This window comes from Agelaius phoeniceus, chromosome W (genome assembly GCF_051311805.1).
Source record: "Agelaius phoeniceus isolate bAgePho1 chromosome W, bAgePho1.hap1, whole genome shotgun sequence".
Classification (NCBI taxonomy): Eukaryota; Metazoa; Chordata; class Aves; order Passeriformes; family Icteridae; genus Agelaius; species Agelaius phoeniceus.
Window position 1 is genome coordinate 16,690,226 of NC_135301.1, and position 72,089 is coordinate 16,762,314.

The 72,089-nt window shown below is 40.8% G+C and overlaps 1 protein-coding gene across 1 annotated transcript; it reads left to right on the top strand.

The window, feature by feature from the left end:
* Positions 1–5,014: 5,014 nt before the first annotated feature.
* LOC129132391 (neuromedin-K receptor-like) lies at positions 5,015–47,533 on the top strand. The gene is given in 9 exon segments (XM_077193197.1): positions 5,015–5,224; positions 5,337–5,467; positions 18,061–18,249; positions 19,986–20,136; positions 39,164–39,194; positions 39,197–39,353; positions 47,218–47,296; positions 47,299–47,453; positions 47,455–47,533. Coding segments are annotated over 9 exon segments (1,182 nt in total).
* The last annotated feature ends 24,556 nt before the right edge of the window (positions 47,534–72,089 follow it).

The window sequence follows — 72,089 nt, forward strand, 5'->3', positions numbered from 1 at the left end:
GCACGAAAAAAGCTGTTTTAAATCATGTGGTATAATAAAGCCTCTATTCTGGCCTTATTATCGAGCAGTGCAAGATGGCCCAGGAGCCCAGTCCTCAGGGAGAAAGGGTGCCCGAAAGCTCAGCTAGCTCATGGCCCTCGCTGCAGGTTACCCCCTTAGCAAGCTTGGTGATTGCCAGCTCTATAGTGGTATCAGCTCTCTTAGGTTATCAGCTCTTAGCTTGCTAGGTAGATAGCCCTTGCCTTGAGGCTGCAGCAGATGGTGAGAGAGGAGGAGTGCCTTGGTGTTCCACAGCGAAGGTTTATTGCGGGAGAGGCCGTGAAGGTTCCAACGACAGCTCTTCTTCTGTCGAATGGGCTAAAATAGTCCCCTTCTATAGGGTTAAGGGGGATCCAAACTTGACCAATAGTAATGTTTAGGTAAAATGGCCTATAGGGTTACAGAGATAAGCTTTGGGGCGGGGGGTCAGAGAGACAGGAACTTATGATGACTCAGCAGTTCCTACTGTTCAATTCTCCATGGAGCTTTAACAAGCTCCATGGCGTTTGCTACAACTCCACTTTCTGTTTTTACAAAAAAAGGCGTTCACTATAGTTCTTTTGAAACAGTGAACAAGGCACGAGAACATAGCTAACACAAAAACAACTACAAGGAGAATCAACAACATTCCCTTAACCAAAGATGCAACCCATCCTGTTAATCCCCATTGCCCAAAAAGTTCATTGACCCAGTCTGGGATTCTCTCTAATTTCAAGTCCTTCATGAGATCTTTCAGTTTCTGGATGTTCACATGGATGGATTCCGAACATGAAGAGAGGTTGAAGCAGCACATCCCTTCGAAGTCTTCACAGCCGTGTCCATGGGCAAGCAGCAGGAAGTCGATTGCTGCTCAATTTTGGAGCGAAGCCTGTCTTGTGGTTTCTTCTTCCTTTAAAAGATCGCTCAGGGCTGCAGATGTAGCGTTAGCTTGTTTACTGAGCCAGCACCCAAGGTGATTGATTTCACTGAGGGCTTTAGCTGCAACTACCCATGGTAAGAATAGGGAGACAGCAATCTTTTTTTGTTTGTTCCAATCGTATAATTTGGTATCACAATTTTCATCAAATTCAGTGTAGGACCTTTTTTGGCGTTTTGATTCGCTTTCTTTTTTCCAATTATGTAACAGGGTGATGTTTGGAGTGAGGGTAGAAAGTTTTCCAAGGGTACAGGGACCTCCCTGGAGTCAGGAGGGGATCCCCACCCATACTCTGGCACCACAGATGAGAAACATTCCCTTGGGTAATACTTTGGGGTGGAGAGAAGACACAGAAATCACACGAGCCATGTAATTGCACTAATCATGAGAGTTATAGGCTTTGTTAATTGGTGATATATCCTTTCGCTATGTGTTTTTGTTCTGGTTAATTTCTGGCCAATTGTTTTTTGGACGTCTAAAGTAAAATTTGACACAATATGTGGCCTTGGAGGACCCCAACAGATCTAATTCTTGGGGTTCCTCTTGAGCATCGGGCAGAATTTTTGTCCACTCGTCCCAAGTATCAGCCACATTGGGTCTCTTACCTGTGGTGCGGAGAAGCTCTGAGTTATAGACAGGCCAGTCATCTGCTACAAAGGGAATTCCTACCAGACATGTGGAAAGTGGGTTATCAATGCTTCCCATGGACAAGCACATGTTGTCCTGTTTTAATGTTTTTGCTAAGGTTACCCAAACATTATGGCTAGGCTGTGGGCTAATCCAGCCGAAGGCACACGGTACGGTGAAGAACATCCAGGCAGCAGTGAGGACAGCAGCAACGGAGATATTTTTCATCTTTGGGCAGGAATAGGGCTTCTGATAGGGAATATAAGCAGAATTTGTTATCTTTATGATGGGAGGGTTTTCTCCCTTGTTTCTTTCTCTGTTCCCCTCCTCCCCTCCTGTGATGGTGGTCACAGGGGTTTGCAGGTGAAGAGAGAGACGAGATTGTTGACTCCATGTTCAAAAGGCTTGATTTATTATTTTATGATATATATATATAACATTATAACTATACTAAAAAGAAAAAGAAAGGAAAAGGTTCCTCAGAAGCTTGCTAAGCTAAGAATAGAACAGAAAAGAATGATAACAAAGGCAGCTCTCTCGGACTCTCTCTGAGATAGCTCCGTCTTGATTGGCCATTAATTATAAACATCCAAGAGGAGCCAATCACAGATGGACCTGTTGCATTCCACAGCAGCAGATAATAATTGTTTACATTTGTTGCTGAAACTTCTCAGCTTCAGCAGGAAAATCCTAAAGAAAAGATTTTCACGAAAAGACGTCTGCGACATCCCCCTTTTTTCTTTTAATTTCTAAACTACACTAAGGGAGGAGTGGGTAGAAGGTTAAGGGGTTTTAAAAGGTTAGGAAGAGGGAATAATAGGGTTTTTTGGGATACAAAAAAAAAAAAAAGGGTAACAACACATAATTCAGAGAACACTTTTGTGTCAAGGCTATCTATGGCTTGATGCAGCAGAATGTATTTAGGTTTCAATTTTGTCTGCTGTCTTGTGATGGGGGCAGTCTGTTCTTGTGTTTGTGGGTATTCGGCGATGTCTTCATCTCCAGGCAGAGCTGGTTTGGTTTTGAGGTGGTCTTGTATTTGACTCAGGAGAGTTCTTGTCCTCCTTTGCAGGAGTAGTGTTTGCAGTGCCTAGGTATGGTTTTATGTTTTTTTCTGGGTACCACCTCAGACCGGATGGTAGTAGCACGCACGCATATCCTCTACCCCAGGTAATCAACTGGTGAGGCCCAGAAATTTGGTGTGTTTCAGGATCCTTCACGAGCACAGGTGGTTTCTCAGTGAGCTTTGCTTGGGTGGTATTTGCAAAGTGGCGAAATACTTGGGGGTCAGGCTCTGATGCTGTACAGTTCAGGAAGTTGATGACATAGAGAGCCTTGCAAAGTCTTTCCACTGGAGGTATGATTTTCATGTCTCTGTTCTGTAGATTGAGGACTCTTTTGAGGGTTTGATGTGTCCTTTCCACGATGGATTGTCCTGTGGGGTTTGCAGGTATGCCGGTCTTGTGTGCTATTCCCCATTCATTGAAGAATTCCTTTAACTTGCGGGAGGTATAGGCAGGTCCATTATCTGTTTTAATCTCCTTTGGTACTCCCAGGGCAGCAAAGGCAAGGAGAAAGTGTTTTATTGTGTGCATTGTATTTTCTCCTGCATGTGATGATGCAAATACTGCTCCCGAAAACGTGTCGACCAATACATGTACGTATTTTGACCTTCCAAAAGGTGGGAAGTGAGTCACATCTGTCTGCCACAGCTGGCAGCTATTCAGACCTCGGGGATTGACTCCCGTCCCCATAGATGGTATCTGATAGTTTTGACAGTTTGGACATGTAGCAACAATAGCCTTTGCCTGATCCTTTGAGAGCTTGAACATTCTGATAAGGGCAGGTATATTTTGATGAAAAAACGCGTGTGACAACTTTGCCTGGGCAAAGGTGTTAGGAACATTAGCAGTTTCTGCTGCCATTGCTAATGCATACACTTTCCTGTTACCTTCTGCAACAAAACCTGGGAGGTCCGTATGTGACCTCACATGCATTATATGGTAAGGTTGCTTTCTGTGGGAGATTAGGTGTATTAATTTAGAGAGCAGTTGGTACAACTTTGGATTAGAGACCTCTTTGAGAAGAGCATGTTCTGCTCTCATAGCTATCCCAGCAACATAAGCTGAATCTGTGACCAGAATGAAAGGTTCATTTTTAAATTTTTCAAGGGCATGGACAACAGCTGCTAATTCTGCAGTCTGTGGAGATCCCTCCACTATTTGTATTTCAGATTCCCAATTTTGTGTTTGGGGGTCTTTCCATGTAATCACTGACTTGTGGGAAGACCCTGAGCCATCTGTAAAGATGGCTAGAGCTTTGAGAGGTTTTCTACTTTGGATTAATTTTGGAATCAAATGGAAGGTTACATCAGGGTTAAAAAGTTTGTGTTTTGGGATCTTAACTGAAGTTTGGCCCATATAACTATCTAGGGCAAACTGGAGGCTTTCATTGTTCTGGAGCAAATCCTCAAAGTCTGTAAGGGTTATTGGCAAGTATATGCATGTGAACTCACACCCTGAAAGAGAGCGGAGGCAAGTCCTAGCCTTTTTTATTAAATGTGCTATGACCTCCTGGTAGGTGGTAAGTGTCTTTGTAGGCTGGCTATTTGTAAAAATCCATTCCAGTATCAACAAAGGGTCTCGAAGCTGGGAGTCCCATTGGAAAATCAGTCCATGGAATTGAGGTGCTTTTCCCAGGATGATGAACTGGAAAGGCAGGCTGGGCTCGAAGCGATGGGCTTTGCGTGAAGACAGGGCTTCCTGGACTTTAGTAATGGCACCTCTGGCTTCTGCTGTGAGAGTGCAGAGAGAGTCCAGGTCTTTAGGCCCACGAAGAAGATTGAACAGGGGAGCAAGGTCCTCTGTTGTGATTCCTAGCAGCGGATGTACCCAGTTGATGGATCCGCACAGGCTGTGTAAGTCCCTCAGGGTTTTTGGGTCATTGTTTATGGTTAGCTGCTGAGGTACAATGGTCCTTTCCCGGATCTGGACTCCAAGGTAAGTCCATGGCTTGGTGTACTGAATTTTATCCTCATGAATCTCCATTCCTGCCTTTTCTATGGTTTCAATAATCTTTTTAACTGTTTTGTCCAAGTAAGCTTTATCTGAAGCACACACCAGGATATCATCCACATAGTGGTGGATGATAGCATCTGAAAATGATTTCCGAATGGGAGACAGGAGGTGAGCCACGTACCACTGGCATATAGTCGGACTGTTTTTCAGGCCTCGAGGAAGATAACACCAATGATATCTTTTGAGCGGAGCCTCTTTGTTTAAGAGAGGGAACGGAGAAAGCAAACCGTGGAGCATCCTCAGGGTGCAGAGGAATGCTGAAGAAACAGTCCTTAATGTCTATGATAGCAAGTGTCCAGTCTCTAGGCAGCATTGATGTGAGGGCAGGCCAGGCTGGAGGGTGCCCATGTCCTCGATGACCTCGTTGATTCTGCGAAGGTTGTGGAGAAGCCTCCACCTGTTTGTCCCAGCCTTTGGTAGAACCAAGACTGGAGAGTTCCAAGGGCTGTTGGACTCCACTATGTGGCCTTTTGCGAGCTGTTCTTCCACGAGGGTGTTTAAGGTGCGCAGCTTGGCTTTAGAGAGGGGCCACTGTTTGATCCAGATCGGCTTGTGGCGTTTCCAGGTGAGACGAGGTGTATCTGGCAGTGCACGTGCTTCAGTGGCCCCAATTAGAAATCCTGAGTGGGAATACGTAGGGAAGCTCCCCACTGGGATAGAACGTCTCTGCCCCAAAGGGTGATGGGGGCCCTTACCACGAATGGACGAATGGTTGCCAGCTTGCCTTCAGGCCCTTCCACGAGGATGTTGTTCTTGCTTTGCATGGATACCGTAGCTCCACCAATCCCGGAAATCATGCCTGCAACAGGTTGTAGATCCCAGTGTGCTGGCCATTCTGAGCGGGCAATGATGGTCACGTCAGCACCGGTGTAGAGCATCCCTGGTAGGTGGGTCTTCTCCCCTTTGCAGGTAAGGCCGCACTCGATGGTAGGCTTGGTTGGTCCCACGACTTGTGCCCACATAGCTGTAGGGTTAAGAGGAATCTGTTCCCTGTGATTCTTTGGGAGTAAGAAGGCTTGTGCTATTGGAGTTCCCTTTGAAAGAAAAAATGGTAAGTCCATGCAGTATACCTGGACAAGGATCTCTTGTCCTGGATGCACTGTCAGCACTTCTGGAACAACGAAAATTTCCTTTGGGCTATTAAGAGAGTCACCTATAATTAAAATGTCCGAAGGACCACCTTTTGGCCCATATTTGCCTGTGGGAACACGGTGAACATTCTCATTATTAAAGTCAATGGACAAAGCAGTTCCCAATTGGCGGCGGGTTCCCATCTGTATCGCCCCGTGTGTTGGGTCCTCTTCTTGTGGTCCAGAACCTCCTGGGATGGTGCATGGTTGGGTCTGGGTGGCCTTTGATTTGTTGTCAGCGCCCGGGGCTCCACCGGGCTGCGCAAGGTGTTTCCCAGACGCTGCTGGTAATGCTGCTGATTCTGGGGTCTTTGATAATTGTTACAGTGGTATTGGGGAGGTGATCTCTCTGGGCAGTCCTTTATGTAATGTCCAAGATCCTCACAGTGATAGCATTTAGCTTGGTCTTTAGAAGCTATTACTGCATATGCACCAGAAACTCCTTCAGCAATACCTTTGGCAACTGCTTGGGCCACTGTATTTTCAGTGGACATGTGACGTGTACAGCATTCCAGCATTTGCTCTATGGTAGGGTCTGTATCCACGGGTAGAGACCTCAGAATGGCTTTGCATTTTTCATTTGAGTTACTCAAGGCAAGTTTACATAAGAGTTCCTTCCTTGCCTCTGTGCTCTCTGTTTCTCCAGAGCATCTCTAAGTCTGTCCACAAATTTGATAAAACTTTGATCTGTCCCTTGTTTAATAGTAGAAAAATGCATTGTTGGCATTGACTCATCATGCATGAGAAGTAAAGAGGTTTTTGCTGCAAGTGCCACATCTTGCAGTGCCTCTTTATTTAAAGTTTCCAATTGGTCCCCCGGTTTCTGTAAATCACCAAAAAAACCAAATCAGCTATGGATTTCCAAAAACCGCAGTTAACAAGTGAAAACACGCAGACCTTTAGCCCTTCACTACGCAGCTGCTTGTACTGCTTTTAAAAGTGCCGCCGGCAGCAGCACAGAATCAGAACTCGCCACGCCGTGCCGGGGGATAGACAGAGCCCCCCCGCCCGCGCGGCAAACCCGAAACCGGAGCTGCCTTGCGCCGCGCCGAAAAAGCCCCCTCCGCGCCTGGTGGGTTTTTTTCCCTGCTTTCTCCTTCTTTTCCAGCAGGCTGTTTGCAATCTACTGCAGAGATGGCACAGATAGTTCAAACCAAGTTGTTTCAGGCACCAAAAGCAGCTGGGATTTTATGCTGTGCTGCTTCATGGGCATTCATTCCTGCATTCTTCTGTAGCTCACACTGCACAGTTCCATTGCTTCCAGTGCAACAGTTCCTTTAGCTATGTTATGTGGACAAACTTATAAATAGTCCAAGATAAACTGAATAGGAGATAATTCTGGAGCCAATATGCCCTTGTCACTCACCAGTGCATGATCCTAAAGGGTCCATCCATGATTCTAAACTCCATCTGTGATCATGGCAATACAGTGTGTGACTGCAGTTCACTTCTTGGACATACTAATGACAGTAAATTATGCAGAATTGAGGCCACCTAATACTTAAGATCTGCTGTCCTTTCCTACAAGATCTTAGCATGCAAAGAAGGTTGTTCAGGTATGCCAGCAATTACTTTTGAGTCCTGAGATTGCTTCATTAGACAACCTGTTTTGTGTGTAGGCCTAAAAATTCTCTGCAGATGCTTGATGATTACAGTGGAAGTTTGGGGATGCAGCAATATAGCACAAAATAACATGCCTTCAGAAGAGCACTTAGTACTATGCATTTTCCCCTGGTTTTAGCACATTTACTGTATTACTTTCTCAGTTACTTTTCTCTCTGCAATTCCATAATGATTTTCACATGTCAATGAATTTAATTCTTCGTAAAAGCAACTCCTCTGGACTTAAAAGTATTCTAATAGCAATGGTGAGTAGTTGCTGATCCTATTCATATCTTACCATTTATTTTCTTTCTAGTATGTCTGGAAGTTTTTAGTCTTTGAAGGCAAAAAAGCATTTGATTCATTTTATGTGACTTTATATTTAATATTCAATTTTATTTCTCCTCTTGCACAGCCTTCTCTCTTTTTTATGAACCTTAGTGTTACCTAGTTTCTAGCATGCATATGTATGTCCTTATTCAATACCTGTCATTCTAGTTTCCCACCTTATTTTCTCACTTTTAATATATCTACAGAAGCACACATATCCTGTGTCAGTTTTCTCTTTTTCCTGTGACATTTTTCAGTTACTGATGGCTGTTAATAATCCTTCTATACACTCAGACTTCAGCAAAAGTAATGATACAAGCTTGTAACAGAAGACGGACATGAGACAAACACAGGATTCACCTCATAAAATAAAACCCAAACTCATCATATATACACACTCACATCCTCAAAATATCACTTAGGCTCTTCAATCTCTCCAGATGTATTCTGTAAGAGCAGTTATTATTGTCACAAAATAGTACCACATGCACTATAAATTAATGTTACTGAAATTCTGAAGTAGGCAGTTGGCACAAAAATGTCTTATCTTTCCAGTAGAATACATTTTGGTATCACACTCTGCCTGATTTCCCATTCCTGGGACAAATTGCTCAAGGCCTTCATGCACCATAAACATTTTAAACTGATATTCCTTCCAAACCATCTATTATCTGACTGTTATTAAGTATCTGTTACCTGCCTTGTGTGCTCAGAAATAATAAAGTACAGGGAAATAGGAGCACTCATCTTGGTGCAAATCCAAGTGAAAGTAATGGACCTCTCACTAGTCCTAAACACATTCATACTCTTAACCCTAGTAACCCTCTCCACCCCCATACTATTCCCCCTTCTATCCAGCAACCTCAAAAATACCCCCAGCACAATCATAAACACAGTCAAAACTTCCTTTCTAATCAGCCTAATCCAAATAACAATTTAGATCTACTCCGGAACAGAAAGCCTCACCTCCTTCTGGGAATGAAAGTTCATCATAACCTTCAAAATCCCCATCAGCCTAAAAATAGACTTCTACTCTCTTATCTTCTTCCCCATTGCACTGTTTGTATCATGATCCATCCTACAATTCGCAACATGATATATAGCCTCAGATCCTTACATTACAAAATTTTTCACTTACCTACTATTCTTCCTAATCGCTATGCTCATCCTAATCATCGCAAACAACCTATTTGTCCTATTCATTGGCTGAGAAGGAGTCGGAATCATATCCTTCCTACTAATCAGCTGATGACACGGTCGGGCAGAAGCCAACACTGCCGGCCTCCAAGCCATACTTTACAACTGAATTGGAGACGTCGGACTTATCCTCTGCATAGCATGACTGGCCTCCTCCACAAACACCTGAGAAATCCAACAACTTCCCACCCCCTCCCAAACCCCCACACTACCCCTACTAGGCCTCATCCTAGCCACAACCGGAAAATCCGCTCAATTCGGCCTCCACCCATGACTCCCAGCTGCAATAGAAGGGCCAACTCCCGTATGTGTAAAAATGATCTCAAACATTTCTGGCAGGTTAAGACATGGAGTGCACAGGGCATGACCCTGTGTTATGATTATATGGCAGCAGTGTCAGCAGGAGATGCACATCAAGAAGATCTGCTGGCATTTGCATCCTTGAACATGAGCTTGGCACCAAGTGTTTTGTGCTTGGCTCACTGGTGAATGGAGGAGGCTGAAGCAGTGACAGAAGGAAACCTGCACTGCCCAGCCAGCTGCCACACCTGGCACAGAGCTCAGCTCAAATAGATCTGCAGCCTTTGGCCTCTCTCTCATTCCCTATCCCTCAGATTTAGATCTCTCAAAATAAATGGTTTTCGTTTAAAAAGAAGTGAGAATTTGCACTGAAGACTTGTGAGAGATGAGCATCAGAACAAGAAAAACAAAAAAGGAGATGGAGTTTTTTTCAGGTTTCTTGTGCTTCACAGGCTAGAGACCTCCCACTCATACCTGAGAATATTTTCACCATAAGAAATTGACAGAGCTTCTGTCTTTTTCCATAAGATGCCACTTTACTGTAAGCTGGCTTTTCCTAAAGCCTCTGGTGCCACATAACTACAGAAAAAACTACCTGCCATACCCCTACTATCACACTAAAGTGCAACACGATGTTATTTCAAACTGATGGATGACTTCAAAATCACAACTTCAGGAATTAGCCTTGGTCACTGCACGTCACAAAGGGAAAAAAATGCAAGATATGCTTTAGAAATTATCACTATTATTTCTATTCTTACTTTTCCAGTCAAACCATAGAATTCAAAGAGGAAATCCCTTCCCCATTTCTCTGTCTTCCTCAAAGAGTATCTGAAGATGAAGCACATCTTATTTATGGGTTCCAGTATCTAGGCTGCCCTCTGAAAACTACAAATTCTCAGAACTGGAGAGAAAGTTCAATAGGAGGGCATTAAGGGTTCAAATAAAAAGAGCTGAAACACAAAGGACTCTCTATCACCTGGGGGTCTAAAAATATTTTTTTGGACTTGACAATTCTCTTTCTCTCTTAGTAAGGAGGTGAGATAGTTTCTGCAGAACACTTTGAAGCAATGGCAACAGGATTCAGCATGCAGAGGCCTAGGAAAAACAAACCTTTTCTTGCAATGGTACAATTTCATAGTGATTGGGCAAAAAGACAGGACTTTCTTGAAGTTTTGTTTAAAATTCATGTCAGAGTTACATTATTAAAAACATACTGGGGCAGTCTGGAAAAAAATACAGGCATAACAGTTATTTTTTGCTTTTTGTTTTGTACTGAGTTGTTGCAGACATCTTTTATGAAAATCCTTTTCTTAGGATTTTTTTCTGCTGAGAAGCTGAGAAGCTACAGCAACAAAATGTAAACAATGGTTATCTGCTGCTGTGGAATGCATCAGGTGTGTCTGTGATTGGCCCATCTTGAATGTTTACAATTAATGGCCAACCACAGACCAGATAGCTTGGACTCTCTGTCTGAGCAACAGACCTTTGTTATTCATTCCATTCTATTCTTAGCTAGCCTTCTGAGATGAACCTTTTCCTTCTATTTCTTTTTAGTATAGTTATAATGTAATATATATATATATATATATATCATAAAATAATAAATCAAGCCTTCTGAACATGGAGTCAACATTTTCGTCTCTTCCCTCATCCAAGAACCCCTGTGACCACTGTCACACTGAGTAAATATTCTATTTAATAAGCTGCTTTCAAAAGGTGCTGTAAAAAAAAGAGGTTGATACACCAATATCTTGAGAAATACAAGCAGCATTTACAACAGTAACAAGCCCCCAGAATTGTTGTTCCAGAGAGGAAATATCCAGTACGTTTTAACTTTATGTTCAAACAAGAAGTTCATTTTAGACAGTCTTAGCCTAAAAGGCATACTCTTATTTATAATTTAATGAAAACTATTAAAATATGTTCTGTGGTTTACTATGCAATGTAGCCTGTGGTACTTTTAAAAGTTAGTCAAGGGTTGGTGTGATAAGTTTTTTGGGGAGAGAGGTTTGTTTTGTTTATTTGTTTGTTTTCTTAAATATTATTGCCTAAATGCATGTTTTTCTGACTGATTTACCAACCAGGAGAGAAAGCTGTATCATTCACATATTTGTGTTTCACTAAAATAAAATTATTTCAAGATAACTGCAGAAACAAGAAGGAAGCCATCTAGATGACAGTGGCAGAAATGTAGACACTAACAGTGGTTATGCAGCTGGAGCTGTTTCTACAGATCTTGCACTGATACTGGTCCTCAATAGACTACATAGATGATATTAAAAGAAAAGGAGAAACAGAAACCTTTCTGTCAGAGGAAGTCAGTCTACCATTTTATGAGACAGACCTTTCCTATCAATATTCATAGGTATAGAATACATTGCATAAAATCAATTACATACTCATAAAAATCTAGCCCATTGTCAGTTACCAGATTCTCCTCAAGCAGAAAGCACTGTTTATGAGAGCTCAGCCATCCTGGAAACTTTCAGTATTACTGGTTTTAGGTTTTAGTTATGAGGTGCTTGTAAGCAAGGCATTAGAAGCTACTCCTGATTTCAGAAAAACTTCAGTGTTTCCCCCTGCTCAAAGCACAAATAGTCATTCACTCAGAGCAACACACATTCCTCTGGGTAAACCAAGGCCAAATTATACTCCTGGGATATTGCCCACTGATATCTCAAATGTACCATGTGTTTATCTGTCATGTTGTCACACACCTTCTTTATGGCATTAGCTTTAAGGTGAACACTGCACAACAGACCCTTCAGTGCACCAAAACCAGTCTTTCTCAACAGTCAGTTATAGTCCTACAGAAATGCCCACAGCCACTCTTCCTGCAGAGAAAGTCAGACTAAATAAATGAAGACAAACCAGTCCCACAAGAAAAGAAGGAGCCTTGCTCTAGTAAACAAAATCTTAAACTTTTGTATTCTTTAATCTCTATCTGCTAGAGATTAGGTAGCAGATGGAGATTAAAGAATACAAAAGTTAAAGATTTTGTTTTCATCATACAAAAAATGCCTTTAAAATCTCAGCTCATTCCATCACCTTTAGTCTACTCTATATAGCTGACATTTTGGAGGATTTTCCACAGCAATGTTCTAAACAAGGGCAGGGAATAACAGAAATTTCCTTCAGTTTTTTAAATACCAGTTGATTCTAAATAGAAAGTCTCAAGATCAGCTTCTGTCTTGAGGGAATAACAGCCTCTGTGTATTCATGAAAGAAGCATGCTCTGCTGTCTCCTGTTGACAAGTCACTTGCATGCAAGCATTATGATTTTTCTCTCAGTCTCTTCCTTTGTCAAGTTCCAATTTCCTGTTACAATCTGGAATGATTACATTTTGCCCCATGTGAGTTTATAAACACATTGTAAACAGGTGAAACAAATCAGTTAGGATGATTAAAGGCTTCCAGCTGGGTCTCCAAATGGGCATTTGTAGGATCCAATTTTGAACATCATTTTGTTTTAATAACACCTTGTGTATTTTTGCCACAATTTTCTAAATGATATGTTAAAGACTAAAGGTCTTCCTGGCTGTATTGGCCAGTCTATGCTATTTTACAAAAAGACAAATTAGGTTTATTTTTTATCTTTTCTATTGTTGGGACCATAATACACAAACTTCTCAAGCTTTTATAGTATTTAGCAGCTATTTGGCTCATGTTACTTGAAAACTGTAAAAGAGATACATGATTATGCTGCTATTAAAACTACTGGCTTAAAGAGTTTATCAACATTATTCAAAAGAAGACTGTCTATATTTTTGTTTCAGAGAAAACAGATTTTCTTGATTTGGTGAACCCAAGACACAAGAAAAGAAGAGTCTAAATTGTAGACTATAGACAAACAGAGCAGTTCAGAAGGGAACTGGATCTGTTCTGACCCCAGCAGCTACGAAGAGTGCAGCAGCAAGTACACCATGATGCACCAGCCATTGTATCATGAAGCCTGAGTGATTTCTCATTAAGCTCAGTGGAAAGACTCTTGCTGACTTCAGTAGTAATCAATTAGGGACAAAGATTAACACAAGATAAAGCTGTAAGAGGAGTGATGACAGTGGGATGTCATATGGCCAAAAAAAAAAAAAAAATCATGTGCTAATGATGTGCATATGAAACTGAAGTGCTACCTAAAATGCTTTGGAGTCATACATGGAAGAACATGGTGCAGTTGTTGAGCAATCCACATTCTTGGAAGTGCTGGCTTGAACTCTACCTGCACATATTTCCATCCCTGCATTTCTAAATATGCATATTCCATCTTATAATTATTTCCAAGTATAAATGTTTTGTTGGGTGGGGTAATAATAATTTTTGCTTGTTGTGATAAATGAGTATAATGAGTTCAGTCCTTTCAGTGATATAGATTTTACATCCCTGCTTTGTTGGGTAGAATAAGCTATCTGTGGCACTATCAGCAGCTCCCACTGGAGTGAGAAATCATTACAAGTCCCATCTTTAAATCAAACCACCTCAGTGGGAGTTCAGAGTCCTTTATTCAGCAGGGAATCACACTGTTCAAGCCTGGTGACAGACTGAACAGTAACTGTCCAAAGACCGCAAAGCAAATTGTCACAGCACCCCACTGAAAAAATGTCTGTGTGGCTCCAGAATGCTTTTCAGTGGTGTAACAAGGCTTCAGTTGCTTGTAGCATTAGAAATCCTTCTTCAGCTCAAATGCCTACCATCTTTTACAGTCCCTGGAGAGTAGGTGTGGAGAGGTACAAGGTCTGCGTATAAATATCACAGAACATGGTGAACCTATGAGGGCTTCTGCATTTGTCACTGGCTTCAGAACAAGTGCATAAATTTTGGGCACTATAACATAAAGGCATTAATATGTCTAGAGAGCATCTAGAGGAGGACCACAAGGCTGGTGAAGGGTCTGGAGGGGAAGCCTTATGAGGAGTGGCTGAGGTCACTTAGATTGCTCAGCCTAGAGAGGAGGAAACTGAGGGAAGACCTCACTGCAGACTTTAGCATCCTCACAAGGGAAAGCAGGACAGGCAGTGGTTTCTTCACCCTCCTGACCAGTGACAGGACCTGGAGGAACAGCATGAAGCTGAGTCAGGGGAGGTTTAGGTCAGGTATCAGGAAAAGGTTCTTCACTGCGAGGGTGGTTGGGCACTGGAACAGGCTCCCCAGGGAAGTGGGCACAGCACAGCCTGTCTCAGCTGGATAATGCTCTCAGGCACACAGTGGGATTCTTGGGGATGGTCTTGTGCAGGGTCAGGAGTTGGACTCAATGACTCTCATGAGTCACTTCCAACTCACTCTGTGATTCAATGATGAAGCTCAGACTACTTGAAAGAACTGTGGAGTAGCAGAACAGTCTGTAAGACAGATGACATTGGAGCACCCAAGAAGTCCTGCTGTTCCCCTCGCACAGTGTTTATGGTTGGCTGATTACAGAGAGAAAAACTCTCTGGGAGTTCTCTCCCATACACCTGCAGAGGCAAAAGGGCTTGCCACCAAGCCACACTGCCAAAATGTTCTGGTTTTATACCACATCTACTTACCTTGGAATCTCTCCTATGCTAGGGCTGATTTCTGTCATGTCTTTTGCTCTTATATGAACCCCAGTTTCCTTTCTTATTCTCTCCTCTCTCAACACAATTTCTATATGCTGTTATTCTACAATTCTCCTTTCTTTGCTTCTCCTTCTAGTTTCTCATTTTTCTCTTTTCACTTCTATTTTTTTCATTCAACAAACTGCTCCCTAGTCTCAGTTCTTTTGCTAGATCCTATATATCTCATCATTCTCTCTTTCACTCCTGGCCTATTCAAACATTTCTTATATTTCTACACCATGTTCAGCACCATTCACTGCACAATTCAGACAGCATACCTACTCTTCCCCCCCTTGTAGCTAGCATTTTCCCATCCTTAATATATGTAAGGATATCATACAGAGCAAAAAATTAGCCATAATGACAGAACTACACCATGAAATATGACAGTAGTCAGCCATGGGGAATTGTAATATACAGGGGAAATATGCTCATCATACATACCCATTATCTTATCCTTAACCTCCTTACCTCACTGATTTTCTGAGCAACACCTAAGCATGGAACTTCTAGCCTGTGCTAGCAGGAGCTTTCATTCCTGCTAGAAGCACCCTTGCTGAATGGAGAGAGATCAAAAGCGAGAGCAAACTGAAAATTTAGCTACCACTACTTCAGATTGAGCCTAAAGAGATAGACAAACTACCCTTAGATACCTGTAATGGCAAGATAACATTTACAGCGAACAAAATCATAAGCAGGAGCATGTGTGCCTCCTTTGCAAATGACAGCTAACAGTGCAGGAAGAACTCACTTCTTTTCAAGGCTTCTTTTGGCTACAGAGATAACATCCAGATTCTGTTCAAACATGGAGGTAGTTCTTGACCTTCAATGAAGGCTCATTCCACATTTTCTACTTTACTTGTGGCAATGATGGTTTCCCTAAGAAAATGCTACCAAACATGTATGACAAATCTGAGTGAATATAATAATTGCAGTTATAAAGCAATATCTCACTATGTTAATGAAGCAATTTTGTTTCTAAGAAAAGCCACTTAGAGAACTTACACTTACAGAATACACTGTAATTGTTAGCATACCGGCAAAGTAGAATAACTTAGATTTGTTATCAAAGGCTCTGTAACAGAGCTGTCAATACTCTCCACTAAATCTATCCAGCACAAAGCTATTATTGAGGGAATAGTCAAAGTTCCCCTACTTCCTTTCCATTTTGCTTGTTAGAATGACTGCCTGCTACATATTTGTAATCAATCTTGTGCAATAGCTAGGCTGCTGGCTTATCATTCAGATTTGAACTCTAAAGATAAATAGCATACTTTTCATCTGATCCTTGGCCTTTGACTTATTTTACTCAGACAGCCAGTTGTTAAAAGTTCCATCAGTAGAGCTGTATGAGTCACTTCACCCAAACAATCCATGTCTTTAAAGGGCAGACAGGGAGATAAAACAACCAAATTTTATCTTAGGCAACAAGACCTACTGTTGGTATCTACTGGGAGTAAGAGTAATATAACTGAGAATAAGAATCATGTGAATATAATAGAAATCTGACAATAGCACATAAAATAATAGCAATGTGCAATCTGAAGAAAAGTAGCAATTTGAAGGAATTATTCCAGGCTAGAAGGAGATGCCTTAAGAGTCTCACAAGCATGTGAAAATTATTATTTGCTTACAGCTTATCACTTACTACAAGTAAAGATCTTCAAATATTTGGACAGTGCTTGGCAGTCCACACAAAAGCCAGCTCAATTTGAAAGATGGGGCTCATGACTACAAACCTGACTTTACCAAGTGGTACCCACCACTCAAAACTATTTCATACTATGTAATACCAAATGCACCAGTTTAGCTGAAATAAAAAGCCAAAAGGCATGTGAAAGAGAGGGGAACTAACTGTTACCCTACAGAGAAAAAATATCAAAGTACAGTAAAAACAAAAAATTAACAAGCTTGAAATACCAGATATGGAAATTGATGTTTCAGAACTGAAGCTGTTTTAGATCACTCCCTGTTTCTGACAGCACTTAGATGTTTTAAGATATTAAGGTAGTTACGTCTACTAGAAAAGGCATAGCACTATTATGACCAATGTTGGATTTATCACATATTTTATCATTAACTATAAACAGAGTTAGCTTTGCTAAAACAAATATCTGTTCTGTAATTACTCATCTGTCAACGATAAAATTTCCAAAAAATAAGACTATCTTGAGTGAAATTTGTGTACCACAGCACGTAAATATGGATGCAAAAGATTCTTGCACAAATTTTTATCAGGAATATTATCTTATAAATATTATTTTTATTGTCTCATGGTTAATGTCTATACGTAAAAACCTTGGACAAGTCTGCCAAGAACCTAGATGTGTACCATAACAATTAAAATATATCACTCCTTCATTTATTTGAAATGAGTATGAGTCTTTCAATTGCAGCAAACACAAGATATTCATCAAAAAATGATGGATACAAATCCTGTGTCTCCCTTATTCCTTGCACCTGTAACAGAGATCAAAAAACAGAAAATAAGACTTGTTTTTCTATTATTGTCGGTCTAGATGCTTTTTCTCATTGCTTTTTTTCCTAAACTTTTACATTGTAATTACTTAAACATTTTGATTCTTTTTTGGCATGTTCTTCTAAGGTTACCAGCATACCTGAATTTCCTATGCAATTACAGGGCAGCACAAAGAATGCTATCCTTCCTGGGAGCATGGGAACTGAGAAGGCAAATGAGATGTTTTCTTGCTTTATGCGTCTATTTCCCTTGGTGCTTTTACCAGTTCCAAACTGGCTCTTCTCTCAGTCTCTGTATGAATCGGTTGCTCTGGTGTTCTTTGGCAGACAATCTGAAGTCAGTCTCTCTCTACTGAAATAAATGCATGTGGACTTATCAGGTTCCTGTAGCTTTGGGACAGATGACTAATAATCCTGACAGCTTGGCTGTAAAATTTTGTATAAGAAATAAATGTTGTATGACCTAGCAGAGTAACAGAGGATCCAGCTGCATTCTGCTTTTCCATCAGGCTGTACAGTAACAGAATGGTCTAACTTTTTGCAGAATAGTTTCTCTACTGATAATACATATGATTAAGTGGGTGTCCCATGGCTGCAAAATAATATCCAATGAACCTGCTTCTCCTTTCAGCACTGCCTTCATTGGAGCAGAACCACACAAAGAGCACAGCAATATTAGAACTGCAGGAAGACAAATATCTCCACTTTTATCCTAAGCTTTGGCTGATTCCAGATACATGTGAATCTCTGAAGAGTTCTTACACAGAGGTTTTTGCTTTCTTTTACAGATATATGGCCATTATTGATCCCTTGAAACCTAGGCTCTCTGCAACTGCTACCAAGGTGGTCATTTGGAGCATATGGATTTTTGCATTCCTGTTGGCCTTTCCTCAATGCCTATATTCCATAACCAAGGTGATGCCTGGGAGAACTCTTTGCTATGTAGCATGGCCAGGTGGTCCAAAACAGCATTTTAAGTAAGCTTTTGTTCTTTTAAACTTGTGCATGGTGGTGTTGAGACTTGCAATGGACTTGGCAAAATCTCTGGCATTGTGCAGATAGTCTACATGCAAAATAACTAACAGCTTTGATCACTGAGATATGCAGAGACAGATTTCTAAGTAAGGATGATAAAGCATTATGTGTGATAAACAGAACAAATTTATTCTCTTCCCCATCTGTGTGCTCCCTCCTGTGCTGCACTTTTACCATCATTGCTCCACATAAGATTGCTACTTCTATACAGACAGAGATGGTCAGAACTGGGAACATAACATGCAATTCAAAGCAAGTTTCCTCTTTATCCTAACCAGGAAAACAAAGCTTTCTAGTCTCTCCTTAGAATCATTTAAGTTGGAAAAGACTTCGAAGGTCATCAAGTCCAACCACTGACCCTACACTACCAAGTCTGCCACTAGACCATGTCCCTGAGTGCCACACCTACATGTTTTCAAAAAACCCAGGGATGGTGAATCAACTGATTCTCTGGGAAGCCTGTACCAATGCCTGACAAACTTTCTCATGAATAAAATTTTCCTGATATTCAGTCTAAACCTTCCCTGGTACAGCCTGAAGCTATTTCTTCTCTTGTAACTAGGGAGAAGAGACAAACATCCACCTCTCTGCAATCTCCTTTCAGGTAATTGTAGAGAATGAGAAGGACCTAACCAGTTTTTTTTTCTCTAGATTTCTTCATGGGAGGGCTGGATTTTGCCACTTCATTCTGTTACACTACCACAATTACTTATGTCAGATATTAGTCCAAAAGAGAAAACTGGATAACCTGTAACTGTTTCCACTTTCTGAAAATGAGAATATCAGTCAATTAAATTAAATATATCCTATTTGTCCCTCTGGTAGAATTAGGAATAAGTGGCTACTTAGGCATCTGTCCTTTCATGTCATCACTGACATTTAAGAAAAACATAGTTACACAGACTTTCAGCCTTGAACACAATCTGGAATCAAATTTGACCTTTTGCTCTTTATGAGGCAGGTGAAAGACGTCCTAGTCACATATAATTTTTATCACTTTAGAAGCCAGTCACAGACATATCTCTTTAGGGCAGGAAGGTCACTCTCAGTGACAGTTGGGGATCCTTCACTTATCATTCACTAGGATTTCATCTGAAGCTGACATTTAACCAGGAACTAGCAGGAGGCAAAAGAAATTATCTTTGTTTTCCCAGTGCTGACATCAGCAGTGGTGACTATATTGCACACAGGCTGCAGATCTGTGTTGTCTGTGTGCAATAGATCTGCCATATGAAAAATGGTGGGTGACAGGACTCTTATCAGGGTTTTTGCATCAATATATCACTAAAATACTTCTTTTTCTCTTTCATTTATGGTCCAGACTAGAGCTCCAAATGCCTAGCTTTCCCTCATGATACTTGGCTGTGCAATTAAATCAACTCAGCTAGTTATGAACAAACATACCTTACTCTGCAGTCACTAATCACAATAATAATAGTCACTCATAATATACTAGTGCAGGCTCAGCAGTAGATACCCCACAAAGCACATGCATTAAAATGTACATAAATTTGCAGTGCAATTCCAGACTTTCAAAAAGACAGTGAAAACACCAAGGACTAGTCAGTTAATATAAAACATGCTTTGTGCTAAAATAGAAGTCTTGACTTGCAGCAGCCCATTCCATTGGTATAGCTCCTCTGAAGGCACTTACCACCTTAATATCTTTTCATCGCAGGTATCATGTTATTGTGATTGTGCTGGTCTACTGCTTCCCACTGCTTGTCATGGGCATCACTTATTCCATGGTGGGAATTACCCTCTGGGGAGGAGAAATACCAAGCAACACATCCAACGAATATCATGAGCAGCTCAAAGCTAAGAGAAAGGTACTGTTCCAGTAAACCCCACTAAGTGAATACTTATAAAATCATCTGCAATTTTGTTGCAACATATCACAGTAAATTCTTTCAGAAACACCAAATCACTTGAAATAGCAGTAATGAGAGATCAACTTCAGTACAAAATTTGATTAAGTTTGACAAGTTGTCTTCTCTGTTCACTGGCTGTTCTTTTCATAACATTAATATTTGTCATTAAATAAAGGAAATATTTGGGTTTTAACTTCTTACTCCACATGCAGCAGCACACACTGTGTCTGCTACGTGGAAGCTAAGGCAAAAAGTTTAGCCTTCAGAGAGTTAAGATACTGACTTTTGAACACTGGGCTAGCAAACCATTAGCTCTTGTTAGGTAAGATTGTCATCCTACTGAAACAAAAGTGAATCTTGCTGTAGCTCTCAGGGGATTAAGGTCCATGCATATTTGAGATAAGCACTAATCAGACTGCTTGTAATAAATAAATTAGATTTTTAAACAATAATTTTTTTGTGAGAAATGCAAACAAGTTTTCCCAGATATTTTCTTTCAATCCCTTTCACTGTAGGTATTGCTTAAACTAACTAGACTTGGGATTGCTTATGAACTATTTTACTATCTCCAGTTTAGTTTTCCTAATGTTGCAGTGCAGTGAAAGTTTCTTTCCTACAACATTCTTTTTCTTAACCTAACTTTACTTATTTAGTAAGGCGGCCTTCTGCTTTTTTATTTCTGATACATTTTTTTTACTAAAATGTATTTAACCTTTCAGATTTGAAAAAATGGTACCTTAACACAAACATCTAATTCACAATGAGCCCATTTTCAGTTGCTCAGTTTGCTTCCTGATGCTGTATGTTTTAACAGTGGAATATGCTACTGGGCTGCAGCAACAGCAGAGTGGGGCATATTTTGTTCCTGAGAGAACACGAGATCTCCTGCAAATTCTGGAGAACACTAACATTTTCATTTCTTTCAGGACACTGCAGAAATCACTTTCTGTAACAGACACATCTTGCAAAAGCAAATGTGGAAGGGAAATTATTAAATTATTGCAGAACCAGGACATGCCAGAATTTCAGGACCTGTTATCATAATGACTAAGTAAAATAATCATCTTGTGACATAGAAACTAGAGGTCTCTGAAGACCAAATCTGGCTTTTACTATATGAAACAGAGAGCCCAATTAAATCCCTTGAATACTTTAAAAACAGCACCTGTTTAGAATTCTAAATATATACAAGAGACAAAGAAGAGCATCCCTAATTAGAGGATTTTAAATGTGAGAGTACAGAGATGCATACCTTCGAGACATGCAACAAGGGAATTAAATTATGTGCAGATATATTATAACTGCATCAGTGACTTTATGGGTAGAGCTCCATGACAACACTTTAGCTACACTGCTGTGCTCTCCAGCAGGATTCATGAAATAACTGTGTCATGGTTTGACACTGGCACAATGCCAGTGCCCCCATGAGGATACCCTCTCCCTGGTTTCTGCTGTGAGATGTGACCAGGAATAAGCAAAGCAGGCTCCCACTTAGAAATAAAGAAAACAAAACTTTATCAACTACACTACAACTATAAGTAAAAAGGAACACACACAGGAAAAATGAAAACCTTACAAATACATTTCCTCCTCCCCCCACCAAATTTCCAATACAATACATCTATTCCCCAAATCACCAACTCTTGGTCCAGAACCACCCTTCAGACAATCAATCCTCAGTTCATCAAGAGGAGAGGAGTCCTTCTTGTACCATGGGCTTCCCCTGGAAACACAGCTGAAGCCTCATGTGTTTCCGTGTCATTTGTGGCACCGCCCGGAGTACATCTGCTGTCGTGACCTCTTCCTTTCCTGTTCAGTGCTCTCACCACTGAACATGGACCAGAGCTGCTTCTAGGGTTGTCTTTTTAAGGATGCTCTGTCCCATTCCAAAAAGAGCACAGTCTCACCTTTGGGACACCTGTCCCCCCCATATTTTTTCAGCCCCTGGGGCCGAGGGGTACCAACACTGAACCCTCTTGGTTCTGAGGCATTGCCTCCCCCTAGATGCAGTCTCTGTATCACAAGGAACAGGGTTCTGTCCATGGCTGTACAAAAAGAGTCCAGCAAAAGGCACTCCATCATCTCTTCCCTCTAGGATTCTTCTCTATTCTTCCACTATTTCTCACTCGCCCAGACCTCTCTCACACTTGCCCATTTCCTTCCTCATCTTCCACTCTATCTCTCTTCTAGGAAAGGTCAATGTTCTCTAAAGTTTTCATTGTCCAAAAAGGGTTAAAAACTCGGACTCTGCCTTCTCAGGAACTCCCACAGTGGCTGGACACCTTCTCGCTGCATCCTCCCCCCGCCTCCACTTCTCCTTCTCAGCCGTGCTGCCGGCACATGTTATCAAGTTTCAAGGTAACACAGTCTCAAGCACAGGCTGTACTCTCTCTCTCTCGGGGGGGGGGGGCTGCCCGGTGCCTCCTGGTACTTCTCCCACCCTTCCATCCTCAGGGGCCTCTTCACCTCCCCTCTCAGTCCAAGCCTCGGCCTACCTCACCCGGCCGCATGGCTCCCCTCCCCCACCCAGCAGCAGCAGCTGGACAGGGGAGAGATCCGAACTCTTTCCTCACCGGAACCCAAGAGAGCCTCCCAGGGGAGAGCTCTGCTTTTAACCCCGTGTTCTCAGAGGCGGATCCATGTCCTAATGGCCATATTAGATGCCAATATTAAAATCTGAACATCCATTGGCCCAACCATAGCATCCCAAAAAACACATTTCCTGTCAAACCACCACAAACTGGTATTTGAAAAGATGAATCATAATTGGTTATTCATGGAGAGGAACTAACAGACTGGAATCCAAATAAAGCCATAACTCAGCCTGTCTCTCAGAGCTAGTGCTTTGCCCTTTTCAGACAAAGAAATAATCTGTTTCTCTTGCTATATAGTATATAGGTATCAAGACATATGTAAAATCTATGCACTTATAATGAAGGAGAAATATTAAATAGCTGACTATGTTTCATATCAGGCAATGTTACAGCACAAAGGTGTCTGATTAGGGTTGTTTGAAATGGAATTTAATATTAAGAAGGTAGTGAACAGTTCATGTAAGACCTTTAAAAGAAACAATGTTTGCCAGCAAAAGATTTGAAGCTTGACAAAGTTGTTAGTAGTTCAACATAGTCTCATCACTTCATATATATGATTGGGCAATACAGTCCTGAATCCTCCCGAAAGCATCATTAAGGGATGAAGGATTCAAAGAATTTCACACTGCACACTGTAGGCTGGACAACACAAAGTCATGCTTAGTATCTGTAAAGTCAAAGACCAAATATTTAAAAATTCAGGACTGGATGAAACTACAAACCCCTTTTTTTTTTTGGACACACAGCTCAAATATCTCAGGGACTGTCCCATTTAAATCTGCCTGGTATCAGTCTTTTGAACTTCTGAACATTTGCTACATGTGGGAACTTTGCAGCCATTATCCCTTCTTCTTAAAGCTCCTGGCATGAGACTGACTAATGTCCAGCTGAACATCATCTATTCTCCTGCAATTCCTATTTTCATAATGTGGAATTATAGTCTCAATGGTGTCACACATAACAAGTTTGTACAAGTGTCTCATAATATTACTATAAGATTTGCTAGGTCAAAATGTTCTTTATATCCACTGCAAATCCTTGCTCTCAGATGTTGTCTCCACACCCTGCTTTTGCTATCTAACAAGTTCCAATCATTCTTTCAGCTTTACTTAAACCATAAGAGGGAATAATCACGTACTGCAAGTAAAATCAATTAGTATTGTTTTTATCAAGAGGTACAGTTCTGATACAACAGTTTGCTGAAAAAAAGAACATTTATCTCATCAGAAGATGCTATTGCCTGGCCACAATGGGAAGAATACAGAGGAGCAGAAAATGTTCTCCTTTTCTATTTCCTTTACTGTTCCTTTTACTCATGGCTGTTACTTTGTGATAATATGCCACCAGGCATCTTTTTCAGTAATTTTCATTCCTCCACACTTATGCTTCTGCCTGTATTTTCTGCTTCTCCTAACACAGCCTGACGTGTCATCTCAATTTATTTTAGCAATGAAGATTGATTAAAAGCCACATTGTTTCAATGTGTTTCTTTTTCTCAAATTTGAGTATAAAATGAGAAAAAAAGCCCCATATGTTTTCTTCCCAGCCTCTGTGAGAACTCCTGTATGAATACTTCACACGTATTTCTCTGGTTTGTTCTCTTTTTCTTTCCCCTCCTTTTCATAGATTTAGAGAAAGTCCAAGGAAGGGCAGCTAAAAATGATCAAAGGACTTATGAAGTGATTAAAATGGCCTGCACTTTTTAGTCTGGAGACGAGGAGGCCAAGGGACAAGATGTCAGCGTTTAGAGAAACACAAAAGTAGTGGATAAAGTGACTGAAGAACTTCTGGTCACCAAATCCTGAAATGCAAGAACTAATAGGAGAGGAGCACAAGGTTGGTAGAAGAGAGAGCACTTTAAGAAAGGGTAATTTCAAAGTCAGTAAAGGGCATCTGAGAGGTTCTCCTGCCAGATGCTTATGATCTCACAGGATTCAGAAAGATTTTAGAAAAATTAGCAAACAATAAATTCATAAATCATAGAGTTGGAAAAGGTTTGAAAAGACCTCCAAGATCAACGAGTCCAACATCTGACCGGTCTCCACTGTCAACCAGACCACAACACTAAGTGCCATGTCCATTCATTTCTTGAACACTTTCAGATATAGTAACTCCACCACGTCCCTGGGCAGCCTTTTCCGATGGCTGACAACCCTTTTAATGAAGAAATGCTTCCTGATGTCCAAAAATTCTCCCTAATGTCCAAGCAGATACTGAAAGGATGGATCAGAGATGCACTCCTCTTTAATACAATCCTGGGTGCTGAGACAGTATTAGGAAAATAGAAGCTGGAAAATGGCCAGGTTCATAGGATAAATAGCACTTTCTACTGCCTCTGGACTGAACAGTAGGATAGATGGGCAGCTGTCTGATTCAGAAGGAACTGTCCTATGTCTTTATGCTCCAGTTTTTACATAGCAGTGCAGCTATAAAAATACTCCTGAATTCTCACTGGCTTTCAGTGCCACTAAAAATGCAGGTTTTCCTTTTTTATTTCTTTATCACATATGAATAAATTACATGAAAACACATCAATATGTATTTTATACCACAATTTACAAAGAGAAGCACTAGTTAGAAAAAATGATACTTTTGCTGGCATTAAAAGGTAGCCAATCAGGTCAGACCAAAAAATTAGAAGATTATTTGTTTCTCTATGGAGTAATTTATTGTGGAGAAGAGGCAGGAAAAAAGAGAAAAGGAAAAAAAAAAGCAAGAGAGTCAAAGTCTAAAACATTGCAGTATGGCATCAAAACTCTTGAAATACTGAATCAATTATGGGCTGACAGAGATTTGAAAAACAAGACTCTCCTCATAATATAAAGCTTATTAAAAATAAATAGTTGAAAATATTACACTATGAACTCACAGATCAGATGATAGCAAATAATTAACTCTGAAATCAGAGATCCTTCTAGTTAACAAGCAACCACTAAGCCTAGACAGACAGACTAGGGTTAGATATTGCTCCAGTCATAAAACCTTTTGTGAAAGTTTTCATCCAGCCATGTGAAACAAAATGTTTTGACACTCTGGGTCCAAGGGTTTGTCTTGCATGTGACTTTCGACACCATCTTGAAACTTCACTTTTATCCTACATATTTGCTCAGACTTCTTCAAGGTTGGAAAGTAATTGCTTCCTCATGGGACTGCATAAAGACATGGTAAGTTTAAAATCTTCAGTCAGTTATTTAAAACCAGTTATTTAAGCAACCCCTCTTCTGGCTTATCCCAGCATGGGACCAGCACTGCAATCTCAACTTATATTTATATGCCATTTTCAAAATGGCATAGGGAATAGAAGTTTAATACAGCAGAAAGTAAATATAACTTGATTATCCTAAATTCAATTAAATCCTCCCCTGCAGTCAACTACTCTACACAAATTTGTACTACAGATTTCAAGGGAAAGCCCAATCTTGACAGCTGATGCCCTTATATACACTGAATCATCACTTGTGACTAGTTTTAAAAAGTCAGACAGTAAGAAACACAATTTTATGGTCTTTTTTCAGGTAATGTTTTGCCAAGGCTGCCCATATGTCAAAATATTCACTAGACATGTTTAGGTGTGCAAAGAGAACTAAATCCTGGAACACCCTGTATGTACAGTGACGGCATCTTCACCCTACATACAGTGTAGGACTCCAGATCACCCAAACCTGCCATGCAACAGCAGTCTACTGAAGAGAACTTACATTGCCATTGTGCCTTCCTCATCGATTTATTTATTCATGGGACATGAGTGTTTCCACCTTGAAGATTCGTTTTGTGCTTGTGCACCCAGACAGAAACAACTGCCATGGTGGTGTCAGAGCACTTTGCTCACACACCTCTTCCCTTTAGCTGATCTTACACTTTCTGGGAGTGATATGTTAAACAACCTACTCATCCTGTTGTGGGGTAATGAGGTGCAGAAGCTCAGTTTACTAGGAATACTGTGTATCTCCTGCCAAAAATAGGGGCCTGTGTAATTTTTTGGTCCATCAATACACATCTTCTGTAAATGCGTCTTCTCTTTGACTTTGCAGAGAGTGGCAATGAAAACAAAGTACAAAACAGACTAAATAAATACCAGAAGAGAGCTAACATAGAAGATTAAGCTGGAGAAATAAACACTGTTTTAAGAAGAGGCGATCTCACTGATCTAACAGTCATAGCACTATGGCTTATATTGTAATGTGTGGGTGGCTGTATGGCTTGACTAGATGAAATTTCATACAGCTACAGTTAAATCATCATTTATCCAAAATGCTGATGCACTGTGAGCACCTTGCCGGCCAAAGCTCTATCATGATTGAAAGCCACAGGTGTACTTGAGTGCAGCCACATTCACAAATTTAGAAATCCTTGTTCAGCACATTCAAAAAGAAAAAAGGCTTAGTAATATGAGGTTGAAGAACAACTCGCCCCAGCTAGCACCACTTCTGGGCACTCCACTGCTCTGTTATCAGCCAACAATCAATAGAAACAGAGATGCTTTTTAAAGACTGCAGTCCTTACATAGAAATGTCCCTGATTAATTCCTCTGGCAACTGAAGGTGTAACAAAAATACCAAAGTGGCAGCTTATGCTCATACACTGTGTTTCCCCTAAGCAAAATACAAAGTGACCGAAAAGTTCCTGAAGTGATAAGTCTGACTTTATGATTTCATACTTTTAAGTCAGTCTCCTCTGAGGCTATAATCACGTAGTCATATATCTCAGATTTTGTGAAGCTACTCTCGAAATTAAATATTTTTGAAGATTTTCATATCAATGAGTCATGGAAAGTTTTGTGTTCCACAATGTCACATTTCTTACTTAACTTAAAGAGAAAGAAAACAGGAAGAAGGAATTCTCAGATGGTTTTAAAGGCTCTTCAGAAAACAAACTCATCCCTTGTTTGCCAGACATTGGAAGATGTCGAACTGTGCTGTCCAGTGCTTTCTCCACTTATTCACTGAGTGTCAGTTTGTGTCTTTCAATGGTAAAACATTAAATGAAAACAGAACAGGAACCAGCCCTCAGGCCTGTCACCACAAACAACTCTTAGAGAATTCCCTTGATATCCTCTTAAAACTCCATCTTCTAAAACACTCACCAATCCTAGAGTTCAGTTTCCCAGGCTAAATTTCTTTATAGACAGCTCTATGCCATTATTCTCAGTTAGTTTAATTAATTACTTAACATCCCTCACTGGTGTCATGTTTACAGATGGTTTTATGTCCATTTCTTCTCTCAGTCTTTGTTTACATTTGTTACATAAATGAAACTAGTGCTTCTGATCTTCTTTTATATAACATCTTTATGCAACAAGTGACCAAAACCAGACAAGGAATGCCATCAATGTAGTGTCACCATGGTCGTGCACAGGGGTAACTCCCTGTTCTCTACTGAGAATGCCTCATCTGGAACATCCTAATAATTCTTTTTTTTTTTGCTTTCATGAAATGGATGACCTGGTCTTGCTGTAATGAGTCAAAAACATCTGTCTCCTCCTTTTTTGTTCACAACAGGCAAACAAATTCACAGCATAAAATTTTATTGGTCCTTAATTGAGCAAATGCCAGAATTTTTCTGAGTAGGATCATACCTATGGAAGTACAGTGTAAAACAACCCATCAAAACTAGCATAGTACCAGTCCAGCAGTTCCCATCTGCTCTGTGATATCTGTCACTGCCACCACCCCACCTAGGGACACAATCACTACTGGTACCATACAAAGTATATGACCAGCACTGTGACTTCTGCTCCCACAGGTCTTCCACATCCCAGTTCCTTCTTACTTCTGCAGCAGCACAGTTGCTCAGAAGTGCTTGTCATCAAACTTATCTGGCATGCCTTTATTTTGCTGTACAAAACTCCTAATACATTAAATTAGGTACATCTCAAGACTGATACTTAGAGAATATACCCCAGATTGGAGAGAGATTAGTATTAAATAATTTCAGTAATTTTTTTTCTCTCAACCACCTTTCCAGTGGAAAGTGTTTCCCAAATCATGCTCAGTAGTGAAATATAACAGGTAAAATTACTTACAAACATTAATAACTAAAGAGGGGTTTCCTCTCATTCTGCTTCAGGGTACCTCTTACTATGATATCCTTAACTCTGACTATTCATGGGAAATATGAAATTGCTTTGTTAATATGGTAGATGCAAACCAATCCTAATGAAGCTAAGCCTGACTTCACAAAGTGCTACACATGCCTAAAATTGGGTTTGTAACCATGTAGATGGACTAAGTTACATGAGGAGATGTGACATGCTTCCTACAGAGCACAGATGCTTACCCTGCCTGTTGCTCTTCCCCATGGCTCTGCATGTGTGAGCCAGGACTGGCCATTAACAAGGTTATTGGACCCCACTGTAGATGTTAGTGTTCCACTAACATTTTGAGCAGTTGTTCCATAATCATAAAGATAAATACCCTGCCAGACTCACCAGATTGCTATTAACACTAAAGTCAAAGTCTCTACTTGCAAGTAATTGCTATTGCAGTCAAAAGTTTGCAGAATAGGACTTTTTTAAAGCTTATTTTCTCTAAGTTTTTCTTAAACTTGAAAAGGGTAATGAGGGTCAGAATATCACATGAGTATCCTTCTGGTGAAAATACTTGCAGAATAAGATAGCTGTTACTATTTTGATCAGTAATACATTCCCATAGCTACCAAAAGTCTCCACAAGAATACAGAATACTAACATGAAAGCCTGATTTGGGCTTTTCATTTACGATTAATTAAGTTCTTGCACAATCATCACATTAATTACAATGTATGACCCCCTCCCTAAACACATACATACAAAGAGGCACCTTTTATTCCATAAGGATGAGGCAGAATAACCAATAATCTTTGGTTTTAAGTTTTAAAAAATTCTGTAAACTCTTTCTATTACCAAGTATATGGACTGAAAACCCACTGAAAATGTAGGGAATGAGCAAGGTAATTATTAATGTTGTGAATCATGATTTCTATTTCACAGTCTCACTCTTCAAATTCTTAGAAATTGCCTAGGGAAAAATTGGGGCATGAGGTAGAGGGGAATTACTGTCATTGCATGTTAAACACAAAATATTTTTTACAGAGCTGTTTTATGGTCTTAGAAATCCAGAAAAGAAAGGATTCACCTGTTCTCCTTTTCAAGATTTTTTTTCCTAGCAATTTGTTCTCTTTTTAATGATCTGCCCATAACTTTGAACAAGATTTCCTATTGAGGTAGAAATAAAGTCAGATGTCCTCCTGATCATTCTCTGAACATGAATGTCACAGTGAAATACAACAAAATTATTGGAATTATTGCTCTTCTCTGCTCTCTATCTCCAAATAGCTACAGAACACTCAGCAGCAGTATCAGCTTCCATTCATTGCCTCAAGGTCCTAAAACTCAGCTATGACCTGTGAACCAACACATCTTTCCACACCCATCGTCCATGCTTCAAGCAGCAATCACAGAGAAGTAAAAGCAGAGTAAATACTAAAAAATGGCTTTATACTGTGCATAAGCCTTGCCAGTTTACATATTTACTGACAAAGTTTTCTGGTCAATACATTTTATAGAACAGCTGGCAACACCTCCAGGTCAGGGGCAGATTTAATAGACTGGTTCTGCATGGTCAATGATTAGGCTCAGAATTGTGCACTTACAGTTGCTGTGATGTTTCTCCTTATTATTTTAATATTTTCCATCACTATTGGCAGGAAATTTATGTGAACTATAAAGTCTAGGCACAGTCCCAGGGCAAAAATTTCTGCTTACTAGTGCCTCATATATTTAAGAATGGAAGTAACACTAGGTTAACAGACAAAAAAATTTCAACAATGCTTCACTCCAATGTCAATAAGCTCAGCATGTTTTCAAATGCATTGCTGAATTCAACTATACACGTTTGTTAATAATAAAACCAAGATACCTACGAAAAAGACAAATGAAAGCCAAGTGTCTCTTTTTCAACATTCAGATTTTCAACATGGAGATTAGGATCTTCATGTTTCAAACTATGGAGTTGGGTTTCTTAAAACAGACTTAACTTGCTCTGTGCAGTTCTCCCCAAGGTCAAGTTTGGGACCTGACCCTCCAGACCGATAACCTTAAAATCCCACATTCAGGACAAAGTGTGTTCTTTAAGTTGTATGTAAATTTTTTCACCAGCATATAAAGAAACCTTGGAAACTTCAAAAGGTCCTTTGTTGTCTCATCTAATCTGCAGTCAAAGTTATCCCATTACATATGCTAAATTATGATCACATGAATATTCCTGTTTGCACATGGGTGCATAAAAAGACATGTATATATACACACACACACATACAGATAGAGAGTGCATAAGAAGCCCCTTCCTCATCAAATCCCTGTAGGGAAGTCATGAACAAATTAATTTTAGCATGAGTTTTCAGTCTGCTGAGCTTTCCAGAATACTGCCAAGCATCTGTGTGGTGAAAAGTCCCGGAAATCTGATGCAGATCATTCATTTTGGAGGACTGCAGAGCCAAGACCCGTATATTCAGCAGAACAGAACTGCAGTTCCAGTATTACACCCACACACTTTGGCATTCATTACAGGATGCTCTTCATGTCAAAACAAAATGTAACTTCAGCACAGGTTTTTTCTGAGTTAAAGCAGAAATCTACACACCTCCACACAGAGGGGTGTCTATGTTATGTCTATTAATGCCTTCTCCTAACAAATCTAATCCTTTAACTCAAGAACTTAATTCTTTAGAAGCTTCTGTACTGCAACCTATTCAAAGCAGCTTTATTTCATTACTCATTTTCTGGGGTGGATAGAAGTAATTAATTTTACCCAGGTTTTAAAGCAGGTTTCCTAGGAAACAGTTTCAGCCACCCTGGCATGGGTCAGCTTATACTTTATTCCACAAATTGGGATACCACAGGAGTATCAAACCAGTGCAATAATTACCAATGTGTTGACCACTGATTAAAGTATCCAAGCCATGTGGATACTTTAATACTGGAAGGAATGCTTGACTGTACAAAAATAAATGCTTGTCAAGATAATGACACTCCTGATACTTTTCATCAATAATTGACCAGAGCATGTACCACTTTTTATTGACCAAGTATTTCCAAAATATTCTGTATGTGAGTTACAAGTCTACTTATCCTAATAAATTCACAACCTTGTACAGTCATTTGAAGAATGACAATAATAAACTAGGTGCATGAAATTCAAAATATAAACCTCAACATTACTGACATTAACAGTTTCATTTTAAGTCAATTTAACTGAAAATGGACTGGGGAACAATATTAAAATTTTTTGCCTTTTTTTTTTCTTAGGTGGTAATAAAAGATTTTTCTTCAGACTTCGAAAGAGAAGATGCTATTACCACTGCAAATGCATAATTAGGATGGCAACTAAAAAACACCTTTAACTGTGCTTTTCTCTAACAGAATTTTGCCATCCAATTTAAACAAGTACAGTCCAGGAATAATTCATAGTTTTTTTCTTATCAACAGAAAAGAAGTTTTTCAAACTATGTAGTAAACAATCTGCATTACTTCTCATTATTTTCTTGTGCCAAAATTCTATAGAAATATGGTAAACATTCAAATGGCTTCTAATTATATAAATCACTTATTTAATTCCCCTAGGTGAATAAGATGGAAATAAAACAATTCAAACAGTAGTCTTTCCATATGAAATAAGAGTCTGTGCTCCTATTCTGAAGATAACAAAAGGTACTCATTTCATTTTAGGTTCAGGAGGAAAGGTTTCATTATAAGGAGCCCACATAAAGTAAAACAGAAGTAGGATGGTATGCAACTTGTGCATAATTCATTGGCATAATTCATCATAGCATTAGTTGGTTATTGCAGCATCCAATACATAAGATTAATTTTCAAAAGAGAACATTCACTAGTGCCATTCCTTCAGAAGTCTTACACGGAAAATTAATTTAAACATTGAGCCTACAATAAGGATTAAAGGTTCCAGAACAATTTCAGAATTGAGAATTGTGTCAAAGTGGACTTCAGAATTAACTACCCCTATTAGCAAAAAAAAAAAAAAAAAAAAATTATGATTATTTTATTTCCCCCCACACCAAATCTCATATTTGGTTGAAGGCATGGAAATTAATTGGGCCCCATCATTCACTCCTAGCAAAGAAGGAAATTATTGTAAAATAAGTGGTGGTATGAATCTTAAGCACAGAAGCACTAGATCAGCTTCTCCACTTTTTCCCAGAACTTGATCTCAGGTGGAAAATCATGCCCAATAATGCCAATCCCACAACAACCACTCAGAGTCGTTTTCTAAAGAACATAAACTTGTTATGCCACTCAATGCTTAAGACCAAGACAAGGATACAAGGCCACTTACCTTTACTTGTTGTCTAGCTTACAGAAAAATCTCTTAGGTTGAGTAGCAGACATTAGCATATTGCCCAACATCCAACAATCTCTTGTGAGAAACTGAGTCATCTCTTCTTAGATAAAGTAACAAAACTTGTGGAAACTTTTCCTCCTTGCCCCAGATCAGATGTGATAGTGGAGCCCTGGAAAATATTAAAGATAGGCTTTGTGTTTTCTCAGATCACTGCACCTGCGTAAGCAGTATGATAAATGATATAATTGTTAGATGTGATGATTGTTTAGTAACTACATATAATTATTGTATAATCATAAGAAGAATCATGAGAAACTATGTTAGAAATTTAAGGGGGGAACCATGAGAAGCTATGTTTAGCTGAAATCTGTGTATACAATAGAACAATATAAGTTTAATAATTAACATGAAAGTTACATAACGATAGAGTATAAAACACGTTCGCCTCGAATGTATGGTTGGAATCAGATTTGGGTGGAAACTACCCCGATTCCCAGAGCTCTTAAATAAAAAGCACCGCATATAATCGCTTATGTGATTATGTGTTTTTGAACGCGAAGAGATGCTTGTGAAATCACACATTCTCAAGGAAAATAAAACTCTGAGCAAAATATTTACCCCTTCTTTGCAATGGAACAGATATTTCTTGACATTCTGAGAGAAACTCAAAATCACTGTCAAACCTGTGTTCTATGAAGCTTTGGGGGAAAATAATTTAAACCAGCAGTAGCTAAGACCATTCATAAAAAATGTCAGAATTGCTTTGGTTTGAGGGGAGTCCCACATTGGGGAATTTGGAAGAAAACAAACTAATTAAAAACTACTTCACTCTAGACAAGAATATAATTTTGAACTTTGGAGCTTAACTAAAAAGTAAATGATTATGAATTCTGTTTGCAACAAGGGATTATGGAAACTGAAATTAAAAACAGTTTCTTTATTTCAAGTAACTAAGAAAAACAGATGGAAAACATAAGTCAGAAGACTAAAAGTATTGGAGCACTGGAATTGGCAAATACCTTATCTGGCTGAAAGACTTCCAAGCGTTCTTATACTTTCTCCTCCTAAATGTGCATTTCCTTCAGCTATTGATAATCCATCCTTTCCTATGGGCTGAAAGAATACAGAAAATCCCTGAGTGAGTCAAAGCACTTGGTACCTCAGAAGTCAGCTCCATCTCTATACTACTGCCAGCAGAATTACCTTTGAATCCTAACTTTCCTGCAGAAGGAGAGATAGTTTACTCCAAATAAGCATCATGGAGAAGCAAAGGCATATTGGTGGTTTTTTCTCTCTGGTGTTTCATGCATACAAGTGCCATGTATGTCCCCAGGTCTGGGAAGTGGATTTACTGGCTGCATCCTAACATGCTGGGAGAAACACCGTGAAATGTTAGTGTGGCATTTTACTTCTCACACAAGAGCACGAGGCCAAAATTATGATTCCAGGGATTATCTGTGAACTGTGTTTAGGCTGTGTTCATGAATAAATAACATCCAGGAGAGGGTAAACAAAGACATTCTTACACTCCATGGGTTCTTAAATCATTTGCTTCTGGTTCATATCTGCATAACACCCAGGAGTAAAAGTTCTGAAAGTAATAAATTGTTCCCTGTGATATAAGTGCAAATGAAACCAAAAGCCAAATTCCTGTACTTGTAAAAGCAGCAGGATCAAAGATGACTTAGAAAGGCAATAAGGAGCTGCAGAGGATTGAAAAGGAAATGATTGCAGGGTCCAAGTATTTGCTGGCAATTCATGGCCTTGCAATGTGAACTGCTATATTCCTCCAGCAGCAACTGAGTCTCTCAGAACAGTATATGTTATTCCCAATCTTTCAAGAGCTGCTCTAAATGCTACATCTTAAACCGGACTACTCTTTTAGCTATTCTTCATGCAAAATAAAAAGAGTATGGAAAAATAAATGTACTTGCTGGTTTTTCTAAGTGCAGCAGAATCTATTAGTTCCTTTTCACTTTTACTGTTCCAAATGTTTCACAGCAAAGGTAAACTTGCAAATTCCAATTCCAATGAACTTACATTGCTTTTGCTCTTTTATATCCTTTTTTTTTCTCATTACATTCATTAATGAAAGAATGCTTCTTACTCAGAAAGGATTTAAGGAATGGATAAGATCAGAAAGCACATAAATTAACTTTTTCTAGACAGAGTTTTTCTTAGACATAGGCAGCAGTGCAGCAGAATCAGCAGAACTGGTTGATGAAAACCAATGTATAAAAATAAATACTTGGATTTTACATTTACAAATCAAGCCTCAAGACTTGCATGAAGGTTGCACAACTGGGAGACTCAGTACAACTCATTTAACAAAAGTATTGCCTAGAACAGAAAAAATCCTCTTTCCTCCAGTCATGCTGCCCACAATATACACAGAGGGAGACTGAACAGAACACCAGGAGAAAATGGTGCCACTGGGATAAAGGATTTTGACTGCAATTCACATTTTGGAAAGCTCCATGGTGAAATGGTGGCAAGAACAGAGCTAGATTTTAAGCTAACTGAATTCAGTCATTTTCTTGCTTTAGAAATGTTTCCTAATGCACAAGAGAAAACCTTTCTAATGAATTCTATGCAACTCAGAACAGAAGGAAAAGCAACTGAAAAAATAGTAATATCTCAAAAAGTGAAACAGAACAGACCTATTAAAAAGAGGGGTTTTTTTCAGTCACAGGTTTAAGTAGTCAAAAAACAACTGAAGCTCTTTTATATTCTGCAGTTGGACCTGTAAAGTGTCACTGGGGTTTCTTAATGAAACACCACAGAGTACTGGGAAAAGACCATCAGGTTTTTGTGGTAAATTCATAATGGGCCTGTTTAATTTACTTTCTCTGTTGGTTTTCAGGCACTTGTTCATCAGAATTTATTCCAAGTAAACTCAAGGTGCCCTGGGTTTAAAGACCTTGAAGTCACTTTCTGTTCATAGTTATTGATATAATCAAGAAATGAAACTTTATACTGCAAAGACCAACATTACAGACAAGAACCACAGCTATAGACTGCAAGGTATGGCCTCGCAGTGTGTGCCTCTCTCTGAAAGGGAAAAGGACATCAGGAATAATCTCCCTCCTTCTCCTGATTCTTTTTTCCCTCCACTTTGCCAACACATAGTCGTTCTTAGATGATGAAATGAAAACAGACTAGGTCTTTTTGACTCCTCTCACAATTTCTGCATTTGACTTCAAATTTAACCTTAATTGCCTTCTGTTTCCAACAATTTTGCACCATACTGACTTGCAACACCTCACGTATCTTCTCCTACGAAATATGTCAATAAGTGCACTGTACTATATAAATACTTAAAATGACATGCAAACCTGAATGATTAAGAATGTAATGTGCTTCACTGTCTGTCATTCAAGTGACTTGTTACTTCACAAATTAAATCAAACACTAATGTCCATCTAAAATCATCTGTAGCTTGTTATCTAGTTTGACTATTTGCTTCAGAAATTTCTGCTTTCAGGAGGATGATGACTTAATATTTAATCATGGATTTCCAGAGAGAAACAGCAACAAGAACGCCTTACATGAATCTCACTCTTTTAAACTATGAGTATTTTGTTTTAAATAAAAGAGTAACCTTGCAGGGAAAGATGCAATTCTCTGGGGGTGATTTGGCATTTTTCATTTTAAAACTTAAAGTTAAAACATTCAAAATTAGAACTGAATTGCCTGAAATTGTGACAAGAAAAATTTTGGATTTTCTTTGCAGGGTAAAAATTAGTTGGGGATTTCTGGTCCCTTGAAGAAAACCTGAAATGTTGTATTTAATAGTAATTTAAACTGAAACTTCATTCCTTCAAGGTTAATTGTGCAGCAGCTGAAATCTAAAAGCTCGTTTTCGTACAGCTTGTGGAGGTTTATTAGCTGTAGGAGACCTTTAAGTAGACTCTAGAAGCACTGCTTGCCTTGCCCGTCAATATATCACAGAAAATTAGACAATGAGCATTTGGATGTCAGAAAAAAGACAAACAACTTTCTTTTGGAAAAAAATTGACACAATTGAGTATGCCAAACAGGCAACATGGACTCTTTCTGTGATTTCTAGCATCTCTGGGGCATGAGTGACACAATGCTCAACCAGATTAAGCTACATTTGTTGCTGGGATGCTCTACTGTTTTGGTTCTCAAGCGCTGCACAGATGAACTGTAAACTGTAAATACAGATTTACCTGTTTACACTCTGAAAATTTGGACACAAAATCCTTTCATTCAGTACCTATGATATTCCAGTGATGACTAATTCTAGGAACAATTTCACATGCACAGCTGGAACTGCAAGGCTTGCTAATTAAATATCAAGGTAAATAATTAAGACTCTCAAGTGTTCTGAAATTACAGAAGTCCTAAAAGGTGCTGAGGTAACACTTATCATTCCTGACAGATCTATAAAAACACAACCACAAGCAAAGGGCACCTGTAAATCAATGACAGGGAGTTTAAGTACCATGGTAAAACTACAGAATTAAGACTTCTATCTATACAATGTGTGCAAGGCAGAGGTGTAAGTCCCCAGCAGAACAGTGGAAGTTATGTCAAAAGCAGTGAAATAGCGATGCCATTTAATGATAGACTGATTTGACAACATATTTTAATGCATCACTTCACATACATAGTTTAGTCTAGAAATTTCTGTCCACATAAAATCATAACCTTTTCCCCCCCACCCCAAAAATCACATATATAGCACCCTAAACTTCTATATATGCCTAGATGTAGATACACAGACGTACCTGTGAAAGGCAAAAGTGATACCATGTTTTGGTGTGTTGCCTTCCTTTATAAAACTGATCTTCCTGATCACAGGATGATTTATAGTTAACTGATGAGAGGTGCTTCAGAAGAACCAACTATTATAAATGTTTTATATTTGGCCAGATGCCTCTTTTTTGCCTTTAAATGATGATCAGTGCATATATATAACAATAAGCATTCTTATAAGCAAAATCTTGCACATTACAGTCCCATCCAGCAAGAAAGATTGTTAATTGGTGCCAGCTATTAAATGAAAAATTGCTTTATGCTTCCCATAGGAAGATGTAATGCGAGTTAAGGAGGATACTATAACATTTATATGTAAAATTATTTAATTATGTTAGTTGGAATTTTATAAAAACATTAACCAAAGACACGTAAGTATGGCAAGTTTCAGCTCTTTGGATTTTTTACCTTGGTAAAACTAGAAACAGTATGAAATGGCACTTTGTACAGAGAAAATACAGGAACTGTTTGTAGAGACCCCTGTTATTCCTCAGTATTCACAAGTACAAATGAACAAGAGACTTCCCAGCATGGTTCTATCATGTTCACTTCCATTTCAGCTACAAAAAGAAAACCTGTGGTGTAAACATGTGACATATTGTGCTGAAAATGGTAGCTGGACTAGTATTTGACATAGTTGAAAGGAGAAAGATGGGAGTGAAAATTTTACATAAGTTGCAAGCTTTCCTCACATGTTTGGAGCACAAAGCAGAGCTCCTCTTCATTTGTGTTACTGGAAACTATGGTAGCTAACAGATGTGATGCCTGCAGAAAACAACAAATAAGGATCACCAGCCAAGGGATCTGTTCGGCTCTGAAACTACACAGGATGCTGCAGTTGCTCATTTCCTACAACCTAGTGGTATTCAAATCACATCTAAAAATTTGGGACAAGAAATAGACTTGCAGACCACAATAAAAATAGACAGCAAGGTCAATAAAGGCCAAAATGAGGTGTCTGAATAAAACACTCTGTAAACTTATGCCATGGCTAGATGTACAGAAAAGAAGTAATATTTTAGATAGCCAAATACATTACTTGCAAAAATCAATACAAATAAAGTCAGGAAAGGTTTTCTTGCTATTTTTCTTAGGAAAAAGAGGATCTCCAGTCAAGAAAAAAATAATTGAGTCAGATTAAAAGGAAAAACTATATAAAAGCATATTCATCTTTCCTTTGACTAACTTTAAAAATTAATTACAAGAAAATTATTAATGGATATTGAAATGCTAGTCCAAACTAAAAAGGCTTAATACCATTATTACTTCTTTCAGGTGGTAAAAATGATGATTGTGGTTGTGCTGACATTTGCTGGCTGCCCTACCACATTTACTTCATAGTCACTGGGATCTATCAACAATTAAACCGGTGGAAATACATTCAGCAAACCTATTTAGCCAGCTTTTGGCTTACCATGAGCTCTACAATGTACAGTCCCATTATCTACTGCTGTCTTAATAAGAGGTAAGAGCTGGTTATGAAATGAGGTGCATAACTTCACCAAGAACATAAACTGCTTAAATGAAAAAAAAAAGAATTTTCACTGAAATAGCTTCCAGTTAATGGGGAAAAAACAAAATGGAAAAAAACCCAACCCTTTTCTTAAGGTTTGTACTTGAAAAGAAGCCCCAAAAACCCAGAGGCAGACTTCCAGTAAATATTCTGGTCTACTTAAAATTTGAGAGCAAAATGCAGTTTTCAGAAACCAGTCCTTTCCATGTGCACCTCCAAAATTTTTTTTAAAAAAAACGATAGCATTTTGTTTTGGTTTGCAAAATATAAAAATAAAGAAGATGGTAATTAGTGATATAGAGTGCAAGCTGTATGTTCACCAATTGTATACCAAATTTTGTTTTGCTGGAAGAATGCAATACAAAATGTGATTTACTGTGTTCTGTAGATCTCAGCATTAGATTTCTACTGCGCTCCAAGATCTGCAATAGGCTGATAAATATTATACAAATATTACGCATTACTTAATACTAAATTACAGTATTGTTTGATAGCAACGCATTATGCTCTGAATTTCAAAGGCACTGCACCTATTGAGTTTGGTGACATTTTACAGATACTTGCTAGCCTGAGACTACTGCATTCCAGAATGGACTCAAATCTTTCATTTCAATTTATAGGACCAGGATCTACACAAACATCATCCTGGCCATCTTATTCACCAGTATTTCTTCTAGCATTATTGGATAAAGAACACCAGGAACAATTAATTACTTCACAAACTCAGTCAGTATGAATCAGTATTGATTAAGTAATCTTAAATATTATTTTAAATCTCTTTTGACTTAGCAGCCAGTGCAAAGTTTAATTACTGTCAAACTTTATAGCAATATTGCAAGGTATTTCTAAACCCCAACTAAAGATCGTGTAGCACTTGTCAAAAGGAATCTAATCAAAAATGAAGTGAACAAATCCTAACAAGTTTTTATTGGTGCAAAAACACTGGTGTCATGTCGTGAACGGCGGGAGAAATGCGACACACCATATGCGATGAATAGCAAATCCCGAAGTTTATTGAAAGCTCACCCATATTTATATTGGTGTTAATGAAGCTTATACATATTGCAAAAGCTGAGCTCATTATTGGTTAAAGCACACTTAGATCAACCACACCTACTTCTATCTTCTAACAATTATTTTGCTTCTATGTTTGCATTCTTCTAACTTTTCTACCTAAGATAACTACATTTTCTGGCAAGCGATTTTCTCCCCCGTCTTCCCGTTTCAGGGAAGGTCACTGTGACCTTTGTCAGTAATTGGACACTGGTTGCTCAGTTCCCAGCTTGTTTCCCCTATCCTTATCCATTGGTATCACATCGAAATGTCCTTTCTCAGCTAACCAATTATCCAAAAAGCTCTCTACATCTCCCCTGTTTTTCTGTTGAACAAGCATGGTTTGATTAAATGCAGTAGTTATCATCTTTCGCACCATATTCTGTAAGCATATACAAAAACAAGGCAAAACTAATACTAACAGCAAAGCTACAATAGCTACTACAATGCTAATCTTAACAATAGAACGTAACCATGATCCTAAGCTTAAAGATTTGAGCCATCCATCAATACCAAGGCCTGATTCCACCTGTAAGTTCCCAGTTAACCTCCGTAACTCAGAGAGCTGTGAGTGTACAGATTGTGCATGATCAGAGAGATTCATGCAACACATGCCCTCAAATTCTTCACAACCATGGCCTTGTGCAAGTAAAAGAAAATCAACTGCAGCTCTATTTTGAAGCGTCGCATGGCGAATAGAATCTACATCAAGCAAAAGACTGGAAATTGCTAAAGAAGTTGCATTTGTTTGTTTAGCAAGCCAACACCCTAACTTATTTAAAATAGCATGAGCACCTGCTGCTGATACCCCTGGAACTACGAAAGATGCTGCAACTATGGCCGCTGGGGACCAAAACTTTACATCGTCTCGGCAGTCAGCTGCAAATGCATGAGCCATTCGTCTGCCTCTACGATGGCGACGGCTCATGTTCAGTATCATGGACATGTTAGGTGTAAGTAGAGACAGCCGTCCAAGTGTACATGGTCCCCCATGCAGCATTGATGGGATACCGGCCCAAGCACGGTCTCCACATATTAGGAAATATCCTGCTGGCAATTGAATAGGGTCATTGGATGAGACTGACACTCTCTTTGTTGTATAATTGCACCAGGCCGATGCATTTCGGTAGACAGCCATGCTGGAAGTTACAACATTAGAGTGGTTCTTGACCGACAGCAGGCTTCTATGGTTAAAATGAATGCATGCATCTGCCATCACTGACCCTAACAACTCTAACTCTTGGGGCTCCTGTGGAGCTAGAGGAAAGCGGGAAATCCATTGATCCCAATTGTCCACACTCATCCTAGCATTGCTGGCCTTGCAAGTTGGCACATGTAAAGGGCACGGCCAGGGATCTGCTGGTAATCCAACCAAACAAGTTGTGAAAGGATTGCCAGGAGAGGACAGTGACAGGCAAATAGTCTCTTGTTTGGTTAAGTTTGCCAGGGTGACCCATATGTTAGTTTTGGGCTGCGGTGGGGCCCATGCCTGATGGTCTACACTGTCTTCAAAAGAAACAAAAATTGGTAAAGCAACAACATAAAGTTTCCATCCTATCTTGATTTTCTCAGGCACCCTTTTGGGCCACTCGGCCATCATGCTTATCACAAACTCTTAAGAACGTCTCTTTCTCCTCAGCTACAGCTTCTTTAAGTTCTTCAGACAATCCTTCCACATTTGGTTGGGATCCTGACCCACCAAAATAGGACCTATCACGTTCGACTGTGCCAGAGGAATATTTCTACCACACAAGTGGAAAAAATATACTGTAGCCAAAATACCAATTTTAAAATGAACAAATAGTTTAGATGCCTGATCTGTGTGAAGCCTTTGTTTCAGTGAAGTCTGATGTATCAACAAAGTCCTTCAGCATCTTGGTTAGACACAGGAAACAGAGAAAAATGACTCAGAACTAACTCACCTATAAAATATTAAGAAATACAAATCAGATGACGTGTTTTAGATCAGATGTTTGAAACAAATAAGCAGTGTAGAATAACTCATGTGCTTGTGAATCTCCTTATGCAAAGCCAGTGAAGAACTTAACACATGAGAGACAAGCTACAGCTCACACTGGTTATTTTCAGAGGGAAAAAAATATAAGAAGTGATGGAGAAGTTACAAGTTGAGTCGGGTGCTTAGAGTATTGTGGGTTTGCTTTAAATTAAACAGGCACAAGAAATATGTTTCTGAGTGCAAAGGGACATTAATGCTGTGGTATGATTTTTAAACCCATATTCTCTTTCAGATTAAAATGTAAATTAAATGAGAGAATATTTTAAATGACATATTGTGTTCTCACTTGGACAAAGAAAAAGAATAGCAACTAAGTACAAAATACTCTTTGTTCAATGTTACAGGAAAAGCTAAGCAACAGTTTTCCTGTAGACTGAAATCATTATTCAAACAATAGAATGAATGTTTTCTAGGCCTCAAACATCAGTGTTTATGTTTTATGTTTTAAAAGTCAATTGATGCTTGAACAGTAGGGATGAATATATTCTTTTTGGTAATTATTTATCAAAATTGTCCACAATAATAATAATAATAATAGTATTAATATTATGGTTGGAAGTCTATTATATATTTTAGTATCTGTTTTGAGTGAGAGTTTTGTTGTTTTTGTTGTTTGGAGGGAGTTTTTTTTTTTGTGCAAACTAACATTCAGGTTAAATTATAATTCTAAATGTTACATAACATCCAGTCCAGTTTTCTAAACATATAAATATGTACAATGAGTAACAGTTGTTTGGATTTTCTTCCTGCACCTGTGTAAGCAGTTATAGCATCCGATAAGGGCTTTAGTGATCTTTTTGGGCATTGAATCTAACCCCACTGTCCTATCACGACCTTTTTTGAACAAATCAGCTAAAATGTCAATTTTCTGAAGAAGGATTTTATGTTGTTGAAGTGGAGGAGATATCCATTCCAAGGCCCATATCTCCCCCGTTTTTCTGTTACGCTGAGTAAGTGCACCCAGTAAAAAATTTTGGTCCACACCAAACTGTCAGCTGTACAGGGAGATCAAGATCACGTCTCCGAACACTGCCTTGTGTAACACAGTCTAATATCTGCTGCAGTGTCTCAAGGATGAAGAGCAATAGTAAAGAAGCAGTCCTTCAGATCAATAATCAAAAGTGGCCAATCCCTTGGCAACATAGCCAGGTTAGGTAAAACAGACAATCCCATCATTGTAGCCGAGGAACATCTTAAAAGCAAAATTCCCATAGGTAATCCATCAATAATGAGTGGTCCTTTTACCCCAGTTGGAACCTTTTCCGGGTGAGCAGTTATCAGGGTTACTGTTCGCTGCTGCTGCCAGGTCCACTCTGAGGCTCTCGGCGGTGGCGGGCTGGAGGCCGGTTGAGCCGAAGAGGTGACAGCTGCTGCTTGTGTCCGGGCGCAGGGAGCTGGTGGCTGGGAAGCAGAATTGCGCCGGGCAGCCGCGGGGCGGGTGGACGTCCCGGAGCTCGCTGCTCCACGGGGGGTAGGAGGCCCGTCCTGCCGCCCCCTCGGGTCGGGGGTCGGGGCGGCTGCGGAGCGGAGCGGGACGGGAGGCGGCCACGCTGCAGCTGTTAAGTCGCCCAGGACCGGGGCCGGCACGAGCCTCTCCGGCGGGGGGGCTGCGGGCGGCACGGCTGGAGTACACGCAGGGGGGCCGCTGCCCGTAGTAGGAGCTGATAGCTGCAGGGAGCTGCTGTCTGGAGCAGGAACTCGTGTCGGCAGGGAGCCACCGCTTAACTTAGATGCCGGTGCTGGCAGGGGACCGCCGTATGGGGCAGGAACCGAAGTCGGCGAGGGGGTGCCACTTAAAACAGGCGCTGATGTCGGCGGGGCCGTGTTGCTTAGAGCAGGCGCCGATGGGGGTGGGGAACTGCTGTTTAGAGCAGGAGCTAATGTCGGCGGGGACCCAAACCAGTCTCTGTAACTCCTGTTTCTTTCACAGGCTACGCTAGTCTGCTGGGCAGCTCTTTCCTCAGCCTGGTATTTCAAGAATTCAGCATGCACGACTAGCCATAAATCTCCCAACTTTCTCGCGGCTTTATCAGCATCTATGACCGCCTGCCACAACTAATCCCCAAATATACGGCAGTCTGATAACCTGTGCACTGTGCAAGGAGTCCGAAAAAGTCTTTGAGCATAACCATGAGCTAACAACCCATGAAGCTCTTTCTGTAAATCTATACCCGTAACCTTACGCTTATATAATAAGCTAGGAAATAAATTATATGCTGCTTGTCTGTCTTTATCCGTGTTGAACGATAATAGCGCGCTTCTTGCAGCCCTTTTCCAGCTTCGGCAGCACGTATCAGCCGGGCCCCCCTCTGGGGTCACCCGGGGCCGGCACCTTCCCTTTTTCAGCGGTGCTTATTGCTGTCCTCGGCTGCGATAGGACCTGAACTCCGCTCACGCCGCCGACCGTGGCTAGTCCCGACGTCCGGGGTCACCATTTGTCGTGAACGGCGGGAGAAATGTGACACACCATATGCGATGAATAGCAAATCCCGAAGTTTATTGAAACCCCACACATATTTATATTGGTGTTAATGAAGCTTATACATATTGCAAAAGCTGAGCTCATTATTGGTTAAAGCACACTTAGATCAACCACACCTACTTCTATCTTCTAACAATTATTTTGCTTCTATGTTTGCATTCTTCTAACTTTTCTACCTAAGATAACTACATTTTCTGGCAAGCGATTTTCTCCCCCGTCTTCCCGTTTCAGGGAAGGTCACTGTGACCTTTGTCAGTAACTGGACACTGGTTGCTCAGTTCCCAGCTTGTTTCCCCTATCCTTATCCATTGGTATCACATCGAAATGTCCTTTCTCAGCTAACCAATTATCCAAAAAGTTCTCTACAGTGTCATCCTTCTTGATGAGGATAACTTATGACAATTCCATTCATGATCTTTTAAAAAGACAAGGTAATGACTAAATTCATAGAGCCTTCTGATGAGCTTTTCATCATTTACAATTGTTTAAAGATGAGGAAAAATTTTAGCGTGCCAGAACAAAACTAACTAAAATGGCAAATTTTCCATGAATTTCAACAGAAACCAGATTTCACTACGTGTCCAGTGTCTGCAAAATCAAAGGCAAGGAAAAATGAGGCCTCATTTTTTTCAGTTACTACCATAAAACTTCTAAACCAATCCCATTTTCTTCAAAAAGTTGTTATGGCACAGTTACAAAAGTATTTATAAAAAATAATATCTCTGATGTGGCTTATGTTTGACACTTGCAAACTGCAAAATTAAATGTCTGGATTATAGAATACAGCCCAATAAAAATTAATATTTTGAGACATACTAAAGGTCACCTTATTCAGAATTTGATGCAAGAATGAAGTCCTGGCAACAGTGCTCTTATAATTAAGTTCCATATTGAAATGAAGATACCAGAATATCTGCTTCCTTTTCATTAAATAGGAAAATAGAGCTTGTTGCTGGGAGTCAGATCAATTCATGCTTCTGCTGCATCTAGTATCAGACAGAGTTAGAACATCTAGCCCCAGCATCATCTTCCAGGCTAATTAGGATATTACGTATCTAGATAAAGAGAGCATTATTTCAAGATGAAGAAAAAACATGCCCTGAATTAGAAAGAGGATGGAAGGTGCCAAGAAAAGTAATACAGTTAAAAGATGTTTTGGTTTTACAATTCCTGTCACTAAATCCATTTCCATCAGAGGCTCTTTCAGTATTTTTCCAAAATATGGACTGCATGTAAACAGAGAATGCTGAATAGCAACCTACCTGCTCAGTTGTCATCATGTGAGAACTCCATGGCAAACTTAAAAATTTGAGGAAGGAAAAGTCACTTCTGTGAGATCTGTTAACTTTAACTGAACACTAGATCTGAATTTTTACCTGCGGTCATCACTGTGGTCGTTTAACCACTGCTCCAAAAAACTTACAAACAGGATAAACAATGGAGCTGATTGTTTAAACAAAACAAGAGAAGCAAGACAAGTGAGAAAGTCAGATAAGCTTTAGGTGTAGGTGAAAAGGTCTTCTTTTTCCAGTTATACACAGATAGATAGAGAATTGCTTTTCTAATATAGTAAGCTTTTATTCTGGAAGCACATACACAGAAAATGTAACAATGGCCTTTATGGTGAATCCCTGCCTCTGTATGAGTATTGCAAACACTGACGCTCTAAAGCTTTAAAATACCTGTTTGTAGATTGCTCACATTCAGATTTCAACTTTCTAGGATCCTCTTAATTATTAAAAATTATTTTCCAAATATTTCACATGAACAATTATTAGTCATTAACTCATTCCCATATAAGCATCTCTGTTAGAGAGAAACACAGAAGGGATATTGAAATTTGGAAACTTGGATGGTATTTTAGAGAAAAGAAAGTTAGGAAGTTTCTTGCAGAAAGAGGAAGAAAATATAGGTGCAGATCTCAATAGAGGTCAAATCAAAACAATTTCTATGAAGACAGTTCTGTGAAAGTTGGTGTTTGTTTACTTTGCACAGGCAAAAGACAGGAAATTCATTATAAGGAAAATACCACTGTTAAAATGCAGGGACAGCATATAGAAAATCAGAAACCGAAATGAGTTGTTACCACTATCTTTTTTGCCCTACTCTGACTTCAGTCAAGGAAACTCCCACTGACTTCAGCCCACCCAGGTCTAGGGGCAGGATAACTGGCCAAGTCAGTATCCTGGCAGCACTGTGTGTTTTCAGATGAAGGCCTGGGGCCTTGCAAGCCCAGGCTTTCACCAGGCTTCTTTCCTCCCTAGGTTCCGAGCTGGCTTCAAGGGAGCTCTGAGCTGGTGCCCCTTCATTGAGGTGTCCAACTATGAGGAGCTGGAGCTGAAGGGGCAGCCAGGTTCCACCCCACGTGGCAGAGCAGCCTCTACGCTGCGTCCAGGATGGACTCCAGCATGACGGTGGTGTTGGACACTAACGATGGAGACAGCGTGCACGCCAGCCATAAGAAAAGAGCAGCTCCAAGGGACCTGAACTTCAGTGGTTGCTCACAGGAATTCCAAGACTGTCTCCATGGCCTCAAGCCTCATCAGTTCACTGCACACATCAGCAGATGTTTATTCCTAAAATTTCACATTGCTAGAAGGGCAACACTGGACAATGTTCTCCTACTTTGGAACTCGGCATCCATACCACAGGAAAGCAAACCAGATTCCACTAATAAACCCTAGCTATAAATATTGTGAGACTTTTTGGAAATCTCTTCCTTTTTTTTTTGCTTTGGAGAAGAAGAGGAATTTGAAGACATATGTATGTCTCAGTCCAAAAGCATAGTTGAACCTTAGCCGCAACAATGTTTGTAGGGATTATCCAGAATAAACCAATGGCATTAAAAACTTTGTTTCAGTTGTCTCTGACCTGTGGCGTTTGACTTACCAAAACGTAACAGGCTCCTTTAGTTATTGAAGCAGAAATGTACTGTGTTTTCCATTATGAGTGTATTAATTCTACAGTAACAAAATTACGTAATATTTGATTATAAAGATATATTTATAATTAACACCTAATGAGCCCCAAGTCTATAAAGCTGTTTCACAATTTAGCTCCATTCCCAGACAGATAAAATTAAGTTCACATGAATGCAGTTCAGCTCTGTCTGCAACAGTAATTTTGCAAATATATATAAGAACAGGAGAACATGACTAAGAGACTAAGTTAATTCTACCAAAGTTTGCATATTAGTAAACATTAGACTCTAATGGGATTGTACTTCCAGGGGAATATATTGCTTTGATGAATCTCTCATAGCTTTGTATCTTAGTTCTAGGGGTAAGGTCTGTCTCCAGTGACCTTAACAGAACCTTTCTGATTGACTTTAGAAAGGCCAAAAGATTTTAAACTGGAGATTCATATATGAAAAAAATAACACTGTGGCCACAGACTCTTCTCTGCAGAAGTAACAAGATTCATGATGAAAAACTTCCACTGGAAAAAAAACCCAAAAAACTATTTGGGCTCTTTTCACAGTTTTTTCCATAACTTGATGCATGCAAAAATACTCCTGTGCCTGCCTCTGAAAATATGCTAGGCATTCTTACACAGATATCTTCCCACTGAATTCAGACAAAATCTGCTTACCATCACTGTTGCAGAGGAAGCTGAATGTAACAAAAAAAGGGACCAGAGAGCAGCCTTAGTTTTAGTTAAATGACTGTGTCAGTTGCATGGATAGACTGGTTACATGAATGTTTGTTGTCAAACAATTAATAAAAACACAAGCAAGAGTGTGACTGTCTTCCTGAGTTAGCCAAACCAGCACAGGACAGTGTATATCTGGCTGAACCCAACACAGTACCAAAGCTGAGCAATTAATAAAGAGACATTTGAAGAGAGAAAGGCTTGAGCTGGCTTTAGTCCACATTCCTTCCCAGCAACTGGGGATGATCAGCATTGTGACAGTGAGCATATCAAACAAGACCAGTAAAACAAGAATCATATTTGTATTGTGATTCATGTATATAGTCAATTGTTATGTTCTGCTAAGTGTTAACTTGTACTCGTATAGTGATTGCAGTGCACTGTGGTATCACTTACTAAATCAAAATCCTGCATAAGGTAAAATATCCTCAAATACATAAACCTGATACATTAAATTCTCCATGTACAGAAAAACTGGAGAACCTGGTCATAGAATACTGTACTCTTACAAAAATGAATCACAATTCCAGACTCACACTTTTTCTATCTATAGCCTGTCCTAGGGTGACGTTATGATGCTTGTATTCCCATTCATGTGTTCTGTTAATGTTGGATATTATGTTCTGTACCTTTAAGACCAGCTCTGAAGAGGGAAAGTTTTGTTTTGGTTTTCTTATCAGCCTGGCGGGACACAGAGACTGCAGCTTTTGCTTTTGCTGCTTTTGCTTTTTGCTTTGCTCTCTCGCTCTTGCTTGCTTCACTTCTGCTTGCTTTTGCTCATTAGCTAGTTTAGCTAAACTGTCCAATTTCTTCCTGGACTGTTTCTCCTTTCCTTTTTCTGATCATTTCGAACCTGCTCCGGACTGGGACCTGGGAAACACCAAGATCCTGCACCTTGTGGCCTGCAGCAGCTGCCCCAGTGCCGGAGGGACTGAGAACAGAGTGACCACCCCCCAAGAGAGACTTTCTGAATTTGTCATCTTTTTTTCAGAGCGGTGTCATCCGGTATTGTTCATTTTGTGTGCTGGGGGGTGCTGTGCTTGTTAAATAGGTTCTTTCCACTCCTCTCCGAGGAATCCTTCCAGAACCGGTTGGGGGGAGGGGCTCTGTGGGTTTGCTTACTGGAGGAGCCCTAATTTGGAAATTCTCCTCCAAATTTGCCCTAAACCACGACAAGCCTGATATTAAATCCACTGAAACAATCCATTCATTAATGACTTCCCTTTTAAATGTCAGTCCATGCTTTTCAACACACTATTTCTCTAAAAAAAGCAGGTATTTTCCAACATTGTAATTGTCATGCTCTCATATTAAATATTAAGCCCCAAATGTTTCGGGGTGTGTCCTGCCTGGCTTCATCTGGCCTCGCTGCTGGACCAAAGGCAGCAGCTGTGGCGTTTTTCACCCCAGAGATACCTTTGGCTGGCTAGGTGCTGCAGCTGGGCGCTCATAACAAGTCCAGGCAAAATAGGAACTCAGTTTACCTTTGGTAGAAAAGGTTCAGACGGTGAAGAGAAAAGGAGCGGGTTCTGCTGTGTAGCTTAGATCCAGAGTTTATTGTAGCATGGTAGATTTCTGACTCTGGCAACCCCTCCAGACAGCCAGACGACAGAGACAGAACCACGGCAGAGACCACGGCAGAGACCCCCCGACCGCATGGTTTCGTGTTCTTTTAAGCCCCCGGGGACAGGGGGAGGGGACGGACAGGTGAGGGCCAACCAGGTGTGAGCAGGGGAAGGGTCAGGGGATGTGGACGCTAGGACAAACCAATGAGCCCAGGCATGGGGGGCATCTGCCAATCACACGACGCCTTGCTGGAAGGTGCGAGGCAGGAGGGCACAGGGGGAGGCAGAAAGGTTAGCACACCTGAGGGGGTTTGGATAGTTGAAACAGGAAATGGTGACACGCTGCAACACTCTCACTTCTCCTTGTCTTTTTTTAGAGTGTAGTAATCCAGCAAGTGTCATGCAATGCCTATAAAAATACTTGTGAATTTTTTCCCCTTAAATACTCTGTTTTAAGAACTTTAAATCTTAACAGGTTTTTAACAACTCTGTTAAGAACATCCAGGATAGTCACACACAAAAAAAATGATGCTAAGTACATTAACCTGATGGTGATGTACTACAAACACATGCTGTGAAGTCCTCTGTCTGCTCATGTACAACTTGTGAGAAACATACATAGAGAAAAGGTATACTTGTTAAATAAACAGTCTTTTCTAACAATGGCTATTATGAAATCAGTGTTGATAAATTTATTGTTTTTAAATGTAGAGTATAAATTTTAAAAAGCTGTATATAAAAGTACAGCAGCATAAATGTATAAAACATCATCTTCATGTAACATTTAGGATTTTTCATTGACAAATATCAAGAAAGCAATGGTGGCCTCCTCACACTTGTACCTCTAGTGAAACAATTTCACTTTAAGTGTTTATGATATGACCTCCTGGACAACTAATCCATTAATATCTCGCTATATTTTGGTGGGCTAGAAGTATCAAAAACACCCTCACCATTCCTGTAGTTCTTCTGAAGTTACAGGATATTCCTGTTTAACAAATTAAGAAATCTCTGCCTGTAATCACAACATTACTTTAACAAAACATTACAGTGATAATATGGTGCAAATCAATCTGTGTCTCAGCCCCCAAGAACATGCAGGGTTACACAGTTAAACAAGTAGCACAGCAAAAGCTGTGACTGACAGCAGCTTCTATATGAATTATTATTTCTGAACAAACATTTTCAGCAAGTGGCCTGGTCACTATAAAACGCCTTACAGGCCTCCTGACCGCCCTCACTGAGTGTTCAGGAAATCAGGTCATCCTCAGTTTGTGTCAATAAGACTGTTCAAAGTAGTAGTGGGCATACAGAGCACTTGCTCTTGCATGATTGCTGGTGTAGCACTGTGGCTGTCTCATGTCTACAACCTTCAATCCACACTCTTCAGTTTTGCTAGGAGTGAGTTAAGGAAAACAGACAGATGCAGAGCTAGCTTCTTACCAAGAAGGGCACAATAATACTCCAAAACAGCTGTGATTAAACAGCATCAGGAAAGGTCTTCTGATCCTGAAATCTTCTGAAACATGTTCATCCTTCTCATTATAACAGTTTGTAGTACTTCAGCCCAGGCTCCTACTGGAGTCTGCCTCAAACGCATGTGTGATGAAGAGATCATTGCTCCCTGAACAGCCATTTTGCAAGGACATTCCCTTGGTAGAGAACAGGTTTAATTTTCACATCACCAAAGACAAAAAAAATCAGCATCAGTTTACTCTGTCATTCCCACGACATTGGCTAAACTTGCAACAAAACCCCCAAAAAAACTGAAAAGAAATCCTCCCCCCAAAAAAAAACACCAACACAGACAAACCAACTTAAAAAGCAAAACATGACTATTTAAACAAGCCCCCTCATTTCTTGTCTCAAGTCTTTGTGGTGGTGCATTCTCCTCCCCACACTTTTCCTTGAACCACTCTACAACCTCAGGAATCTCCACTGGGCATTGGCCTTTGTGTGATGAGTTGAGTGGTCAAGCTTCCCTTGACCATATGGCAACTCTTGAGTGGTTGAGCTAGGAACATCCCTGAGATGAAGGACAAGAGCACAGTCAGTCCCCCACTTACAGCCTTGGGACTTTCCCTGAACCATAACTCGAGGGGAATAATACCATTGTGGCCAGAGTTTTGAAAACAATTTGGAATTGTTTTAGAAACTCCAGTCAGTACTGATCTGAGGATGGAAATTTTACAGATTACATCTCACTGCCCTATAAATAGGGGTCCTAAGTGAGGCCCTTTGAGCTTCCCTGGACTTCAGTGGGGTGCACCAGAATCTCCCTTTGAGTGGGAGATGGCTCTCAGAGCTTGCAAACTCTCATGTTTGTGAGAAAACTGAAGACAGGGCATAGGCAGATAAAGTCTCACTCCTTGAGCCTCAACCGAGGAGAAAAGCCAAGGCACTCGACAGGGTATTTGACTGAAATCAGAGGGAATTTTTCACAGGTACTTCTGTTCACACTTCATTGTGTCTGTGTGCATGCATGTGTGGGCATTGATTTAAATACCCTGTAGCAAGTATAGCATAAACACTGACATCTCAGAAGGATAATTAAGTCACTACTGCAATTTTAGTCAATTTTATTGAATTACTTTATAAATGTTGAATTAGAGCTAATTGATTAAGTACTACTTAAATCCTTTAAGCATGAAACATTGATCAGGTGTAAGGCTAAGTTTTTCAAGGGCATCTACTCTGAACCTTGTGACTCCATGGGAAGGTCTTCCTTCCCTTTGCACCCAAATCACTTGCATCCCTGGTCTCCATGCAAAGAATTCTACTGATTTTAAGCCAATATTCCTTTGTATGCTTCATTTAAGTAGTAAATAATAGAGTGAACATTGCCATTGAACTTGGTTGCACTTTCACACATTTATTTAAAAACTTACTTTTCTCAATACCTGTGACAGTGATTCTTTAAGCTACCTAAACCACTCAATTGTGACAAATTGGCGTCGTCAGCAGAATACTAAATCAGGATTTGCAACAGTCTTCCACATAAAAGCATGATCTTGAGAGGAAAAATTAACTCCAAGCAAGCTCAGGGTACTCGGACAGGATGCTTTCAGCAGATTGCAGCCTGGATCTCTGGCTGGAATCCCTTGACAGCCTTCCTTCCAGTTCACTTACAGCACATTGTCAAGGTTGGGAGGCACTGGCAGACCTGCACAGAGTGAGCTACTTGCAGCACGTTTACATCTGGTAACTAAAGGTGTCACTGAGGAAGGTCACTGATCAATACCAACATGCATTTTCAAAAATAACATACAGAAGGAACTGATGGAAAAAAAGAAGAAGAAAAGAGGTTTTAGAAGTTGGTGCTTTTTTATCTAAATTAAACCATTCAGGTATTTTGGAAGTGGAAGTTCCTCCTTTAATACTGGGGATTTTTTTTTCACACCAGTGAAGAAGAACCTATTTCACTGATATAAATTTCAAAACCTTTCAGGCTGTGCCCACCAGGATACAGGATTTAGAGAAACTCTTGTTCCTTTTGCACTTATTTCAAGGGGTTTGAAGTGCCTATTCCAAGTAGAAATGTACTGCTGAACTTCTTCCTCTAATTCAAGATGAGTTTAAATTTAAAGTCCCAAATACTTTGGGCTGTTTATTAAAGAATACCTCCAAAGATTGCTACAAAAGATGCAGGAGATACTACTAAGGGTATACATCTGTTTACAGATATCTTGTGAGTTTCCTGTATTAAATATTGCAATTCAGTTCAGTTCAATTTGTGTCTTTCTGTTCATGAGCAAATTCAAGTGGTTCTACATTCATAAATCAAAATGATCTGTTGAGACCAGTCAACGATAATTCTTTATCAGCCCATGAGCAGTTGCTGTGGGTATTTAAATACAAATTGTATTTAGATGAGTTCATATATCACATGGATATAGTTACTGGCTAATTGAATTGCTTCTCTCCCATCTATAAAACTGAAACATGCATATTGCATTACAACTGGCATCGGATATCCCAAAGCAAAGGGTTAAGCTTTAAAACACCAAAGCTGTTTGTTATGAGTACTCTGCAACAGCCTCTGGAATCACTATCCTTAAGTTTCACAAGGAGTTTTTCACTGCAATATTTGTGATGCAAACAGAAAAAGAGACACCAGGAACACTCACATGAATTGTACTTCCCAAGCACAGTTACTACAGAAATTCATGTTGCCCAGCTTGCTTGGATTTACACGCTTTAGATTTTAAAAAATCCATAACCAACCAACTAATAATTTAATCAGTAGGTGTTCACCAATTAAATGCTACAAATGTGCCAACACCTGAAATGCTCAGCAGTTCTTCTACAACACTGCCCACAAATTCACATGCAAGTGAAGGTAACAGATCAAGGCTGTAGATACTACACACATCAAAACTTCAGGCAAGCTCCTTCTTGAATGCAAAGGAAAACTTCCTGAACAGCATCTCCAGATTTGATGAGGTTCTGCCAGAGGAGGTCTGACCAAGGACAGAGATATGTTCCAGCATCAAAGGACTTCAGAGCAGTCTCTTCAGCAGTCCAGCCAGCAGCTCTTTCCTGTTTGCAATACTGAAATCTATATCTTGTATGAGAACTGAAAAACTTAAGGCAGCCAGCAACACCTCCAAGATCAAAGGTGGAGCTTTGCCTTGACCTGAAGCTCTACTCAGTAGGACCTTACACTAGGCAAAATAAGTTTTTACTCAGAAGCGTGTTCTAATATATTCACAGCCTTCATTCATTTGGTTGAGTTTGGAAACTTGAAAACATTTAGACAAATGCATCACCAAGAAGGCATGGGCCAGGTGAGGTGGTTCACCTGGAGCAGCTCTCCTGAGGATTGGCAACTTCAACAAGACAGACAAGATGTGATCATAGAGGCATTATTATCTTCACTTCTCATCCTGTGTATGCCCTGCACCAGAGCCCCCCTCATGGCTACTAAGTCATGTGATGGCTGTCACCTGGCCAGGCTAATGTGTATGGGGTAGCAGGACCACTGCTAACAGAGGAAGGAGAAAGCAGCCAAACAGCTTGCCCCGGTCCCCAAACTCCTTTTCATAGTTTGTTAGACATGTAATCACCCTAAAACTAATAGAATGAAGAGATACTGCAGAGCTAGCAGCAGATAAGCTTAGGTACAAAAAATAGCACAGATATATGAACATAGAGCTCTGCGGGGGCTAAAATTTACCTTGAAATGACCAAACTACCACAGGTAAACTTGCCCATGCTGGCATTTGGCTGGACCATTTCTATTATCCCTAATCATCCATGTCCCACTCATAGTACAAGTAGCTACCTCCACATTCCAAAGCAATTACTATCCTAATGTGTACCACGGGGGGAAAAAAATTAAAAAAAAAATCAGCCTAACCATCTGCCAAGCTCTCAAAAAATGAAATGGTAGAACTCCTCACACACTACACGCCTTCCATCTTACTGCCATTACAACACCATTGGCAGCCCCTCCTTGTTTCAACCCAAGAGAAGCCTGACCCTAAGGCCATGAGGGAGCTGTGGTGCAATCTGACAGATTTCCCAGCATGGCTGCAAGTTCTGACACAGAGAGCTCCACATCTTATCTCAACATAGACCTAAATGCCTGAAAGAGCCAGGAGTGATAATCCTAATTGTTTTCTACCAAATAATTCCATTTGCCTTGCTTGCCACAGTGAAATACCAGCGTGGGTGTTTCACAGAAATTCTCTGAACAAATGATGCACACATATACACAAGCTCCAGGGAAGGAAAACAACCCTAAATGAAATCCACAAGTTTCATCTACAGAAAAGAATTAAGCAAGTCCCCAGTGCATCTTGAACTCTTAGCACTGGTTCTGGGGCCCATTCACAGAGCTCAGAGCCATGCAATAATTTTTAAGTAATATAATAAACATCCAATAATAAACAGGAATTCAGAAATGAGACATTGGGACAACCAAATAGTTAAATGCTAATAATCTTCCACCCTCTTCCACTGGAAAGTGAGTATTTCAACAGAAATCCATGTGGATGTGTCAGAGGTTGATAAGATGAAGTGTGCTAATCATATCATTTTGATATACAGCTTTGAGGGGATCTGGATGACCATTTGCCCAATCAATTTAATATGATATTCAGACTGAAATGAATGTTTCTGTTCTACTGAAAAATTTTGCCTGAGAACTAATAATTGCATAAGGGCTTTAACTCTTTTGAGGCTTCTGAGGAGGTGACAAAGGAACTTGGAGTTCAGGTACCAAAATACTTAAGAGCTGTTGCCTTTAGGGGTAGTTGAAAACAGAGAAAAAAACTCCTCTGACACAGGGCACCATAGGTTTCTGGATATACTAAAACAGGTCTCCATGTTTTAATTGAAAAAGCCCTGCTAATATTATTCTGTATTTCCAATTGCTGCGAAAGATCTTAATAATGAAGGTCAAGTTAACGTTGCTTAAGAGGTAGAGTACTTACCAGGGCTGTTAACTCTGCAAGGTCCACAGTTCCTGCCTGAACCTAAGGATAGAGAAAAATGGAACAAAATAGATTAGAATAAGAAGCTATCTTTTGCCTGACAGATGTGAATTTGAAATTTTGAAAAGCATTGTCTCTGGAGAGATGTTCACTGGTGTTGGGGAACACCAGAGGCAGCAATTCTAACATATAGCTCTGGCCACAGAAGAAGGAGCCTGCACACATGTTCTGCAGAGCACCAAATCATGAGGCAAAGAGCCAGGAACCTCACCTGGAGCTACTTGTGTCTACCTGGCAGGGACTCAGCATTACTCTAAATGCACTTGTGCCACCAAGTCTCAAACCCTTCTCCCAGTTTGTACAATGCCTTTTCTCTCTCCTGTTTTTTGGGTGTTTTTTTTTTTTTTTTAATGTGATATAGTTTCTCCTCAAACTAAGAAGAAACTTCACCTGCTCTCTCTTCATGGGGCATACTTAATCAGACTGAAGATGAAGGCACAGAATTCCGTCGTCTATGCTCAGATTATATGCCAGTCAGCCTCCAAAGAAGCAGCATTACTGTCCTGAGTTTACAACTGAGCATCAGCTGGATGCTTTTAAAAACCAACAACTGTCAACACAGATTAAATTAGCATATATAAGTAACTTGTTATCACAAGTTATTGATGCACAGGGTCAGACTTGACTATGATTTGATTAATCAAAATGGATTTTGCTCTCTCCTACCACAGCTTTGCTGAATGCTCCACCAAATCACACTACTGCTGTGCAAGACACTGATGAAATTCAATCCCTTGAAAATATTTGGAGCTTGCCATATTTCTCCAGTAGATTAAATAGTGTTAGATCTGTCAGTTTCATCATCAGCTTCTGCCCATATTTGCAAATTCCCCTTCTTTTCTCTTGCTCCTCTAGCAAGACTATTATGTATAGCCTGTACTTGTAAGGCAGCCTGGAAATGGTCCCATTGAATTACTGTGACCTCCATAAGAAAAGTGTGTTAGAGTTAGGCCACTAAAGCTGAGAAACACTAGTCTCCAGCTCTTCCTCCTCTTTTGTTAGGAGGCTTGTCCCAAATTCTGTAGATGGAAAGGGGATAACTAGGTTTGTTCATAACCCCAAAGATGAGAATTACAGAAAATGCTTTGGCACTCAAGAGAAAAAAAAACATTACTCTGTAACACAGATTCAAAGCAGCAAATGTCAGCTCAAAATTATAGTTATGTATGGTGTCCCTAAGTAATTAATGTAAATGTTTTTAAATAACACCCTTAGAAATATCTGATTGTTCATTTTATTTAAAAGAATTTCAGGGAAAAAAAAAAAGAGGAAGAGATAATGGGAAAAGAGATAGAAAAGAATAGGGGAAAAAAAAAGTAGATTAATCTTGTCTACTCTGGGGGAAAGCAGTCAGTCTCTAAGCTATAGACATCATTCAATGTATATTTGTAAAGCTCAGCATTTTCCTCAATGAACACACCAGAAAAGCTTTTACTGGAAATAGGGAACGGGGGGGGGGGGGGGGGGGGGGGGGGGGAAGAAGGCAAAGGTAATTCCTTTCAACTTGCTTTCCCACAAATGTTAAGAGAGCTTTTTCTAAACTTTTTATTTCCCACCACCAGATAATCTATGGCCTTTTACTATCAAAGGACAAACATGCCTGTACCATTCTAACATGAAAAAGCAATAGTTCTGTGTATATATATATATATATATCAAACTGTGTACCTGAGGAAGGCACTGGGTAAACATGGCACCGCAAACCATGACAGGGCATGAATATGTCTCATGATATCAGTACAATAAAATTAATTCTTATTTTATAATCCTAATATATAAGCACTATACTTACTTCTCTTACATTAGTAATATAATACTGACTAAGTTCTTATGGAGCAAGACCCACTGTGCTGTGTATCTCAGCAGAAAACAAAACCACTGCTTCAATGTGCTTAGAATTAAAATGTAACACAAAGAACGTGTAACACAATGACTGGCAGATGAAAAAAGGTTTGCTAATAATAACAGTCAACTTGATTAGGAAAGGCTCTCAGAACGTCTCCTGGTTCTCTCAATAGAAAAGTACAATGCCTCGCTTTCCTGGCAAGGTTGACATTCAATTCACAAGATGGTCTGAGAGGGAGTATTTGGGACCAAATACAGTCTTCTTTTCAACTGCATGCAACAAAGTTAATTAAATCACACAAGGTTCACTCTGATATAACTGAGAAAAATTGACTCAGATATTTTCATGATAACATTTCATTTGTATTTATTCAGGTAGAAAGAAAAAAACCAAACCATTATTTTTCTTAGCTTTGCTCCTAAGACATCCATTTACACAGAAATTGAGAATTTGTGTAAAATTATAGAGCTGTAAATGACAAGATTTGTTGAAATCATAGAATATGCTGAGTTGCAAGAGACCTGGCTAGCTTTATCAAAGTCCAACTCCCAGTCCTGCACAGGACAGCCCCAAGAATCACAACAGGTGCCTGAGTGCATTATCCAAACACTTCTTAAACTCCATCAACTTGATGCTGGAACCACTTCCCTGGGGAGCCCAGTGCCCAACCACTATTTGGTGAAAAACCTTTTCCTAATAGCTAATAGTTTGGCTTTCTGGGCTGCAAGTTCACATTACTTGGTCATGTCCATCCTGTCTCCCATCAGCACCCCCAAGCCCCTCTCAGCAGGGCTGCTCTGATCTATTCACCCCAGCCTGTGTTGGTACCAGGGTTGTACTAACCCAGCTGCAGCACCTCACACGTGGTGTTGGTAAATCACATGAGATTCCCATTGACCCACTTCTTAAGTTTGCCCAGGTCCCTCTGGATGGCATCCCATCCTTCAGGTGTGGCAACAGCACAACTCAGCCTGGTGTCATCTGCAAATTTGCTAAAGCTGCACTCAACCCCTTCATCTATTTCAGTAATGAAGATGTGAAATAACTCTGGTCACAACACAGACCCCTGAGGGACATCGCTTGTCACTGATGTCCATTGGAACTCAGAGCCATTGACCACTACCCTCTGGATGTGACCATTGAAACACTTCCAGATTAATCTGACAGTCAACTCAAAATCCACCTCTCCAATTTTGGGGGGAAGACGTGGGGAACCATGTAATGTTTATGAAAGTCTAGATAAATGAAATTTGTAGTCTCTCCTTGTCCACTGACATAGTCACTGAGTCACAGAGGGCCACTGTGCTCATCAGGCAGGACTCACCCTCATGGAAGTGAAAGGAAAAAAGCACTGATAGTATCCAAACATTAAAGAGACCTCAGGTATTTCCACTAATCTATTCAAGTTATTTAATTTCCTGAATGTAAGATGAAAAGCCTTTCCTTCTGTAAAACAGTGGGTGTTTGTAAAGAAATCTTAGAATTAAGAAATGTAACAGCCAGGGTCTATTCCCAGAACCTCATGACTTGTGAAAGCAAGGTGCACCATGTTGGTGAAATAAAATCCTTTCCTGTGGACATGGATCACATCCAACAGAAGCAGCAGGTTGCACAGCAGTCTTTGGCTTCTGCTAGAAGAATTTTGTCTTTTTTTCATCCTAAGTCCCTTGGAACTACTAGCTTTTAATGATCTCATTTCCTTATTGACACAGGGTTTATGATCTGTCTCAAGTGACTTTTCCTCCAAACTACCTAATATTTATCTTTCTCTTCTTAACTAATCCATCATGCATGGAAATCTTGAATGCACAGCAACACAACCATAGTCCTAATCTTCCAAATGCACAAATCCTTCTTCCTAACTGCGTAAAAGCAAGAACTTATAATAGGCAAAATCACTTAAAAAGACAAAAAAAATTTAAAAATTGAAAGTATTAAAAAGCAAGAGCTGCTTTTCTACATATTCTAAAAGCTAATAATAGGGGTTATTCTACAATTGGTCTACAGTATTCTGTATTATTAAAAAAACACAGAGCTTCTCAAAGTACCTGTGGTACCACGCCTGACATGGGAGGGCACTTCAGTGAGTTGAGTGATGTGGACTTAATGCAGCTGAACAGAATTTCCCACCACTGGATGGAACTCATTAGCTCCTCCTCAACTGAGAAACCAAAGGCTGAAACAAAGGGTCTAAACCATCACACAGTTTCTCTTCTGCATTTGAGTCAATTAGTTCACACCAAGCAAGATCTTTTCATACTACAGAAAAGCATCTTTCCCTGAAGTACTGAGAAATTCTGATTCTTGACAAAATCAAGGGAGATGCTTTTAAAGTAGTTCAGCATCTTGCCAAAGACACACTGCACATACTAAATCTTATAATGCTGTAAGTTGTGACATTATGGAGATGAAAAAGAACATTTCAGATCAATGTCTTTTTTGCAAACATGAGGCAAATTCACAGGAAACAAGCTATTACCTCAATGACACCTTGTCGTGGTTTAGGGCAAATTTGGAGGAGAATTTCCAAATTAGGGCCCCTCCAGTAAGCAAACCCACACAGCCCCTCCCCCCAACCAGTTTGGGAAGGATTCCTCGGAGAGGAGTGGAAAGAACCTGTTTATTTAACAGGCACAGCACCCCCCAGCACACAAAATGAACAATACCGGATGACACCGCTCTGAAAAGGATGACAAATTCAGAAAGTCTCTCTTGGGGGGTGGTCGCTCTGTTCTCAGTCCCTCCGGCACTGGGGCAGCTGCTGCAGGCCACAAGGTGCAGACTCTCGGTGCTCACAGGTCCCAGTCTGGAGCAGGTTCGAAATGGTCAGAAAAAGGAAAGGAGAAACAGTCCAGGAAGAAATTTGGACAGTTTAGCTAAACTAGCTAATGAGCAGAAGCAAAAGCGAGCAGAAGTGAAGCAAGCAAGAGCAAGAGAGAGCAAAGGAAAAAGTAAAAGCAGGAAAAGCAAAAGCTGCAGTCTCTGTGTCCCGCCAGGCTGATAAGAAAACCAAAACAAAACTTTCACTCTTCAGAGCCAGTCTTAAAGGCACAGAACATAATATCCAACATTAACAGAACACATGAATGGGGATACAAGCTTCATAACGTCACCCTAGGACATTCCACCCCATATCCCCATATCATCAACATACTACCACACATCATGCATTTATTCACACAAAATTTCCATCTGTTCCCCCAAAATTTACAAGCAATACCCATCATGCCCTCCTCACATCCCCACACTGGACCACTGAACCCAGGCCCTATACTACAGAGCTGCAGGATTCCCCCCTTTGACTTTACTCACTCAAAGCTCCATCTATCACTTGCTCAGACCTTCGACACTTGCACATCTCCTTCTCCAACTTCCACTTGCCCAGACCTTCAACACTTACACATTTCCTTCTATCTGATGTCTGTATGGTTTAATGTACAGACAATGGCAGTAACATCCAATGAACAGCGATATTGCATATCATTCTCATCCCACAATCAGATCTCCCTGAGGTACACATCGTGTTGTTCCATCTCTTAGCATTACCCACCATGTGCAACCATGTCCCTGAGCAAAGACAACCCCACTAATGGGTTTGTCTGTACTCGAGGCAAAATTGACCCACACAGTCTTCCCTAAAAAAACTCTGACATGTACCACTGGGACTTTATCTCCATCTATTACATTCAGGGACTCAGACCGGGCAGGACCTGCTCGGTTGGTGGAACCTCGGGTGTTAACTAGCCAGGTGGCCTTTGCTAAATGCTGCTCCCAGTTTTTGAAAGATCCCCCACCCAAAGCTTTTATCTGGGTTTTTAGTAGTCCATTGTACCTCTCTACTTTCCCTGTGGCTGGTGCATGGTAGGGGATATGGTATGCCCACTCAATGCCATGTTCGCTAGCCCAGGTGTTGATAAGGCTGTTCTTGAAATGAGTCCCATTGTCTGACTCAATCTTCTCAGGAGTACCATGCCTCCAAAGGACCTGCTTTTCAAGTCCCAGGAGGGTGTTCCGGGCCGTAGCATGAGACACAGGGTAGGTTTCCAACCATCCAGTGGTGGCTTCCACCATGGTCAGCACATAGCGCTTGCCCTGGCGTGTCTGGGGCAGTGTGATGTAGTCAATCTGCCAGGCCTCCCCAAACTTGTACTTGGACCACCGCCCACCATACCATAGGGGCTTCACTCACTTGGCCTGCTTGACGGCAGCACACATCTCACAGTCATGGATAACCTGTGAAATACTGTCCATGGTTAAATCCACCCCTCGGTCTCTTGCCCACTTATAGGTGGCATCTCTGCCCTGATGGCCTGAGGCATCATGGGCCCATCGAGCTAGGAATAACTCTCCCTTGTGTTCCCAATCTAGGTCTATCTTGGACACCCCTATCTTTGCAGCCTGATCTACCTGCTCATTGTTTTGGTGCTCCTCATTGGCTCTACTCTTGGGGACACAGGCATCTACATGGCGGACTTTCACAGGTAGCCTCCCTACCCTGGTAGCAATATCTTTCCACTCATCAGCAGCCCAAATTGGTTTTCCTCTACGCTGCCAGTTAGCCTTTTTCCACCTCTCCAGCCATCCCCAGAGAGCATTGGCTACCATCCATGAATCAGTGTAGAGGTAGAGCTTTGGCCACTTGTATCTTTCTGCAATGTTTAGGGTTAGTTGAACGGTTTTGAATTTCGCAAATTGGCTTGATTTACTTTCTCCTTTAGTGGCTTTTGCAATCTGTTGCGTGGGGCTCTATATTGCTGCTTTCCACTTCGGATTCATTTTTATGATGCGACAGGAACCATCACTGAAAAGAGCATAGCGTATTTCCTCTGGTGGCAGTTGGTTATATGGAGGAGCCTCTTCAGCCCGTGTCACTGGTTCTTGTTCTTCATCTGGGACACCAAAATTCTCACCTTTGGGCCAATTTGTAATTACCTCCAAAATCCCAGGGCAATTCAGTTTACCTATACGGGCGTGCTGAGTGATAAGAGCAATCCACTTGCTCCATGTGGCACCGGTGGCATGGTGAGTGGAAGGAACCTTGCCTTTGAACATCCACCCCAGCACCGGTAGTCGGGGTGCCAGGAGGAGTTGCGCTTCTGTACCAATCACCTCTGAAGCGGCTTGGACTCCTTCATAGGCAGCCAAGATTTCCTTCTCTGTTGGAGTGTAGTTGGCTTCAGAGCCTCTGTAGCTTCGACTCCAAAATCCCAGTGGTTGACCCCGAGTCTCCCCAGGCACCTTCTGCCAAAGGCTCCAGGACAAGCCATAGTTCCCGTCTGCAGAGTAGAGCATGTTCTTCATATCTGGTCCCGTCCTAACTGGGCCAAGAGCTACTGCATGAGCGATCTCCTGCTTGATCTGGACAAAGGCTTGTTGCTGCTCAGGGCCTCAGTGAAAAGTGTACTTCTTGCGGGTGACCAGGTAAAGAGGGCTCATGATCTGACTGTACTCAGGAATGTGCATCCTCCAAAAGCCTATGGCACCTAGGAAAGCTTGTGTCTCTTTCTAATTTGTTGGTGGAGACATAGCTGTGATCTTGTTGATGACATCCGTGGGAATCTGACGCTGTCCATCTTGCCACTTCACTCCCAGGAACTGAATCTCACAAGCTGGCCCCTTTACTTTGCTCTTTTTGATGGCAAAACCAGCTCCCAGGAGGATTTGGATGATTCCCTTTCCTTTCTCAAACACTTCCGCAGCTGTGTTCCCCCACACAATGATGTCATCAATATATTGCAGATGTTCTGGAGCCTCACCCTTTTCTAGTGCAGTCTGGATCAGTCCATGACAGATGGTAGGACTGTGCTTCCACCCCTGGGGCAGTCGGTTCCAGGTATACTGCACTTCCCTCCACGTGAAAGCAAACTGAGGCCTGCATTCTGCTGCCAGAGGAATGGAGAAAAATGCATTGGCAATGTCTATAGTGGCATACCACCTTGCTGCCTTGGATTCCAGCTCGTACTGGAGCTCTAATATGTCTGGCACGGCAGCACTCAGTGGTGGAGCCACTTCATTCAATGCACGGTAGTCCACAGTCAATCTCCATTCTCCTTCAGATTTTTGCACAGGCCAAATGGGGCTGTTGAAGGGTGAATGGGTCTTGCTGACCACCCCTTGGCTCTCCAGCTCTCAGATCATCTTATGGATGGGGATCACAGCATCTTGAGTGGTTCTATACTGTCGTCAATGCACTATGGAAGTGGCAATTGGCACCTGTTGCTCTTCTCCCGTCAGACATCCTACTGCAGATGGATTCTCAGCCCAGGCAAGGTGTTCAATTGCTGGATGCCCTCTGTCTCTACAGCAGCTATCCCAAATGCCCACTTGAGTCCTTTTGGGTCTTTGAAATACCCACTTCGAAGGTAGTCTATGCCCAAAATACATGGGGCCTCTGGGCCAGTCACAATAGGGTGTTTCTTCCACTCATTTCCAGTCAGGCTCACATCAGCTTCCACCAAAGTGAAATCCTGGGATCCCCCTGTCACACCAGCAATAGAAACAGACTCTGTCCCCACATGTCTCGACGGAATTAATGTACATTGAGCATCAGTATCAACCAAAGCTTTATACTCTTGTGGTTGCGATGTGCCAGGCCAACGAATCCACACAGACCAGAAAACACGATTTTCCCTAGCCTCTACCTGGCTAGAGGCAGGGCCCCTCTAAGCCTGGTTATCCTTCTTTCCCTTGGGCATATGTCTTGGATGTTCCTTCAAAGGGATCAGACATGTCATCATCAGCATCATACCTGGCAGTTCGGCTACGGGCTACTGGAGCTGCTTTCTTTCTGCTGGCTTCCTTCAATTCACTCACCCGTTGTGCCAGAACAGCAGTAGGCTTTCCATCCCACCTCCTCATGTTTTCTCCACAATCACGCAGGTAGAACCACAGCTCAGCTCATGGGGGTGTACCTTCTCTCGCCATCTGGGAAACGTCTGCCTTGGATACCAGAACCTCTGATCTGTACTGCCGAGATTCGGAGAAGGTCTTCTTTAATCTCCTCTCTGAGCTTCTTATGATTCTCCTCTATCTTATCCTCTAAGTTCTGCAGACGTGTTTCTACCGCTGCGATTTGGGCATGTGTTGGGCCATGCACAGCATCTGCATATGCTCGGACCTTCCTTGCCATATCCAGCACAGTCTCATCCCTCTCATCATGGCTAAGGCAGAAGCATATTCATGTAGTTGTTCAATTATTTCTCTAGAGTCCATAATGTTGTTATTAAATTTCCAAAGTCCATACCTCTTTGGTGTATTCTCATGGCTGCAGATCTTCGCAGACTCCTTCTTCTGCATGCTGTTCTCTCTCAGGTCAGGGATCCTCCAAGGCTCTCCCTGACTGGCTTACCCACCCCCTTTTATCTCAGTTATCTTCATTGGTCACAGCTGCAGCCCAATTAAGGACATCGCAGCTGCAGCCCATCAAGGGCAACTGGGACCTCTGGGGCAAAGCCTCTATACAGAAATTCAAGTACATTTCCTCTACTATATATTCATGTTGCCCAAGTCGCACAAGTTTTCGCCACATCACAGACGTGCATGGTACCAAGTCTGGGTTCCTAGTTGTTACATCATCTGAGAACATAATCTCTGCCTCTGCCATCTCTCTCAGGCGTTGGATCCCTTGCTCTATGGTCTTCCACTGTGTTTGTTGCATATAAAGATCATCTGCACACAGGTATCTTTGTGCTACACTTTCCAAGACCCATGCACAGAGGCTGTGAGGGTTTGCCCCCCTCATCATTCCTTGGTCTGTTGCAGTGTTTTTTGTTAAGTTATTAGGTTGGTTTGTTCCAATCCCCTTCTGTCTGAAAATGGTTCTGCCCCAGTTCTCCCTTCCTGCCTTTGGAGCTGTCTGTCTTCCTGGCTCCACCTCAGCCAACAATGTATCCCCTAAACTCCGCCCTGGTTTCCCTGGAAACCCTTGTATCTTTTCTTCTGATCCCTCCCCAGTACCCTGCCAATCACTTTCCATCCCCACCCTTACTGCTAGAATGTTCCAGCAGGGGAGTTCGATGGTTGGCTTAGGAACCAGGGCCCCTCCCCAGAATGTTTCCCGTTGGTGTTGCCCACGTGTCAATCCCTTGGACCCCACTCCCCACTGTACCCCCATTGGCCCAATGCCTGGCACCTCCCTTGTTCTCCCTACCCCTTAAAACTTGCTGTCACCCCCCTCCCCCTTGTCTTCTCCTGTCAGTCCCTCCGGGATTCATTAAAGCCTGGATTAAGCCACAGTTGGAGTCCACCTTCTTCTTTCCGCTGGTTGCAGCCTTTACTAGACTCCGTCCTGCACAAGGTGTGCCTATAGCTACAAGCTGGGCACTGCCTTAGGCGCTATCCCGAAGCCAGCTATCGGGAAAAGTACCCCCTCATGCTGCTAGCAGTGCTGGTAGCTAGCCGGACGCTGACAATTGAGTCGCACTGCTGCAGTTCTTGGCGCCCAACGCCGGGGTCCGAGGACATCGCCGGACCCTGCGGACAGAATTTTCAATTCCACTGGCCGCCGGACTACCCCTGTGGGAGCAGACGCCTTTTTGGTGGGTGGCGCTCCAGGGGACTGGGGATGGCAGCTCCTTGCGCCCAAGGAGTCCCCCTACAGAACATAATATCCAACATTAACAGAACACATGAATGGAGATACAAGTACCATAACGTCACCCTAGGACACTAGACTAAATAAAAACTAAAATAAAGGGTGACATAAAATCCATCACAAGTAAACATTTTCACACATAGCTATTCCCCGTTATATTTACTCCTGGGTATATTAAATGAAGATTTAATACTTCCAAGCAGTTGATTTTTGGGGTTTGAGTTTTGGGAATCAAACAATTTATTTACTATTCATTTGTTAAAATATTTTCCACTCTTTCCCTAAAGGTAATAGCAAAACAATCTTTCAAGATTTTCCTTTCAAAGGCCCTTCTTCATAGAAGAGATGTAAAAGCTCCATTAGGACAAGTATTTGATACACAGAAACTAATGAGCTATTATTTAACTTCATCTTAAGTGTCAAAAGCCTAAAGCAAAAAGGCTTATTTAAGATGATGTGTGCCCCAAGTCTTCTCCCAGGAAGCAGGTGAATCACAGCAGATTCCCTTCACTGCCAGATACATGCACAGAATTATCTGAACACATCTGTTATCAATATATGAATGGCATGACATCTCCTGATGTTAATTCAGACTGATTACTTGTTAAACACATTTAATTGAGGCAGAAGGGAGCTTAACTGTTGTTCGCATAAATATATTTAAAATAATGGAGAAAAAGTACTTGCGGCATTTAAAGAGAGATTGGAGGACTGTTTGAACATCAGATCTTGCACGTGTTCAGATGCAACACATGAAATAACCATAAGAAAACCAATGTTTCCTTTTTCTCTTTTACTGTTGTATACCTACTGATTTAACAGATTTCAAGGTTTGAATATTATAAACTAGACATGGTAGACCCTTTATTGTTTCTGACAAGAAATAAATTATATTCCTTCATCAAGCAATGACTGCTTCTAAACCCTATAACTTCACTCTACAGGCTGCTTACAGAAACAGACGCATTACTAGACAAAACTTATGCTCCTGAAAATACATTACACCTAACTAAAGAAATCTTTTCTATAACTTTTGCATCCTGTGTTCATCATCCTTCCATTGAATCTCAGAACCAGAAGGGATCTAGCCAGCTGAAACTGAAAGACTGCAAACATTCAGTGAGAGTCAAACCAGGTCTTTTTCAATTTTTGTAAACTCACCACGATTTTGCCTTGATCCCTTTGGGAAACCTACCAGAAAAGTCTCACCTTCCTCTCTGGTAACTGTTGTTTATGTAGAAAGCTCTGATTCAGGAAATCCATTTTAGGAACACAGCTATTGGCACTGCAACCCCAACCTCTTTCAGCAATGTCACCTCTACAAGTAAAATAACTCTTGTCTTTATCTGCTGACTTTTAGACATAGTGTTTCAAGGTCTTCTGGAATATTATTAGTCAAATCTGTTTGCCTTTCCTGAGACTTAATCAACTTGTTGATTAGTAAAAACATCCATCGCTTTTGAGGCAAAGTAGAAATTTTCCAAGGTAGAAATCCATTTTGATTTAGGTGAAATGCACATTCTTGAGTTTAGTCTGTGGTTAGAAACCATAGCTATTTAGCCTGACTGCAGAACCTAGGCTCAGTGAAGTTGCTTCAGTGAAGGACAGAGGGTGATAGAGACAGAGACTGCTGTGAGAGCAGGTCAACCTGACCTAGGAATTCTTTCTGATAAAGAAGAACTAGTGGCAAAAGTCACGTGAAATTCGTAAAAATGAATATGTATGAACCTATTGTGAAACTGTATGCATATGTATCTGAGAGGGGGATAAAAAGGGACCTGAAGCTCCCAGAGGTACACATGCCTTTTAAGGAAAGTAATCTCCGCATGTGTCCGGCGCTGTAATAATAAACATACCGGCTTTACAATTTTGACAAAGTTGCGGAGTTTTTGGCTCTCTCCGCAAAACATTTTGGCACCCCAGGTGGGACATCTCTGTCCCTGCAGGGGCAGGGGGGATAAACGGACCTGCAAGGCGCGCCCCGGGATTTTCCCGGAGGAGCTCCGCTCGTCTCGCCTCCTGCGAGGACAGACGAGGACCTGCTGGCGTGCGGAGGATACGGTATGTATTGAGGGACCCCGGGGGGGAAAGAGGGATAGGACAGCTGAGTAAGTCACTCAGAGACGTCTGAGTGAGACGTTCCTGTACCTGCAGGCAGACCAGTTGATAGAGTGACTGGGAGACGGGATTCACTGTTTGATAGAGCAGACCGCTAGTGACCCTGGGGGTAGGTTGAGTGAACCTGTGTGTGTGTGTGTGTGGTGTCCGGACACTGTATCGTTGTATGGATAATGCATTGTGTAGTTAATGTGTTTGTAATCGTGCAAGTGTGTGGCGTATGAAAGGGAGAGCGAACGAGTTCACCCATGGCGCAGGGGGGGTGAGTTCTACCCGTGTTTGAAGCGTCCGGGTGAGGCTTGAGGCGCCAGCTGAGGGGGCAGGGAGCACCCTGCGGAGAAGTGGAACAAGTGGAGAAACGTCAGTGGGGGTATTTATTGTGTTTAAATGTGATTTGTGTAGATTTGGCACATTTTAACCGTGAGTACGAGCTCAGAGAGTTCCTTTGCCCTGGTAGTTTGGACTTGATCTCTGGAATTTTACTGTGTGCTGTTATTTTGATTGTGTCCAGAGAAAGCTGATGTGGGTAAATGCTGAATTATTGTATGCTGTGTTGTGTTGAGAAAAGTGGGCACTTTGAGAGATATGCCCTTTCCCAGTGATTTTGTGTGGTGATTTTCTTCCATCGCATTGTAGTAATTTGATTCTCGGATTGTATAGTGGTGTTTGTGGAGATTTTAGGATTTTGTTTGCAACAAGTGTAGCATTTTACACAGAAGAACTATGGTATGGTGATTTATGTTTAACTGTGGTAAAGCGAATTAAAGGAATTCCAAGAATTCCCCCCCCCCCCCCCCCCAGCAATTCAAGCCCTGGCTCTAGTGAATTTGAGATAAGGGGTGTGTGTGTGTGTGTGTGTCTGTGTTTGTGGGCATATCAGAGTTTTTGCTGTAACAAGCACAGCCTTTTGCAAGGCAGTAAAGTAAGTAGAAACAATGCTTTATTAGATTGTGCAAGAAGAGAACTAGAAAAGACTGACATTTTGTAAAACAGAGTTTAGATAGAAGAGATGAATGAGTTTATGGGACTTCAGTAGGTATTATAGTAAGCTTAGACGGAGAACAACCTGCCGTAGAGGTTAAGTGATAAACGCCGAAGTAATAAACAGGATAGCCTGCAGGCAATTCCTGGGAGTTTTTGGTGCATTGAGAGGCTGGCACCTTATATGCAATGCAGAGTTTGCGAGAGGCCCTGGTATTGCTGTTCTGTGTCTTAAGTGTAAATTAAAGGTTCCGGATCAAGCCAATTCAGAAGCTGAGATCTTAAAGCTTGTATGTGGAGAATCACATCTGATACCTGCCACCTGGAGATCTGTGTGTGAGGAAAAACTGAGAAAAGACACTGCTAGGCTTGGGGAGAAACAAGATAGCATAAGGGGAAGGAGATAATGAGAACTAACCAGAGCAAAGAGGTTCCTGAACTATCCCCTTTTGGGAGGGGCTCACTGGGACAAGGCTGCCAGTAGGGGCAGCTCAGAAAACAAAAAGATTTATAATACCTCATTGCAGTTAATGCTGTTTTTAAGATGGGAAGGTAAATGGGATGAGGTTTCATATGATGATGTTTTTTTGTTTTAAGAAATCACCAAGAATGGCAAAGGGACTGTGAGATCAGACTGCCCTCAGATCCACTGGTCTTGGCCCTTGAAAAGGAAAACAAGGCAAAGAGAAGGCAAATCAGACGTGTTGTTCAGCATGCAGCATAAGATAGCAATGTATGAAGTCAGACAAAGATTATCCTGCTGAAACGCAAAGCAATTACAGTTCGCAAAAGGAGTACATATGATTTGTTAAAGGCTCCTCCTAAGGTAAGGGAGGAAGGATAAAGATGACCTCCCCAAAAGGGAAGAGGACTCAGGCTCCAAAGGTATACCCATTCGCACCCATCCCCCTCCTGGCAGTCCAATTTCATCCAGTACTAAGAGGTAACAGACCCCTCTGCGAGAGGCAGTGAGACCAGAAGAAAGAAAAGGGTGGAATTTTAGTTGATACAGGGGCCATATATTCAATTTTAAATAAAGCTTTAGTACCTGTGGAGAATGTTTATGTTGTAGTGTGGGGAACAACTAGCCAGTCTGAGAAGGCATACTTTTGCAAACCTTTAAAGTAACATGGGTACTTAGAAGCTTTTGTATATGCTCAATTCGCTAAACATTCTCAAATGAGGAGGTTACTCTGGAGGCAAATGATATAACGATGTTAGCCTTAACACTAACAGCCATTGAAATTAGGAAGGACATTAGTAAAGAGATATTAGAATAAGTAAATAAGTATTTTTGGGGGTATGGGCCTCTGCTGTACCAGGAAGGGTGAAAAATGCCCCCCCATAGTAATCAAGCTTAAGGAAGGAACACAACCAGTGAGAATTGAGCAGTACACCCTCAAAAAGAAGATAAGGAAGAAATCAGCCCAATAATTGATAGTACTGGATTGAGGGCTGTCAATAAGATAACAAAGAATTTATACCCTGTGGTAGCAAATCCATATACTTTACTAACTTGTTTAACACCTGAGCTAACCTGGTTTACTGTTTTAGACCTGAGAGATTCCTTCTTTTGCCTCCCTATCCACAAAGCCAGCCAGAAAATTTTTGCATTCAAATGGGAAAGCCCTAGAAGCAGTGCAAAACACAGCTCACGTGGTCCACGTGCCTGAAGGCTTCAAAAATTCCCCCACTCCAATTGGAGAACAACTTGCAAAGATCCAGAGTCCTGGGAAGCTCCACAAGAAGAAGGGAGGCTGTTGCAGTACGTGGATGATCTTCTAGTAGCCACTCAGGAAGCATGTGTGGCCCAGACGGTAAGCCTTTCAAATTTCCTAGGACTCCAAGGATACAGAGTATCAAAGAAAAAGGCACAGGTAGTGAA